Genomic DNA, 66610 nt, shown 5'->3' with positions numbered 1-66610 from the left:
GGGAAAAAACCCGGCGGAGGCTGGCGCGGTGCCTTTATAAGCCCGGCGCCACCTCCCTGCTTCCCGCCCCCTGCGCCGCCCCCTCCGGAGCCGAGTAGGCTGCGTTCCGCTTGGAACGCGCCGCAGAACCAGGGTGCTGGTGACGACTGCCGCGTTCGCTCCCTCAGTCCGCTCGCCGGCCCGTCGCCCTCCACCGCCGCACCCCGCAAACCCGCCCCCTCCCGTGCCAGGTGAGCGCCCCTCGCCGTGTGCGAAGGTCAGGGACCCTGGAGAAGGATCCTGGGGGCAGTGGCCGGTCGGGTCGGAGCCCACCCCCATTCCCCCGTCCCAGCATCTCCCCGCGCCCCACTACCTCCCACATACATGCTCCCAGCCCGGACTCCTCAACCGTCTTCAGCTTGAGTTTCCTTGGTTTGCTGCGCAATGCAGCGACTACGCGCGCTGAGTCATGGCGGAGGAGGAAGCAGGACGAGATGAAGGGCCATTCCTTTTCTCCTTTTCTTGCTGGGATCCCAGGTGCAAAGGATTACGGCCCCTTTGCCTCTGCGGTGATCCTAAGAGGCAGCGAGGGGGTGGGGGCCAGCTCGTATACTCTCAGGCTTTCCGAAAGCGTGGTTGGTCCCTGCCCTGGGAGGTGGGACCCCCCTGGCGAGGAGGGGAAACCCCTTGGAGGCGCGTGCTGCTCAGTTAACACTTTCCGTGCCTTTACTTACCTGGTGACCTTGATTGTGAGCCTGGAACAGCTGCAGCCGGGCGGGCAGACAGGAGCATTTTCAGGGGAAGGGGTGGGGCCGCTCGCCTCTCTACAATTCTCTTACCCTGTATGAGCAATGCGATCGGTAAACCTTACCCCGTTCCTCCCCCTTGGGCTGGGCTTCCTCTGCTGCCCTTTCCTGGGCTTCCCGTTACCCTCCTGCCCTTTTTTCTAACACCCTTTTCCTAAGGCCCTCCCCCAACCCTGGGAGGAGAAGCTTGACCTTGGGATGTCCTTGAGGCTTTGGAGCCTGGGCCGGCCCTGGAATCTTGGGTGGATCCCGTACAGCAGTCAGAAGATCTGGGTTCTAGTCTCAGCTCTGGCCCTTGGTTTCTGTGGGACTTGAAGCCCAGAGCTTTCCCTTCTCTGGGTCCTTCTGTTGGGCCCTCTGCCTGATGTGCGACCTCTAAATTCTAAAATACTCCGGTTCGGTTCTGCTTCTAGGCAAGGTGACCCCATGGCAGAGCGCAAGCCAGAAGGGTCCAGCTTCTACATGACCTGTCTGTCCATGTCTCTGGCCTATTGCTTTACCACAGATGCCAGTACGCAACCCCACCCTAAGGTGGGAAACACCCAGCAACAAACAAAGTTAGGGAAGGTACAGGAGGCAGGCCTAGTACAGGGAAGTTGGGTGTAGGGGAGGCTTGGGCACAGGAAGTGCCCCAAGACCTGCCCAGTGTGGACTAGGGGAGGGTAGGGAACCTTTGTCCTGACCTCCAGGCAAGGGGCCCTGCTTGTGGGGAGACCATGGGAAGACCCAGCTAACCATTCCTCCCCTGTCTGCCTCCTTTGGCCAGGAACTGACCGGCACCATGCCCTACCAATACCCAGCGCTGACCCCAGAGCAGAAGAAGGAGCTCTCTGACATCGCTCACCGCATTGTGGCTCCGGGCAAGGGCATCCTGGCTGCAGATGAGTCCACTGGTACGGGCAGGACACAGTGGAGGAGGGCCCAGGGTTGAGGGTGACAGGCTGATCCTCTTATTTTTATACGATGCTCCTAGGGAGCATTGCCAAGCGGCTGCAGTCCATCGGCACCGAGAACACCGAGGAGAACCGGCGCTTCTACCGCCAGCTGCTGCTGACTGCCGACGACCGTGTGAATCCCTGCATTGGGGGTGTCATCCTCTTCCATGAGACACTGTACCAGAAGACAGACGATGGCCGCCCCTTCCCCCAAGTCATCAAATCCAAGGGCGGTGTTGTGGGCATCAAGGTGAGGGGGCTGGGTCTCAGGATATGAGATGGATCTCGGGGAAAGAAATCAGAGTGGCAGGCCGGGGTGGGGGTGGACATTGGGTTGGGAGCCTGGAGACGTGAGTGGAGTCTGCCCCAGGCCACCTCCGAAGCATGTGTGAGAAAAGCCAGAAACATATGGGAACTGCTTGGCTTCTTTTTCTTTTCTTTTTTTAATATTTTAGTTAAGTAATCTCTATACCCGGTGTGGGGCTCGAACTCACAACCCCAAGATCGAGAGTCACATGCTCCCCCCGTCTGAGCCAGCCAGGTACCCCTGCTTGGCACTTTTCATCCTCGTAACTCCAAGAGCAAGGCGTTTCCCTTGTACAGACTAAGACCCAGAAGCTCAAGGCAGTGAAGTGTCTGGCTCGCAGAGTTAGTAAGTGGTAGCAGTCCAGGCTCTGTCCAGTAACCTCCCCGTGTATTTTCCTTCCTAGGCCCAGGTATTGTAACTAACTGAAAACATTTGCAAACCGTGAGGTATCACTTAAGATTAAGTAAAGTGAGGGGCAGAGTGGAGTACTAGAGGTCACTCCTCCTGTCTTATATTGTTGCTGCCCCCCCCCCGCCCCAACAGGTGGACAAGGGCGTGGTACCCCTGGCAGGAACGAACGGCGAGACTACCACCCAAGGTGAGAACCGTTCTGCTCCCTGCCCTACGGACTGACTCACGCAGGCCACCAGCCCTCTGGGTGCCGAGGTTGAGTGGGGAGCCGCCTGCCCCCTCCTCTGCTGTGCTCTGACGATTCTGTTCCCTCTCCAGGGCTGGATGGGCTGTCTGAGCGCTGTGCCCAGTACAAGAAGGACGGAGCCGACTTTGCCAAGTGGCGCTGTGTGCTGAAGATTGGGGAACACACCCCCTCAGCCCTTGCCATCATGGAAAACGCCAACGTGCTGGCCCGTTATGCCAGCATCTGCCAGCAGGTGGGCCTCCAGTTCCCCAGCAGGCCACCTCCCACCTCATTTGGTTCCAGAGTGTCAGCTAGCCTGCCACCCATCTGCCAGGATACGTACCTCCCCCAGCGCAGTTGTTCTGGATCTTCCCCAAGCATCAGGCTCGGGCCTGTGGAGGACACTCGGGGGTTCTGTGAGCAGAGAAGCAGAATAGGGATTGTGTGGGTGTCTTGGAGGAGATGCCTGTTCCCTACAGTCTGCTGAGGGCCGTGAGGCCATGAGTCTCTGTCATCATGGAGATAAGATCTTGGCTGATAGCTGTGGAGAGCTATGGGTGGGCTTCAGCTTAGAAGGCCTCAAGGCCACCCTGTCCCTCACCCCACAGAATGGCATCGTGCCCATCGTGGAGCCCGAGATCCTCCCTGATGGGGACCATGACTTGAAGCGCTGTCAGTATGTAACCGAGAAGGTAAGTTCCCTGCCTGCCTGGGCAGTATGGTGGATAGGTGACTGGGCCAAGGGCTGTAGGACTGACCCCTGTTCCCCCCGCCTCGATCGCAACCGACTTTGGCCCTGCTCTGCTCTAGGTGCTGGCTGCTGTCTACAAGGCTCTGAGTGACCACCACATCTACCTGGAAGGCACTTTGCTGAAGCCCAATATGGTAACTCCAGGCCACGCCTGCACCCATAAATACTCTCATGAGGAGATTGCCATGGCAACCGTCACAGCTCTGCGCCGCACGGTGCCCCCCGCTGTCACTGGTGAGACCCACATCCTCATCTTGACCTCTGGGAGGTAGATGAACTGTGCCCACAATCTTTACGCCCATTTGGTCTGACTTCCAGCTCAGCTTCTAGGGGCTCCTACCAAGCCCTGAGTCTCTGACTATATCTGCTTCCCCCCCTTCACCCCTTGTTCTACAGGGATCACCTTCCTGTCTGGAGGCCAGAGTGAGGAGGAGGCATCCATCAACCTCAACGCCATCAACAAATGCCCCCTGCTGAAGCCGTGGGCCCTGACCTTCTCCTATGGCCGAGCCCTGCAGGCTTCTGCCCTGAAGGCCTGGGGTGGAAAGAAGGAGAACCTGAAGGCTGCCCAGGAGGAGTATGTCAAGCGAGCCCTGGTAAGGATGGGGGCAAGAGGCGGGCGGGGTGCCGGGGCAGACGGGATTCTGATAAGACCTCACTCTGGCTCCTCTCCCCTCTTAGGCCAACAGCCTCGCTTGCCAAGGAAAGTACACCCCAAGTGGTCAGGCTGGGGCTGCAGCCAGCGAGTCTCTCTTCATCTCTAACCATGCCTACTAAGCGGAGGTGTCCTAAGGCTGCCCCCTCAACACTCCAGGCCCCGTCCCCTCCCACACTCACTCTGGAGGAGGAGACTTCACCCAGGGCTCCAGGCTGCTCTTTGCCATCACTTTTGCCTCCCATGTGACATTGGTGTGTGGTGTCGTCTGTATATGCTAACTCCACTGCTCTTTCCAGCCCACTGCCAATAAACATCTATTTAAGGGGGAGTGTGCCGTTCGTGTCTGGTGTTCAGGACCGGGGAGGGCCAGGGGAGGTGGCAGAGCCTAGAAGAAAGATCCCTTGTTTCCTGTTCTTCCTTCCTGGGCAGGAGAAAAGTGAATGGGTTGGGAGAGGACCTTCCTGCTTTGTTTTATGCTTGCCCAGGGCTTCAAGAAGAGAGCTCGTGAAATTTTCTCCCTACCATCAAGCTCCCCATCCGCTTTTACCAGCAGCACCTGATAAGGCTCACAGTTGGGGGGAGTATGTGTTAGGCTCAGTCTCACTTTTAGACCCAGAACTCACAGGTGCACAAGGCCCCCGTGACAAAAACAGCCACTGACCTAAGCCAACATTTCCTGAGTGGTATGAGCCAGGTGACACGACACGACACGACACCACGCAAGTGATCTGTATGAGTGGGTGTTGTTATTCCCATCTCCCGCTTAAGTCCGTGCTGCCTGAGGTTGCACTTTCTTGATGAAGACAAGATTATTAATGCCTGTGTCCTTAATCTGTACTGTTGAGCTTGTCTGTTTTCCCATCTCAACAGGAGATGGGATTAGAACTGGTTTCTTAATTAATCTTCCTTGGACCATGGAACCGCCTGAAGAACCTGGAATTTATTCCAACAATCCCCTCAACAACACTGATTGTTCAGCCCCCTCAACAACACAGGGCGCAGGCTCCAGGTTAAGAACTGGGCCAACGTAGCTGCTGCGTTCCATGAAGCCAGAACGAAGGCCCCGTACTTAATGCCTCTGCCGCACCTTGAACCCTTTCCCAGTCACCCAGGTTGGGCTGTAGCAGTAACTGCATCAGGTTTCTTGAGCTGTTAAAGGCCCTGGTTATAACCAGGGATCTTAGTGAGTCCTGCCACTTCCTGAATTTCCCTCTGGGCCCTTTGCTGTCTGAGCTCCCTTCTGGAGGGAAAAAAATAACCTTGACTTTTGTGATCTCTCTGGACCTACTGAATTCCTGTAGTGATGTGCATAGAACTGACTTAACCTAGGACTTTTTAGGAGTTTAAGAACTTGGTCATTTCCTTCAGTGCACATTTGCATCTATTGCCTACATACAAAACCAACCCCACTCCCAGTGCCTCTCTAAACTTTGGCCTCACTTCTGTGCCTAGCCTCACTCAATTCTCTGAAACAAAGTCTTAAAGCAAATAAAAATTGAAGGTCAACAGAAGATAGCAAAAAGGAGTTTTCAAAAGGGAGCAGCATGTGCAAAGTCTCAGACACCAAGTATGCTCACAGACCAGTCACTTCCCCAAATACCAGTGGTGGGGGGTGGGCTTTTTATACTAACAGTGAATTCCAGAACGTGTGATAGGTGGAGATACTAGAACCGATTCCTTAAAAAAAAAAAAAAAAAAAAAAAAAAAGGAATAAAACTTGCAGGCAACAGGAAGCAACTGAGGGGTGTCGGGGGGTACTGTTCTGGAATCGGGGAGGTCATTTTGACCGAGGCCCAGACTCGGTGTGGGCAAGGTGGACTCCTTTCTGCCTCTAACTTCGGAGGTCCTCTACGGCAGAGATTTCTCTGGGGCCATGGAAAGAGATTTGGACAGGATTCTTCCAGCCACTGAACAAATGTTTAGGTATGCCTACTGTGCCAGGCCTCGTTCTAAGCACCAGGGCTGCAAGGGTGACCCTCAGGGATGGGTAGGCCGACTCAAACAGGTAAATAAAAGCGTGTCACAAAATTACACGGCGGCCCCGCGGCTCAGCTTGCTTCCCTAACGGAGATGGGAGTGGGGCGGACTGAGGCGTCCATCAGCTCGCAAGAGGCGGGTCCGCCGGGCCCCCGGTGACCTCCGCCCGCACGCTGCCCACATCCGCTTCCTTCGGCTCATCCCCGCTCCTCTGCTCCGAGAGGTGGGGGCAAGGGCGCGGCGCGCGAGGGGGAAGGTGTGTATGACGCCACATCCGGCGCGCGGCGGAACTGATCTCCCTTTGCTTCCGCGGCGGGGCCGGAAGTAGAAGCGGCGGTGGTGGCGGCCCAAAGCGGAGGGAAGGAGGAAGGCAGGCAGGGAGTCCGGGAGCCGGAGCCGGAGTCGCGGCGGCGGTAATAGGCTGAGACCCCTCTAGGCCACCGTCCCGAGCGCGGGATCGCGGGGTTCGGCGGGAGTTAGCGGGGAACGGCCAGGGCCGTGGGACGCTGGGGGTCCCGGGGCCGATGTGAGGGGAGGCGGGGGGGGGGGGGGGGGGGGGGGGGGGGGGGCGGGCAAGCTCCAGAATTTAGTTGCCTCCCCACCCACACCCTCCCACCCCCGCTCCCCCTACGGACGCTCTGATCCACGGACTCGTCTTCTCGTTCCTCAGGAGACCCCTGTGCGGTGCGGAGGGGGCGGCGGCCCCGGCTCTGACCCGCGCCGGGGGCGGGTGGTGGGCCATGGCGGAGATCAGCGACCTGGACCGGCAGATCGAGCAACTGCGGCGCTGCGAGCTCATCAAAGAGAGCGAAGTCAAGGCCCTGTGCGCTAAGGCCAGGTGAGCCTGGTGGTCCCTCTGCCCAAGGGGGTTCCGGTCTGGAGCAAAGCCAGTGAGAACTTGGGGCCTGGATCATCCTGGCATCTTTCCCAGAGAGGAGCAGAATAGGGCCACTTCCCTCGAGCAACCAGCCTGTTGGGAGAAGACAGACCTGGATAAAGACACCGAAAGTATGAAGTGACGCGTTTTCAGTGGCGTTAGAGAGTCATAAGATACTTAGGAAGCTCATGGAAACAACTTTACCTGCGGGAGGAACAGAGGTTTCTTGGAGGAGCTGAACTTTGGGGATAAGCCCAACCCTTGAGTTCTGTGGGAAGTAGGATGATGTAGTGGTTAGGAGCTCAGGCTTTGGAATGTGATGGTTCTAGGTTGGGAGGTGAGCTCTGCCACTTACTGGCTGTGTTGGTGATCTTGAGGTCCCTGACAGTTTCTTCATTTGTAGACTGGGGATAATGGTACTTACTAAGATGGCTGTGACGAGTCAATAAGTTGGTGCGTGGGGTGGGCTTAGCATAGTTCCTGGGTACAACGTAAGTGCTCACTGATCCTTAGGTGTTACTGTTGTTACCGTGTAGGAAGAGGGCATTGCTGATAGGGACTGAAGTCATCAGGGAAGGCTTCTAAGAGAAGGTGGCCTGGAAGGATGAAAATCATTTGGCTGGCTGATGGGAGCAGGGCCAGGGAGGAAGGACATTCGTACTAGGATGAGGGCAGGAGTGGAGGCCCCGAGATGTGTGGGCACCAGCAAGGAGACCACTTAAACCTGCCTCCCCTAAGGTACTGTTTGAAGCTTGCACCGTGCCGGAGAATTGTAGGGAAAGAGCCAGGAGAACCACCGTATATGTTTGTTGAACAGCAGGCCCACGGTTCCACAACAGGCCTTGTACTGGCAAGGAACTTCCGTCTTCCTCACAGCAGTTTTGTGAGGTCAGGACTATTTGCTCCATTTAACGTGACTCCTGGAGGCCTGATGACTTGACTGAGGTCACCCAGAGAGAACGTGGCGGAGCTAGGTTCTGAACTTGTGGCTCTCAGACTCTTGCTTGGTTTTACTTCACACAGACAGACTCATAGCAGCGAGATGAGGCCTGTTTGGTGAACAGGCAAGGCCCTTTTTTGTCTGTGACTGTGTTTGCCGTTTGAAGAAAATTTCCCTGACTGGACGAGCCCCAAGATGTTTTTAGTCATCCCTGTTCTCTCTGTCTTGAGTGGCATTTTTAGGAACTTAAACCAACTGTTGCCTGGCACTGTTCTTTTTCCTGTTAGACTCATCTTGCCCAGAGGGCCTGAATTGATTCGGTGGTGAGGATAGCTAATGCTCGAATAGCACGGTGGAGTTTTCAGAATAACAGAGAGGTAATTTATTCCGTCTCCATTGCTCTTGGCAGCAGCCCTGTGGCTTCGTCAGGTCAAGCGTGAGTGTTTCGCAGAAGAGGAAACTGAGTCTCTGAAAAGATAATGTCTTGCCTGAAGTTTCACAGCTCGTTGGAGGGGAGGTTCATTTTGGATCCAGATCTTTCACTGTACTCCATGCTCATTGACAGCCAAGCAGAGACACTTAAACTGTGTACAAAGCACTGGGGAGCTATAGAGGACTGAGGAGTGGGAGAGTCCCATCCAGCTGAAACTGAGAAGGGGCTGGGAGGTACTGGGCTGAGGCCCAAGTTGGCCAGTATTATCTTGGGCCCATTCTGAAGGGGGAACAACTCTTGCACCTGGCCATGGCCTCCTGGAGACCCACCAGGGGCCCAGCCAAGGCTGAAAGTGTCAGGAACCTCCCCTTGCTCACAGGGTACATAGTCTCAAACTCTTGGAACTAGAGAGGCCTGAAGTGTGTGGACTGAACTCAGTCCTACTAAAAATACCAGTACAGGAAAAGAGAAGAGGGTTTGAATCCGGTGTGCTTTTCAATACGAGTCCCAGCTTCATCACCTATAAACAATGTAATCCTGGTCAAGTCTCTCCATCTCTCCAAGTCTTTGAAGTCCTTACGGAGCTCAGATGGGATTCTGCATCTGTAGGGACAGGGGCTGGCACTTTGGCAGGCTTTTTCTAAAGGTAGCATTCGATGTGGAAGTAAAGGTGGGCGGGTGTGACCCCTGAGAGGGCGGATGATGTGCTGTGAGTGACAGAGCTGGGCTTGGAGGCTGGGCCCGGAATCTGTGGATGAGGCCGGCACAGATTCATAGGAGATTGGGCTCCTGAGTTCAGTTCATTCACTCTCCAGCTTCGTGACCGTGATCCTGCCCCCCTTTTTTCTCTAAGCCTTGGTTTTTCTGTCGAGGAGGAAAAGAACCTCCCTGAGTCCATTGGGGAGGTCATCATAAGCAGTTGATGTGGAACAGTGTCTCACGCCAGATGCGTTCCTAGCGGGAGGGCCTGGTTGTTGGATGGCCGCTCAATCACTGCCGGTGCCTTCCCCCGAACGTCCCCCCATTCCCAGAAAGCCAAGCAAGCGCACTTCCCTCGAGCCACCTTTTTCATAGAGAGCATCTTCAGGGCCATAGGTGAAAGCATCCGTTCTCGGAGCTCAGGGAGCTGCTTGTCTCCTAGGAGGAGGCTGGCAGAAAAAGGCCAGTGCCTGGGCGCCCCCCACACCAGAGTAACTAGGTGGCAGCGCCAGGCTGCCTGAATTAAATCCCACCTGTATGACCGTGGCCAGTTTATTCGCCTGAGCAGCGGGTGTCATCACAGTGCCCGCCTTGGGGGGTGGCCGTTGGGTTTGTGTCATCGACACCAAGCTCTTACTACAGTCCTGGGGTGTGGCGTGAACTGGAGTGGTCACCGCTGCCGTCATCACCAAGGGCGAAATCTGGAAACGTGGCACCGCTTACTTCGCTGTGTGTGTGTAGCTGACAGAGTGGTTTCACGTCACGCGCTCTTGAGTAGTAGTAGACTCCACTGCAGGGAGGAACGAAAGAACAAAGTTGTCACTCCCTCTAAATAAGGCAAAAGCGCATCGCTTTGATGGTGTGTTTGATCACTGGGTGCCTTCGGACCGTGTGGGGAAAGCCTCCGTGCCGGGCGGAGAGGAGGCTCAGCCGGGGGCACGGTCTCGGAGTGCTCCAGGCCAAGGGAGCAGCGTGAGCAGAGAGCTCTGTGTGGCGAGCGGGTCTGTTCTCTGGAACGAGCACTGGATGTGGGAAAGAGGGCAACAGGGAGGGTCAGGGCTTGAAAGGCCACTGTCTCCTTGGAAAGGCTTTGAATGCCGCAGCAAGAGTTTGGGCTCTGGCCTCTTGGCCTTGGGGAGGCCTGCGGTCAGCCCATCCTGGGGATGTTATTGCACACCTCACTCCTTCCCCCTAGAGGTTCAAGGCCCACCTCAGATCCTCCCTTCCAAAAGATGGGGAACTGGGCTGGGCTGAGCTGGGCTGGCCTGGCCGTGGTGACCCTGGTCTTCTCCCGTCCCCAGAGAGATCTTGGTAGAGGAGAGCAACGTACAGAGGGTGGACTCGCCAGTCACAGTGAGTACCGCGTGTCCTTCCAGAGCCTAGGCACATGGCCGTTCCCCTTCATCTTGTGGGCTACAGAGGTCTGCCCCTCATCCCTGAGAGCCCGGAAAGTCCCGTGTATCCCTCTCCCATCTTCAAGGGAGCCTTGCTATATGAAATGGATGTTACGGGAAGGGTCTTTTGAGCTGATGGGGGGATACTCTTGGTCAGGGCAGAAGGACTCTGAATCTGGTGAGTGATTCTACCCCACACATTTCTGTGTATTCCGTGTCATTAGTAGCTTTATTCCGGGTTCCTTGAGGGAAACATGGAGAGGAGGGGGCCAGGTCCTCCAGAAGCTACAGGCCTGGCTTGAGAGACCCTAGTTTTAGCTCTTGCCCACAGAACAGCTGGCACTCAGTGCGGGATGGGGGGTGATGCCAGAGCAGACAAAGTCCGGGTAGGACAGTAGATTGGTGGCCCTGAGAAGTTGAGGTTTAGCCGGGAGCGATAAGGAGCCACTAACGCGCCGGGTGTTCCGAAGGCCAGCCCCTGGAGGCGGAGGCTCTCCGGCTGTGCGAGTTCCCACCCAGCTCTCCTCACTTCCTAGGTATGCGGCGACATCCACGGGCAATTCTATGACCTCAAGGAGCTGTTCAGAGTGAGTGTGGGGAGACTCTGGGACAGGTGACCTGGGGGGTGACTGGAAGACGCCTTTAATTTTAAGAGTGGAAGCTTTGACTTGGGTGAGCGAGAGGCCTCCTGTTTGGTGGGCCCTCCGTGAAAGAAGGGCCTCAACTTGACTGGCACATGGGCTGCCGCAGCGGGGGACAGGCGAGGATCGAGCAAACCCTTCTCCCCCCACTCCTCCCTCCCCAGGTGGGTGGCGACGTCCCTGAGACCAACTACCTCTTCATGGGGGACTTTGTGGATCGTGGTTTCTACAGCGTCGAAACGTTCCTCCTGCTGCTGGCACTTAAGGTGGGAACCCGGGCTTCCGGTGCCCACACCCGGGCCGCCTCCGGCCTGACCTGTCTGTGTCCTTCCTGCCCTCGTCTCCTTCTCCATCCACCCCCAGCTCTGAGCCGTCCTGCTGGTGTTCAGCTTGCCCGGGGATGGGCAGAGCAGCTTTCCTTGGCTCGGGAGCATCTGATGGGGTTCCTGGAGGAGAAGGCGGAGCTGCGGCATTGGAGGGGAGGGAATGGAGGCTCCCCGTGCTCGGAAAGTGGCAGGGTGTTGAGTTCACCTGGGTGCGGTATCCGTTGGTAGGCCAGATGACAGAGCACCTGAGGGTCTCGGTAAGGACTTAGTGGTGAAAGGGGAACCGATAGGTTGTAGTTGATGGGGAGGGGTCAGCCTCAAATCCCCTGGAGGAGGGACCGGGGCCTGCGAGGTTGGCAAGAGATGGCATGACTCTGGGCTGGGGTAGTGATGAGGCGACAGGGTGGGCAAGTAGGAGGAGATCTGGGAAGGGCCGGTGGGGCTGTGAGGGAGGGACAGAGCCCAGCCCCCAGCCCTGGATCGGTGGCCCCCTCCAGGTTCGCTATCCTGACCGAATCACCCTGATCCGGGGCAACCACGAAAGCCGCCAGATCACCCAGGTCTACGGCTTCTACGACGAGTGTCTGCGCAAATATGGCTCGGTGACCGTGTGGCGCTACTGCACTGAGATCTTTGACTACCTCAGCCTGTCGGCCATCATCGATGGCAAGGTGGGCCGGCTACCGGGTCCCGCGGGGATCGGACTCGCGGGGGAAGAGGCGCTGGGCTCAGCTGGCCTTGACTCCTTTCTTGTCCCCCTGTAGATCTTCTGCGTGCATGGGGGCCTCTCCCCCTCTATCCAGACCCTGGACCAGATCCGGACGATTGACCGAAAGCAAGAAGTGCCCCATGACGGGCCCATGTGTGACCTGCTCTGGTCTGACCCTGAAGGTGAGGGCAGGCAGGCAGGGCAGGGTGGCTCTACCCTTAGTGTGGCAGGAGACTGAGGGGGTCTTGTAGCTAAAGCAAGCGCCTTGAAGAGACAGGCCAGGCGGGCTTAGGGAAGAGCAGAGCGGAGCTGGTCTTCACTGGCGTCTGCACTTGGCCGGCTTGCCCCCTGGCACCCTCAAAGAGGAGGAGGAGTGTGGGCAGCTGGTGCTCGTGAGCTCGGAGAGGGGATGGGTGTGTATTTCATCGCTCAGAGGCCTGTTTGGGACAAAATCATTGGCCCCCTGAACCTGAAGGGGCTTCTGCAGAATTCACACTCCGAGAACGACGGCCCCACGAACGTCCCTCATTTTGTGGGGCTCCCCAGCTGGTACAGAGCAGAGCCAAGACTGAACGCCGAGTCTCCCAAGTACCAGTCCAGAGCTCCTGCTGTAACACGCACAGCCTCCGCCCCCTCACTGCCGTGCCCGCCTGCCTGGCCACTGCTCCCAGGGCGGCCAGGACAGCCCTTGTTGTCACCTGCTGGACCAATGTGGTCATTATAAGTGTCTTCTCTCGCTTTTGTGTGCACCTGTTTGGCCTGTAAGTCACATGGTCACTCTGGTTATGGGGTAGCTCCAACCGTCAGAAAATTCTTTCTCCTTTGGAGCTGATTTTCTCCAGCATTTGCTGTCCTGTCTCCAGGATCCCCCAGAACACAGGCCGTGTGCTCTGGCCCCATGGGGCTTGATTGAGAGAGGGGGACAGGATGGTCTCTTTCGAAGGGCGGTGGGCACCAGAGAAACCTCGAGGACACCCTCTCCCCCCATCCCTACCTTCCTTTGCCTCAGACACAACAGGCTGGGGCGTGAGCCCCCGTGGGGCTGGCTACCTGTTTGGCAGTGACGTGGTGGCCCAGTTTAATGCAGCCAACGACATTGACATGATCTGTCGCGCCCACCAACTGGTGATGGAAGGTTATAAGTGGCACTTCAATGAGACTGTGCTCACTGTGTGGTCGGCTCCCAACTACTGCTACCGGTGAGCTGCCTGGGCCGGGAGGGGGGGGGGGGGGTGGGGCCCCGGGGCCCCGGCTGAGCCACTCCTCTCACACCACTGCCCTCCGCTTCTAGCTGTGGGAATGTGGCAGCCATCTTGGAGCTAGATGAGCATCTCCAGAAAGATTTCATCATCTTCGAGGCTGCGCCCCAAGAGACCCGGGGCATCCCCTCCAAGAAACCCGTGGCCGATTACTTCCTGTGATCCCTCCAGCCCCTCTGGCCCTCGGACCACTGTGACTCTGCCCTCTTCTCCAGACGGAGGCCGGGTGTTGGGGGGTTGTCTCGGCTCTGCTCTCCCCCCAGAGAGGGCACTTCGAGGGTGAGGACTTCTCTGGAGACGCTTGGAGCTTCCGCTCCACGCTTCTCTCCTTTCTCCCCACTTGAACCATGATGTTTCCAATAATTTTTTGTTTTTCTTTTTTCCTTTTTTTTTTGTTTGTTTTTAGATAAAAAAATTTTGAGAGAAAGAAAAATTCTAATAAAAGGAGAAAAATGGTCTTTGGGTTTGTGTCAGACTCGATTGGTATTGAGCAGCGATGCCGGCCTTGGGGCCTGGGGCAGACCTGAGGACCTTGACTGCCCCAGAGCCTCCTGGTCTGCATCCAGTGACAGTGACTTCCGGGAAGGCTTCCGCCATGCCAGGCAGAGGGGTGGGTTCTCAGAAGCAGCCTTATTTAATTCTCAAAACAGTGAGGGTCAGGACATTCACGTGTCCCCACTTCCCTGAAGAGGAAACAGCACCAAAGCCGGTTGATTTACATGCACGAGGTCATGCAGCCGGAAACTGGCAAGTGTAAATTGGGGCTCGGGTCTCCCCACAAAACCTTTGCTCACCCAGCCCTGCCCAGGGCTAAACACCATTAGCCAATGTTTCCAGAGCACTGAGGTCTTTTGAGTTTTATTAACAAAAATACTCCGGTCCTGAGAACAAACTGGTGTGGGTTGTCCTGGGGCGAGGGGGTAGAACTTGCAGAGCCCAAGGCTGAGGCCCAGGAGGAGGGGGTGCTGGGCAGTGGCCCCATTTGGCCAGGCAGAGCCTCCCTCCATTCACACCGAGGTGAGAGCCTGGAAGGGGAAGCTGGCCCCAGCTGGACTCCCAGCAGCTTAGCCAGAGCTTTGAAGCCAGGGTGGGTGGGAGTGAAATCAAAGTGTGAAGTGGGGTGGGGGAGGCCCCCCCGGGCCGCCATTTGGTGTGGGGGATGGGGCCAGTGGAAGTGATGGGGCTGCAGGCCTGGGGGAAGGGCAGCGGAGGTCTGGGACCGAGGACAGGGAGGGAGGCAGAGGGGCCCAGCAAGAGCTCAGTACATAGGTTTGGAGCCCACGTCCAGGTAAGCCCCAGGGCCGGGGTAGGGAAGGGGGAAGGGCCCCCCCTGGAGGAAGTGCGAGGCGAAGGGGGCTGGGGGTGCAGCTGCTGGGTATCCTGAGCCCCCGGGCCCAGGCTGCAGCTCCAGGAATGCGGCCGAGTAGGGGGCCGGGCGCCCAGAGTCCGCAGCCTCAGGGAAGCTGGGGTTCCTGAAGTAAAGAGGAGGTGTCAGGACAGGACGCAGGGCTCCCCGACCTGAAACAGCCCAACTCTGCGCCCTCGTCCCACTCGCCTGGTTGGAAGGTGACTGGGAGCCCCGTGGAAAGCGGCAGGGTGCAGAAGGTAGGCTTCGGCACTGGAGCCGCCACACGGAGGAGCCGGGGCCTGGGCCGCTTCGCGGGGGGCTGGGACCTGCTCGGGATCTGACTCACGGACGTCCCCCCCCAGTGTGGAATCACAGGGGCCCCCTGGTGCATCTGGGGAAGACAGAAGAGAGGTCGGGCTAAGGAGGAACAGCATCTGAGGACTGGCCCCCATCACCATTGAGACTACGCTCACCTCCACTCCCATAGGCCTCTGTGGCCACTGGCTCTGGGCCCCTCAGTTTCCTCTTCACACGGGCATCTCGCTCCCTAGAGGACAGTGACAATGATGATGATGATGATGATGATAGTGATGATGATGATGGTGGTAATAATGGCACTTACCAGGTGCCAGGCCTTTCACCCTCCCAGGGACCTTGTTAGGGAAGTGCCATTATTATACCCATTTTACAGATGAAGGAACTCAAGGCCAGAGAATTAAGGGACTAGAAAGGGCAAAGTATCTTCCACTTAAACCTTTCCAGTGGTTTCCTATTGCCTCCATTGCATTTGGGAAACTCCTTCCCAAGCTAGAAGGCCAGGACGTGGGCTGAGGCCACCTCCCCATCACCGGCTGCCTGGCAGCCATCCTCTGGAATCCTCTCGTCTGCCCCTGCTCACCTGTTCACCTCATCCCTGGCTCAGTTCACGCTCTTGTCTCACTTCCTCAAGGAAGTCCTCTGACTTCCCACGGCACTACACCACCACCCTCATAGCATCTGTCAACTGTTCTGCTGTATGTTTGTTAGGGTGACCCTTTGATTAACGGCTGTCTCTTCTGCCTGACTGTACACCCCTTGAGGGCAAAGAACAGCTCGACTGAGAGAGCTCCACTCAGAACAGAAGCCAAAGTCCTAAATAAACCTTCACTGTCCAACAAAGCCTGGCTCCTCTTCGCCTCTCACTTGCCTCTTCGCCTCTTCCACTCCAGCCACACCGCAGGTGTGCTCCTACCTCAGGGCCCTTGCCCATGCTGTTCCCACTTCTTGGCACGCTGTTCCTCAGATATCCACTTCCTTCAGGACTTTTTCCTCCCATACTCCCTTCAGGACCTGGAACAGGCTTCTCATCTAATAAATACCCCACTCCAGTCTTTCCTGTCTTCCTTTCTTTCTTTCCTCTTCAGAACTTATCCCTAACACATTATATTTTACTTATTTCTCGTGTTTACTTGTCTACTCTGCCCACTAGAGTGTCAGTCCCATAAGGGCAGGGGCTTCATTTCTTTTCTTCATGATGGATCTCCAGTGCCTGGAACTGTGCCCGGCACACAGCAGGTGCTAAGACAAGTATCTGTGGGATCATCGAGCGAATAAGTGTTTTTCCTTACTGTTGTGTTCCTGGCTTCCAGCACAGTGCCAGACACACGGTGGGCCGTCCATAGACGTTTGCTGAAGGAACGAGTGAATGAATGAGCAATGCCCACCTCTTACAGTTTCTGCCATTCTCCCGGAAGCCCTTGGCAAAGGGATTGGCTGCGATCTTCAGTTGTGTGATCTGGGGACACACATTCGGGGTCAGAGCTCCCACGGCCTGGGTGGGGCCCACCACCCCCTCCAGCAGGGTCACTTACCCGCGGGTTCTGATAGGCTGTCACAGAGATGAATGTGGTCTCGGGGAAGCGGAAGGAGGCGACGCCCCCCCAGTGTTGGCTGCAAAGCTGGGCTGCCCGCACCAGGTGTATGCGGGGCTGGTACTTGTGCATGGAGTGCAAGATCAGCTGAGAGGGAAGAAACGAGATGACTCCCCGCCCGGGGTCCCACCCCCAACCCCCAGCCTGTCCCAGCCAGGGCCTCACATGGCCATGGGGGTCCAGCGTGCTGTTGGTGAGCTTGACACGATGGAAAGACACGGGCTGCCGCATCCAGTGGGCACCAGTGGCAGGAGAGTCAGGGTGAATGTAGACGCGGTCAGGCAGGCGGGGCTCGGCCTTGCCACTGGGCTCCCAGCGCCGGCCCTGCCAGCGGTAGCGAGCCCCATCCACTGGAACCACATCCAGGAGAAACAGGTAGCGGGCCTCGGGGTCCAGCCCAGTGACTGATATTCGGCAAGCAGGGAACATGCGCCTGGACAGGGGAGGGGATGGGAGAGGCCTGGCGCGACCCGACGGCCAGGGGTGGGCGCAGCCACCACCGGCGCTCACCCGGTTTCGTCAGAGAAACGTTGAGAGAGGTGGAATTAGAATCCAGAGGGCAGGGTCTTTGAGCCGGAAGTGACGGGACAGACAGGTGATCTGACCAGGGTCACACAGATTAGGAGCAGAGCCAGACTCTGGACTCCTAAGCCCTCAAACTCCATCTGCAGAAGCAGTGGTGACACGCTTCTGTCCCTAAAGTCTTGCCAAGAGCCTACTGCTCCCCACTCTGGTCTCCTCACCTAGTCTCCAGCACCACAGTCTACACTGCTGGACACACCTGCTTCAGGAAAACAGTGTCCTGCCTTCAGCGGGACCGAGGACTTACCACGCTCAGGCCTGAGCTCCTGGCTCACAGGCCACACGCCATGCCTCCAGGGCGACCCCAGACCTAGTCACATACTGACCCTGATCCTGGCCAGATTACTCTGAATGCTGGTCACTGGCTGGCCCTTGACTCCAATCGTAGCCTGAACCCTGGCTCCAGTCACAGACTGACCCCTGATCTGGGCCACATATGAATTTACTGTAACCCAGCCGGACTTTCTGACCCAGGCCCAGACTGACCTAAGACCCTTGCCGTAGGTTGGTCCTTAAACCAGCTACAGATTCCACAGACTGACCCTTGACCTTTGCCACAGAATGACCCCTGATCCTGCCGTAGAGTAACCTGTGACCCAGGCCACAATCACACCCTGAACTTAGCACTCTAGACCCTCTAGGAACCCCCAAACCTAGCCCCTTCACCAAGAACTCTGCCTTTCCCAAAAGACCCCCACCAGGAGCACACTGGGCCCTTTGACCCTGGCCCAGCCCCTCACCTCCCAGCTTTGGTGATGATCATCTCTGTTCCCACGGAATTGAACTCTTTCCACAGCTCCCGGTTCTCCAGGCTCAGGCTGACTCCAGGGAGCGAATGAAGGGCGTCTGGGGCTGGGGGGGCCGGCTCAGTGCCCAGGGCTGGGGGCAGCGGGGGCAGGGGTGGGGGAGCGGCCAAGGTGCAGGGAGCAGCCTCAATCCCGGAGAGGAAGCAATCCAATTTGGGAGTGTCCAGATCTGGAGATGGGGGAGGAATGAGAGCCAGCAGAGGGCCACAGCCCCCCACGGCCTCTACACCGGAGCTGGCCCCCATGCTCACCAGGGTAGCGGTAGCCCTCTGCCAGAGCAGGCGGGAAGCTGGAATCTGCTCCCGGCTGGGGGGGCCCAAGGCGGTAGCCTGTCCCCAGGGAGGGGTACAACTCTCGTGGATGGTACATGGAGTAGTCCTGTCTGGCCTCAGGTCACGCTGCCTAGAGTCCCCGGGTGCTGAGAGATGCCCCCTTTATAGCTCACAGCTCAGCCCCTTCCAGACCCAGGATCACAGCCCCTCCCCTATTTGGGGCCCTGGAGTTGGGCTGGGTGGAGACCCCTGGGGCCTGGAAGGGGTCCAAGAGGGGGCCGGATACCTGGGTACCCTCCCCTTCTCTCCCCCCACCCCAGGCTTCATTAGCCCCGACCCCCTGCCCCCTCATTACATAATTAACTCCTCGGCCTGATTGATCCCCGGGGCTCGACAGGGACGCAGTTTGGCGCTTCCGGCCAGCTGGTCCCCGTTCCCACGGGGGGAGCCCCGGCTAGGGATAAGCTACTGAGGGGCGGGGCCTGGACCCTGGGATGGAGTCCATAGAGTCCCGGGGCAGACCTTGGCGCCCCACACTTTTCTAGCAGGTGACCCCCACCCCCACCCCCCCGCCATCCCCCTTCTCTTGGAGGCCAGAGCTTGGAGGGGATGAAGCATGACCTGAGGGAAAGAGCAGGGCTGGAGGGACGCGGCCTGAGCTTATTGTCACGCGGGGCACTGGGGACCTCGAGGACTCCGAGGCCTGAACCCTGTAGTCCTTCCTGCTTCCCATTCTGAAAAACCTCCACCCTCCGCCGAGCCTCCGAGGTGCCGAAGCACCCACCGCTCGACAGCCTCTGACGGCTGGCGCCTGGGTTTCCCAGAAGGTCCCGCGCTGGGGAACCCTCGGAACTACGCTTCCCAGCAGGCGCAGCGCCGAGACTCGGTGCGGAGGAGACGGACGGACGCGGCTGGGGCCGCTGGAAGTTGTAGCGGCGGCGAGAGGGGCGGTGAAGCCGGCTGCGCGGTTGCCTCCCAGGAGAGCTCGCCCCTAGGCGGCGGCAAAACGCTAAAGCTGAGAAGGCGCAGATCAGCCGAGGTCAAGGCCTAGGGAGCCAGAGTGGGCTCGGGAATCTGCACGGACAGTGAGATCGGTCCCGGGTCTCAGATGGCTGAGTCTCCGGAGGGCAGACTCCCAGCTTTGACCGCAGTGCCTACTCCATGCCTTGTGGGGGCCCAGAAAAGAACAGGTCGACGGAGGAAGGAATCTGCATTTGAGTCCCCCTTTCCCGGATTCCACGTGAGCCTGGGGCTGTCTCCACTCCATTGTTTTATTATGTACAAACGCTACAGAACAAGGGGAGCAGACACGCGTGGGGTAAAAGGGGCCCGGTGGGAGAAGTTCACAGGGCAGACGGTGCACTGGGGCCAGGAGAGCAGCACACAGGCCATATCTATAGGGCAGGCGGGGCAGGAAGGGGTTAAAAACGAGATCCAAGCCAGCCAGATCGCAGGGAAGTGCGGGGGTGTCGTCCTCCTTCTGAGCTCCCCCCAAGGTCACAGTGCATGCAATAAAATATATGTACAGGAGCTGGATCCGTCCTCTGCAGGAGCCCTGAGGGTCCAGAGCTCCCTTCCCGTGGAGGGAAGCCAGTGGCGCCCCCTGGCGGTCAGGCCGGGCTCGAGCCACATGCGGCAGGAGCAGGGGTCAGTCCCAGCCGTTGTCTTTGATCATGTGGTTGAGTTCAATGATGTACTTCCCCTCTTTGTACTTCTGGCTGCTCTCGAAGGCCTGTTCCTGAAAAGAGGGGAGAGGACGGCATCTCTGGAGCAAGGGCTTTACCAAAAGGGATCGGGTTGGGGAATAGATATGACTGGCCCCATTTTACATATAAGGAAACTGTCATGCAGAGAAGCCAAACCACCTGCCCACAAGACACACAGCTGGTAAATGACAGAGCCAGGTTTCTCACTAATGGGACAGACAGAGCTCTCTGAATCACCGGTACTTTTTAAGTACTAATGTTGGCTCCAACAGAGAGGATATGGAAGTTTCTAAAAGATCCGGGGATTACAAACTGGTAGCCTGAAGGGCAGTTTTGGCCTACGCAGGTGTTTTATTTGGCCATCAGAGAGTTTAGTAAAAATAACTTTAAAATACTAGGATATAGGCAGGCCATGCTTACTCCAGTTTGCTACAGACCCTCCTCCCCCACTACGCCAGATCTATGGTGCCTCTTTTGCAGACCCACAGTATGCGCTTGGCCCTGCAAACCCTTGAGTTTTTGACATCTGGATTAGGCCATCTCTTTATTTTACAGACGTCCAGAGAGGCCAAGCCACCTGTCCGGGGACACAAAGCACAAATCTGTGGCAAGGCCGGGGTGAACTCACATGAGGGCGGGATGCCTGCCTCTGCTGGGGGCATCCACCTCTCAGAGGCACCAAAACTCCAAGTGAAGCCTGAGGAACCAACCATGTCCCCTACAGTTTCCCAAGAGCATCTTTTTTGCTGCATCCAATCTGATCCCCATGACAATTTTGGGTGCCAGGTGGTGGCTTCATCCTCCACAGCCAGATAAGGAAATGAGACTCAGGTAGTGAAATCAGACCCCGGATAGCAGCTGTGGCCATGAGGGCAGTGAAAAGGAAGCTCATGGACCCAAGTTCCATGTCACTGTGGGGTCTGGGGCAACTTCTCTGAACCTCTGAATGACAATGGAAGCCGGTGGCCGAGGATCTGGAGTTAAAAACAGACAGACAACAAAACACGCAACCAGGATTCTGGTACCTGTTCTGTTCCTTACCCGTGGTGTGACCTTGGGAAAGTTACCTACCATCTCTGGGCCTTCCTTTCTTCTGTAAAGTGGAGATAATTACAGACTCTACCCACAGGATTGTTGTAACAATGAAATGAGATAATATATGCCAAGCACATAACAGTGCGTGGCACGAAAGCATTCAATAAATGGTCATTCTGCTGATCGCCTCATCTCTAAAATGGGACGCATGTGCACGTGAGGGATGGGTGGAGAGAAAAATTCTAAAAGCCCTTGCAAGATGTGACAGAAGAGGACATGGTCAGGGGATGAAAAGACAGTCTGACTTGAGTGAGCTGGGCCTGTACGCTCCGGAAGGTTACCAGATGACTGCTTGTGAGGAGGAGGTGAAGTGAGGTTGGGTCAAAGGCTTGCCTGGGGTCAGGGGTCACGGACTCACATATTTCCAGCCCAAAGTCGTCTTGCAGTTCTCGCAGTGGATGTCAGCCACAGCATGGAGGCCTGTCAGCAGTACCCGTTCCTCGGCTGGCCCGCAGCCCACGTTCACCCTGCAGGGACATGGGGGCAGTCCCAGGGAGGGTCCCGCCATCACAAAGCCCCCCGCTAGCTTGTATCCAACTGTGTCTGTTCTTAGCATCCAAGAGAAGGGCGATCACATCAGCTTCCAACCTGAATCAGGGGACTCTGGGAGTCTCAGCACGATGCCAGGGGTCACAGGTCACAACAGAGGTCAGGGAAAGAAAGAAGGGGGACCAAATACTCACACAGAGTTGAAGAGGTAGGCACGCCCCTGACTGCCCTGGAAGGACTAAAGGGTGGAGGGAGAAAGGAAGGGAGTCAGGGCCATTGGTGGGAGAGCTGCCAGGTAGCCCCTCTCGCCTCCAACTGGGACCTGGTTACCTTGGAGATGAGGTCGTCGTGGTTGGCCAGGTGAGCGCGGCAGTGGGCACAGCTATACCTCCGGTGACAATCATCCAAGTAGGCCTGAAACGTCTTGGGCTTTGAAATACGCACCATGGCGGGGGCCGGGGGCAGTGGCCCCACCCGGGGAGCGGCCCACGGGGAGCAGAGGGAGCCCAGTGCCTGCCGGGGAGGGAGTGGGCTGTCAGGACCAGGGCCACACATACGCAGGCACACCCAGGGCCATGGGGACTCTCTCCGTCACACTTGGCTGCTGTCTCCTCTCCCCAGAGGCAGCAGCTTCTCCAGGGGCCGGAACCGGCTCAGTTTTGACTCACTGAGGAGGCCTCAAGTTGCATCACGGGGAAACTGAGGCTTGGAGAAGCCTGAGGTGAGTCACTCATCTAATTCCGGCCTCACCCCTGCGGACCTGGCAGTTGAAGCTGGAGGAAGGGGCTCTGGCGTGGATGAGCTGTCAGTTCTCATTTAGGGGGAGTATGGAGGGGTTAGGAGCTGGAGGGTCCTTAGGACCTCACCTGAACTGCCAAGGGCGGGGCGGGGCGGGGTGGGGGGTTAGCAGCTCCACTTGAGGTACAAGGGAGTTCACCTGGGGAGAGGGTCCCTCACCTGGAAGAGGCAGAGGCCCTCACTGAAGGTGCAGGGTCACCTAGGAGGGGAGGGGCTCTTACGTGGGGCGGGGGGGTGGGGGGCGCAGAGGCCCTGTCTATGCCGAGGGGCTCTTACCTGCATCGCGGAGCCTTACCTGAGACCCCGGGGCTCACCTGGGGCGCGGGGGTGGGGGGCGGGCGCCGAGGGAAGGGGGCAGTCCTCGCTGGCGGGGCGGGGGCTCGGGGCGACGCGCAGCCCTGACGATGCGGGCCTCACCTCGCCTGGGCGCGCGGGGGCCCGGTCCGCCGAGGTGGCCTGGCCTGGGAGTGGGGGGCGCTCCTGGTGGGCGCCGTCCCCCCCCGGCCCGGGTTCGCAGCCGCCGCGACTTGTTTACACCGAGACCAGCTGCTGCCGCCGCTGCGGCGGGAGGGGGAGGGGGCCGGCCTCTGGTCCCGGCGGCCGCCGTGGCCAATCGGCGCGGCGCATGCAAATGAGGGGGCGCGTCACACCGCGGCCAGCGCAGGCCTCGGCTGCCCTTCCCCCTGCTCCGGGCTCCGGCCGGCCCGGAAATGCGGCTGCGGCCCGCAAGCCAGCCAGACAACCCCGCGGCCCGGGTCTCGTCGCCCTTCTGGCCTCCCGCGGTCCTTGAAGGGGCGAGGATCTGCGGTGCCAGACCTGGCTCGGGGTTAGGTGTCTGGACGCACGTCCCCGGGGAGATAATAGCCATAATTATCTGCATTTAACCACCCCGTGCCCCACTCTCTTAATCCCCGCAGCAATCCTATGAGGCAGCTTTTGTTCCCCATTTTACAGGGAACAGAGGTCAAAGAGGTCTAGCTACGCTCCCGAGGTTATCCAGCCGGGAAGAGGCAAAGTTGGAATTCTCACTTTGGTCCGATTCCACCGTCTTTGCCATAGCACCGGGGACAGGCTCTTGGAACGGAAGAGCTAACGGTGCCCGTCCGTCTGTGTTAGATCTCTGGGAGCCAGAGCCTGGGAACAAGCCGGTTCCTACTGCTGAGCATCACCTCTTCCAGGCAGCCTCCTCTGATGCCCCTGCCTCTGCAGGCTGAGTTAGGTGTCTGCTGTGGGCTTCTCACGTGACTCTGAACGGGAAAATGTGTGCATCTGCCCTAGGAGACTTGTCTTGTTCCCTGCAGTGGCCCCAGTACCAAGCCTGGCCTAGAGTAGTCAACAAAGGTTTGTGAAACATGTGATTCATTCAATGCATAAGGTTCTAGGGTTGGAGAGGGTTGAGGAGTTTGGGGAACTTCTGGAGTAGATCTGGAAGTGAAGGTTGGAAAGGCTGAAGCAGCAGATGAGCAAACCCTAAACTCAGCCTCCGAGGCCATGTCCACCATCTGCGGCGCCATGAGGAGGCACAGGGGCAGATGAAGTCCCTTGTCCTGTACCTGTGTCTTAAGGCTCTTCATAGCCTCAAGAGAATGGAACCTGTGGCCCTGAAGGGGCAGGAGCCTTGCTCCTTCCTGCAAGGGACATTCCTGAGGAGAGTGGAGGCCAGGTTGGCACAGGGTGTGGCATTACTCGGCCTGGAATGTGGTGGAACCAGTGGGTCAAGGTGGTCAGGGCCCCAGACTCTGACCCTAGGCTGGCCTCTTCTGCCCTAAGTTGCCCTCTGCAGTCTGCTAGGACCTCCTCCCACCCATGCCCCCCAAACACCACCACATGACTGAAAAGAAAATATTTATTGAAGAAGAGAAATAGAGGAGAGGGTGAGGGCCTCCGGGCTGTTAGGAGGCCTGGGCAGCCCCTCCATGGTTGTCCAGGTAGCGCCTCAGGGCTGTGGGGTAATCTGTCATGACGCCACTGGCCCCCAGGCCATAGGCCACTTCAAAATCCGACTCTTCGTTAAGGCACCAAAAGACCACCTGCGTGGGGAGGGAGGGGCTCATAGTTTCAAACAACTTTACCTGGACTTTCCCCTTGAATCCAGATGGTGGGAGCTCTCCTCCTCTGTGGAGACCTCCCAGCAGTGGGATGCTGGCTGGAGTGGATTGTTAGTCCGGATTTTTTTGCAAACTGGTTATTAAACACAGCCATTATTAAATATTAAATTATATAAACGTGTAATTCAATAAATTACTTTAAAAATGAAGGTAATAAATACTCAAAACTCATCACTTCCTAATGATTTTACTACATTTTACTGTTACCTACGCTCTGGCGGTTGTTCGCATCTGCTGAATGTGTAAGGTGGAAATACTACCCAACTCTGTGCTCAGTGACTTCATGTTGGTGGCCTGAAATCGGACAAGGTGAGAGGATGCACAACCAGGGAAATAAATCGTCTATTGCTCAAATCAGAGCATTTTGTTCCCCCTCCCCTGGAAAGCCGGCTGTGAGATCTCCAGGCCTGCCCGTGTCTGCTGCTGCTCTGTGTCTGTCCTGCCGCCTGAATCCTCTTTCGCGGGCATGGCGGTAGGTAAAGATGGTGTCTGTACCCTGGGCAAGTCACTGGACCTTTGGGTTTCTTAACGTGACAAATGGGAACGATGGGCCAACCTCCAGAGTCGTGGTGAAGGCCCACGGAGTGGAGGCTAATCTGAAAGAGGCGCGTCCTCCCCACGCCTCACTCGCCCCCACCTCCGGGCTGTGGAGTGCTGCCGGCCCGTCAGCCAGCTGGTCCACCCATCCCACTGCTGCCGCCGCAGCCCAGGACCAGTCAGCGACGGCATCTGCCTCCTAAGATTCTCTGCTCCTACCCTGGCGCCCATGATCGCTTCTCCACATCGGTGGCCGGAGTGACCCTTAATCCCAGACTCCACTGGATCAGGTCTCTGCCCTGCTTCAGGCCCTCCAAAGCTTCCCGTCCTCCAGGCTGAAGTCCAGGTTCCTTACTGAGGTTCACAGGCTGCCTGCCTCAGCCTCGGCCGCCTCCTCCGGCTCCCCTCGCCCCACACAGCGGCCTGGTGGAACCTCTCTCAGCTCCTCCTCCTGCCGTGGCCTCTTGCTCCCCGCAGCTTTCCCACAGGCGGAGCCTGCCTGAGATGCTCTCCTTTCCCCCTCCGTGCGAGCCAGCTCCTCATTTCTTCCAGAGGGCCTCCTGTGACCCCACAGACCACAGTGCTGTTTCCTTTCTGTCCACTTGGTGCCTGTGAGTGCCCGTTTCCTTCCTCTGCCTCTGATTTGACTCCCTGCTCCATCCCTGGTACCACAGTGCCTGGAATGTAGTCCATTCTCAACAAAGGTTTGCTAATTAAATGATCAAAGTGGATGCTCAGGGGAGGGGCCGGGCCGGTTTTTTTTCCCAGCCCCACTCACCCCCTCCTCAGGAATCAGGACAGTAGGTTCAATGCAGCATCATCGCGATAATGGCTACACTTGTCAAGCCATTACTAAGTACCAGTTAAATGTACCATCACCCCCATTTCACAAATCAAGAGACTGAGACTCCGAAGGTGACCTGCCCAGGGGACCCAGTTAGTTGGTAGCAGAGCTGTTCACTGGACGCTGTGCTAGGCCCACACTGTGAATCACCCACTTGCTGAGGGCGTGGAGGTCAAGCCTCACCTGCACTCCTCGCTGCTCCAGGTGGTGGATCAGACTTTTCCTCATGATTAACCTAGTGGGGAGAGGGTGGCAAAGGCCACGATGAGAGGGGCCTAAGAAGGGCAGTGGCAGGTCTCCACGGGGACACGCCACCCAGCATCCTCACCCCCTCACCATTTGGAAATCACAGCTGCCAGCTGGTTCAGCCCAGAGCAGGAAAACGGGAAGTAGGTCCTGCAGAGAGGTGGAATCATGATCAGCCCCCTGCGTCTCACTCTGTCACAGGAGTGGGGTGGTAGTGACCCCTGACCGGTGTTACCCTGGCGCCTCTAGAAGCCCATATGAAAAAGTCACCTGTTGTTTAGTGAGATTCTTCTATGTGCACATCTGTGCCTCCATACTTTGAGAGTGTGCCCTCCCTCGCTGTTGTACAGAGGAGGAAACTCAGTTTTGGAGAGCTAAAGTGACTTGCCCAAGGTGTCGCAGCAAATCTGTGGTGGGGTCAGGGCCAAGACCAGAACCCAGCTTGATTCTCAAGCTAGATGCACAATCTAAAGGTCCCCTGGTTGGGCCCGACCAGCTTCTTGTGACCAGACAACACTCCAGTGAGTTGGCTACTTGCCCATGATTGGCCCGCTTCAGGGATGACTTTAGAGGCCCTTTACAATGTCCCAGCACAGGTTTTGGGGTCAGACCCAGACAAACCCAGGCCCTGCGCTTCTAGCTGTGTGGACTTGAGCAAATTACAGAACCTCTCTGAGCCTCAGATTCTCCATGGGTACTGAGGGGGCGGTGTCATGATTCTAGTACCTTCTGGGTTGCCACAGATAAAGCTCTAACCAACCAAAGGATGTGAAAACACTTTGCAAACACTGTATGAGAAGTTCTGTACACAAAGTTCGGTAGTCTAATGATGTCTTTGTAGCAAGAGATTGTGGGGGCTGGCTGAGAGCTTCCCTCAGGATAACACAGGGGAGAAGGAAGCCTAGGAGCTGCCACAGAGTTCTCAGAAAGGGAAGGGAGGGGCCAGGCTTCAGAGCTGGTGAAGTATCCAAATTTCTGATACTTTACCCAGCTGTTACTTTGTTAATCCCACTCTCCCAGCAGGAAAAAACTTGCTTTTCCTTTTGAGAATCAGAGAATACTATAATTGATTGATAATCTGTCTCCCAGCCAGACTATAAGCTCACCGAGGGCCTTACTCCACTCACACTGGGTTTATTTACTAGTGTCACTGTGCCCAGAACAGAGGAGACATTCAATAAATACTTGTTGGATGAAATGGATGAATACATGAATACTCTGTCCTCAAACCCATCCACATCAACACACATTTGCATAGAATTTCAAAGGGTTCGAGGAGGAAGCCTCCTGGCTCCTCAGTATTCATGAATGCTCCTGAAGATCCTTCTCTTGAGGGGACCCTGGGGGTATCCTTGAGGGTGGCCAGGGAGCTGGGGACCCCATGTAGTGGGGCTTGAAGTGGGGGGGGGGGAGTTTATTTGAGGACAAAAGCATCTGGGGGCCTGGGGGAGGATGTAGAAGGCAGGCAGGGACCCTGCAGGTACCTATTGATGATGGTGGGCAGGAAGCAGAAGAAAAACCTCTCCGGGATGGATACAAAGGGCAGCAACCCCAGGTAATAGAGCAGTAACAACCAGATAGCTCCGCCGATGGTGAAGGAGAACGGCATCTCGGGGTTCTGGGAGGCAAGGGGAAGGGAGAAGAGGGTCAGTCTGCTCCCAGCAAAGCAGAAAGGGGACTTGGGCTGCAGGGAAACAGCGCTGGACATTCAGGAAGGTCCACCACCTGCGGGATCGGAGCTGTATGTCGGCCCATCGTTCAGGCCTGACCGCACCCTCTGGGTCTCCAGCAGCAATGCCTGTGCTCCCCCTGTCCCCACCCCTCTCCTCTCAGCATCCTACCCTTTGAGACTCTGCTCAGGGCTGGTTCCTCCACAACACCCCACACCTGTCCAGCCTAGGCCCCTGGAGCCTCCAGCGCCTGGGAGAAGGGGCCGCTGGAGCAGGGAGGGAGCAGGGACTCACAGCAGCCCTGCACTTCTTCATGACCGAGCTCTTCTCTGTGGCCCAGATGGTGATTTCATTTCGGTCAAAGTGCCTCACCAGGCCTGCTATCTGGGAGGAGGAGAAGGAAGAGGTGAAGGGGAGTCAGGCCTCTCTCCAGCCCCAGGCCCCTTCCCACCCCGCCCCGCAGCAGCACCACCTTGTTAATGAGCTCTTCATTTTCCTCTTTGATCTCCACGCTCATGGGCATCCGAGGGAACCTCTGGAACACGTCCTCCAGACTCACCATGTGCCGGTCCGACCCACGTGCAAAGCGACCTGGGTGGGTTGTGGCAAGGGGGATCAGACGGGGATGGGCGGGGTGGGAGCCCAGGGGGAGGGGGACGAGTCCCAGAGGAGAAGGGAGGGCAGGAGGCTGAGGCCAGGACCCCACTCGGTGAGGTCACACTCTCACCTGGTGAGAAGTAGACCTCCAGCTCCTCCTTGTAGAGGGGCAGCTCCTGGGGAGAAGAGGGAGCACGTCACCAGGGGGCACGCGTGGAGGCACCGTGGCTCTCTGGGTACAGTGGGGGGGGAGGGGGGCTGGGGCAAGGCCCACCTCAAAGTCCAGGCTGCCCACGTCCCTATTCACGCCTGACTGGCGGGACAGGTTCTTGTCGTGAGATACCACCACCACGCCATCTCGTGTCAACTGGCAGTCAAGCTCCAGGAAGTCTGATCGCTGGGCCAGGGAGCTGTGGGAATGAAGGTCAGTGCGGAGAGGCCCGGGGGAAGGAACAGGGCAAACCACAGGACAGTGGGGAGGTTTAGGGGAGCGTGGGCCAGAGTTCACGGCAGGATGGGCAGGCTGTGCACTGCACACCTCCAGAGGGCCCCGGTCACTCAGACTAGGAAGTGAGTGGCGCCTCCTGGTGTCTCGCAGCTCACAGCTGGCAGGTGCACTCACTTCTCCATGGCCTCCATGGTGTTCTCCAGGAGTTCTCCAGACCCTGTGTGGGGCAGCTGGGTGGGTCCCAGGAGCCTAGCCTCCCTCCTCTCCCCTCACCCCTGCCTCTTCCCCCTTCCACGTCCTGCCCTGCCATCCTGCTCTCCTACCTCAGGCTCTGCCCTCTTCCTGACAGCCCGCCGCTTGGACCTCCCCCACTGCCGTCCACCCTTGCTGGCACCTTGCTGTCCTTACTCCACCCTCAGCAGTCACCATCACCATCCTCCCGCCCAACCGCCGCCCAGCGTACCTGCTCGGTGGGCCCCCAGGCGTGGCAGGAAGACTGGAGCCCAGGGTGTGTGCAGCAGGCGAGGCCGGCGCAGGAAGAAGATGGACAGCATGGCATAGCCGCCCAGGGCAGGCAGGGCGTAGGAGAGCAGAGAGCTCATGGTCACGCTGCCTCTCTGGGCTCCCGCTGCCACACACTCGGCTGCTCCTGATGGACTGTGCTGCCTCTGCTGATTGCCTGGCCAGCGTAGGCTGGCTCCACCGCCGTAGCCACCACACCCCTGGGACCTGCTGAGCCGGCTCTTGGCCTGGGGCCAGGCTGCAGGGCTCAGCCGGGGAGGGGGCACAGGCAGGAGAGGTGCCCGGCAGCTCTGGCTCTCACGCCTCTAGACCCTCCACGGACCCCAGCACCCCTCTCTCCTCGGCCATGCTGGGGAAACAACCCCCACCCCCACCCCAAGCGCTGGGTCTGCTACAAGCTTCCCCCCTCCCATGGGTGCTGGTGGCCGGGGTATACAGCACACCATCCCTTGCCATTTCCAGAGAATCCAGGGGTGTGTAGGCTGTCCCTGAGTCACCCCCGAATCACCCCAGCCAGTGAGATGGGAAGCCATTTGGGAGGGGAGAGGACAGTGACTAAGGGGAAAATTGACCCCACTCTGTCCAGGAGTCTGGCGCTCCTTACACTCCCATCTTCAACCCTGGCCACCCGGGGAGCCAAGGAGCACCAGGACTGGGGAAAGCCACCCCGCTGGGAAGGGGCTGGGCAGGTGAGTCAGTCCTCAAAGTAATGGTTAGGGTAGGGCATCGGCGGATACAGACAGAGCCAGGGCCATCATATACACGATTCTATCTTTATATATTAGATACAGGCACAGGGGTGGGCAGGGGCACCAGGCTCTCCTCGTGCCCCCAGCCCCACTTCTGTTCGCCCACACACACAGGCAGCAGGGGGTGTTAGATGTGGCAGCTTTGGGGGAGGGGGTTTCGGCCTGGGCCCTGCTTCTCAGGGATACTAGCCCTTGAGCCTCAGGAATATTCCTTCGGGGAAAATGGGGGGGGGGGGTTGGTGGGTCAGGGCTTGCCCTGAGTCCCTTACTCAGCGTCCCCCATCCCCTCACTGCCCTTCAGGAGGTCCTGGGACAGCCAGAGCCCTTCCATTCCAGAACTACCAGAGACTGGGATAGCCGGGGTAGACAAAGGCAAGCTGCAGAGGGTAGTTTGCGTGGGGGGCCACCTAAGCCCCTCAGGTCCTGGGAGGGACAGGGGGGTGGGGCGGAGGGAACCTTGGCCTGCCTGAAGCAGGAGGCCAGAGCAAAATCAGGGAAGGTGGCCAGGCCCGCCCTCCGCCCTGACCCGGTCTGCCGGGGGGGGTCTGGGCGGGGCACAGTGTCCATTTTCTAACAGTCCAGCAGGGGAGGGGCAGGCAGGAGGCAGGGCCTAAACAGAAAGGCAGGCAGGAAAGGAGCCATTAGCACCCACCAGATGACCTGCCAGAGCCCTGACCTCAAGTCCCCTCATTTGTTCCTCACGGCTGACTGGGATGTGTCTTGTTTTCCTTGACTGCGAATGAGGATAACATCAGTGCCTATCTCAAGGGACAGCTGGAGGGCTGAATGAGTTAATACACATAAGCCTCTCGGACCAATGATTAGTGCCCTATGTTTGCTCTCGTCATCAGGACTCTCCCCAGGAAACTGAGGCACCGACAGGTGAGGTATCTTGCACAACATCGCACAGCTCTTTCTAAGGGGCAGGGCTGGAATTTGAGCCCAGGTGTGTGTGCCTTCCTTCCATCAAGCTGCGGCTGGCGGGAAAGGTGGAAAGGAGACTCGAGGAAGGAGACTTTCGTGGGTGGGTGTGCAAACCGCTGACCCGGGCACCAGGTGTGAGGAAGCCTGGCATCTGGGTCAGGCCGGGTGCTGGCTCCTCCCAAAGCAATTACTGCCCCACCTGCCTCTCTGCCCATACCGGGAGAGCCGAACTCTGGCTGTCCCTCAGATGGGAGAGAGGGGCCTGAGGTCCCTGAGGGGGCTGGAGGGTGCAGGGTGTTGCCCAGGGGGGAGACTTTGGGACTAGGGGAAAGGAAGATGGATGTAAAGAACACGTGGCCCCCAGGTCTGTGGCTGGGCAGGCTCTAGCCTTTCTGTGGCCACCATGCACACGCCTCATTGGCGTGAACAAGCTTGTGACTGTATGGAGGCGTGCCGGGCGCACTGGCGTAGGCTGAATCTGTGCGTGGGCTGTGGGGAGCACTCACCAGGCCTCAAACTGCAGAGGTGTCTGTCCAGTTTAGGGGGCCTCCAGTGCCCCAGGCTGGAAGCGGGCTGTCTCCTGGAAGATGAGCTCCTTCAGCCGCTCCTTGGGTAGATCATCCAGCTCCATGTCGAAGGTGAAAGGCTCCTCGGCCACTGGCTGGGGTAGTAAAGAAGTCAGGCTCAGGCCAGGCACTGAGGGTCGCTTACCCATCCATCTACCCACCAGCCCTGTTGCTGGTGGCTGGCCCACCTCATCCGTTGGGTCGTAGTACTGCTCCAGGTAGGGGTGAGCCAGTGCTTCCTCCACTGTGATCCGTTTGTTGGGGTTAAAGGTCAACATCCGGTCTAGCAGATCCAGGGCTAGGTAAGGGCAAGAGTCAGGGGTCAAAAGGGAGGCTGGAAGAGTTCCCAGAAGCATTGCTTTGCTTCTCATGCCCAGGTTTCTGTCTACTCAGCCAGGGGCTTGGCTCATGTTCCCTCCTCTGCACTGTGTGTTTATCCCATACCGACCCCCATGTCTCTCTCACCTTTGGCATCTGACTTGGGAAAAAGCTTGGCCCAGGCCACCTTGGTCTTGGAGGGCAGAGACTGTAGGTAGTTTCGGGCCTTCATGTTGATGATACAATTCAAGTCCTCCTGGGATGGGGAGCCCAGGATCCCTGTGGGTAAGGCAGGTGCCTTTTTGAGAGTTCTCCTCTCCCTTCTGGGAACAGAAACTAGAGAAACTGGAGTCCCCCCCATCGAGCTCTAGGCCCTGACAGTTAATCTCTCAGCCAATACTATGGTGATGAAGGGCAAGGGATCTGGATTTGGGCAGTCGTTATGTTCAAATTCTGATGTTAGCACTTCCTAAGTGTGAGGTGTAGCCTTGCTTTTCCCATCTATCGAATGGGGATAGTACCTGTATCTCATCGAAATACTGTGAGATGCTGTAGGGGCTCCACATGTGGTGGTAGCTGGACTACAAAGAAATCTCACCTCCCACTAATCTCCCCCCACCCCCACTCAGCTGGCCAGGCCCCCCTCACCCAGAATGTGGTTGAGCTGGTCCAGGTAGTGCTTGCCAGGGAAGATGGGCCTGTTGGAGAGCATCTCAGCCAGAATGCAGCCCACAGACCAGATGTCGATGGACTTGGTGTAGCCCTGGGGAGGAGGAGAAAGTAGTGGGCTCCTAGGCCAGCTTCAGCAGGGCCCTGCTGTTTGGGCCAAGCCACGACTCCAGTCTAGACTTAATACCAGCCACGGAGGCAGAGGGCACAGGCCTGGAGGAGTTAATGCTCAGCCTCTTTCCAGAGCCTAAGCACCAGAGTCATGTGACTAGGCCTGGGGGCAGACTTCCTGCATCTAGGGGTCATGCCTGGCTCAGAGGTGGCTCTAGAGCTCTCTGGAACCTGGTCCCTTTCCCTCAGGCACGGTGGCCCCTTTACCTTGGAATTAAGCATGATTTCTGGAGCCCGGTACCAGCGTGTGGCCACATATTCTGTCAGGAAGCCAGTGTGGTCATGCTCAGGATCGGCAATCCGGGCCAGGCCAAAATCACAGATCTGGAAGCCAACCCAGGCTGCTTAGCTCGGTGCCTAAGGCCTCCAAGGCCCAAGCGGTCACCTCACCACGCCTCTGCCCACAATGTTCCCTTTGCTTGCGATGTTCTACTCGAGCGGGCCGGAATGGCCGCCTGGAAGCCCCAGACCCATGGGAAGAAGGGACAGGTACCTAATCCTCTGACCTTAAGGTCGCAGGTGGTGTTGATGAGCAGGTTAGAGGGCTTTAAATCCCGGTGGAGCACGTTGGCTGAGTGGATATACTTGAGGCCCCGCAGGATCTGGTAGAGGAAGTAGCAAATGTGGTCGTTGCTCAGCTGCTGGCTTTTGAGCAACTTGTACAGGTCTGTCTCCATCAGGTCCTGCACAATGTAGCTGAAGATAGCACCGGAGACCCCCCACGTGGGGGCAGCAGGAGACACTTGGTTAAGAAGAACAGGCTCTGGTGACTAGGCTCTACGTCCCCTTCCAGCTAGGACTCGAAAGATCTGCCAGCCCTTATCACGAGCTGGACAAGGCCCAGACTCAGCAGTTGGGCTCGGGCCCCCTGCTGCATCTCAGCTGGGAGCGCTGAGCAGAAGTACTTCAATTCTGTAGCCTCAGTTTCCCTCCTGGGAAAACGGGGATAATAAACTGCAGGAGGCAGGAGAGCTTCACAGTCAAGAGCAACGCTCTGGAGTTGTCCTGCCGGTGTCTGAAACCCCCACGCCACTGCTCATTGGCCTTATGACCTCAACCTGGCTGCACCTCTAATTCCTTATCTGTAAAGTAGGGGAAAGAACGGTTCTTCGGAGAGTAGTTATGAAGATTCAGCGAGATGACCCTCAGGACTGTCTTTTAGAATCAGCCTCAAAAGGGCCTTCTGAAAACATGTGGATCAATCCTGCTGTTTTAAGAGACAAAGAGGCCCAGCAAGACGCAGTGCCTTATTTAAGGTCACACAGCAAGCTGGGGGTGACTGTGGAGGTTTCCTGCCCACAGCTTGTGGTGGGGGCTGCAGACAGTGCAGCACAAATTCCCACATTTGGGTGGGGAACTGGGACTAACCGGGGGTGGGTTGGGTGGGGAGAGGTGATGGGTGCTATAAGCTGCTAACAACAGCCTGGCAGGAAGTGGACAGCGAGCTAGGAGAGCAATGTGGGGGTGGGGGGAAGGGCAACAAAGGCAAGGCTGTCCCTCCCTGGGCAAAGTGCAAGTCCACAGGTGACTGGGGTGAGGCTCTGAGCAGGAAGTCCCAGAGAAAGAAGGACAGTTCTCATCTGGGGGAGGGTAGGAGGCAGCAAGGGTAGCACTTGATGTTAGGCTTTCTGAGGCTCAGTTTCCTCATCTTTGAAATGGAGCTGATGACCCATCTCACACAGCAGTTGGAAGGTAGAATAAGAGATGTCAAAGTACTGGGTATGCACTGCACTTGACTCATAGTAGGCCCTCAAAAAAGGGGCAGTTCTCTTCCTTCCTGCCTTCCTTCCCGTCTGAGGACCCAGAGAGAAAAGAATCATCGTCTGTTAAACAAGAACTGACTGTGGGCAGAGGCCGGATCACGTCACAGAACTGCAGATGTCAAAAGACAAAGCTCCCATAGAGCCCAGCCCTCCCCACCCTCCCCTCCAAATGAGGCAGAGCATGGAGAACAGACTTGCCCAAGGCCACACAGCCTGTCTGCGGCAGGCCAGGATCCACCTTGGGCCTCCCAGTCGTCTTACACTCTGTGGCCTCTTTTCTGCTGGAAAGTTTCATTTACTGGGTTTGTTTCGGAGTGTGGCAGGGAAGAAGGAAACAGAAAGAAAGCCAACGTTCTCCCGGCCCAGCTCTGAGGCCATGCCTGGCCAGCCATCTGGCCAAGGTGAAGGATACACATCCCTCATGGCTTCCAGGGTGGGCGCCCGCAGAATGTCCCGGATGCCAATGACGTTCTCATGGCGGAAGCGCAGCAGGATCTGGATCTCCCGCAGCGTGCGCTGGCAGTAGGTCTGATGCTCGAAGGGGCTGATTTTCTTGATGGCCACGCGAGTCTTGCGCACGTGGTCATAAGCTGAGCTGAGGGGGCCAGAGAGATGTGGTCGGTGTGGCCTTACATCGGGGGAGTCCAGGCCTGGGGGCCCCACCCAGGCCTGAGCAGGGAGGGGAGGGAGCAAGAGAGGATTCTGGCCAAGTCATAAACAATGCTGGTTCCTTCCTGCTGTGAAGGCCTGGGATCTCCAGGGAGAAAGCTGGGGACCAGCCAGGCAGCCCTTCAGTGACTTCACAAACAGAGGAAGAGACTGGCCGCTCACTGACTTCCCCTTGCCTCAATCCTGTCCATTCTAGTTGCCCTGACCTCTCATCCTCCCCTATCCAGGATGGGCTCCCTCAACCCAAGACAGGTCCAGGGGGTGGGACATGAGTGGAGGATGTACAGTGAGGCACACACAGCGAGAAGGAGGGAGTCACAGGAGAGACCAGAAAGAAGGGCTGAGACAGACACGGGTGTTAGGGCGAGGCACCTGGGCAGGAGAGCTCTTCCCAGATGAACAAAGGCCCAGAGCACACAGTGGGGATGAGGGAGCTCACAGATCCCTCCTAAAAGTTGCAAGCGGGCACTCCTGGACCCCTCATGGCTCACTGGGCCCCTGGCCCCAGGCCCAAAGGCCTGCCCCACCCTGTCCAGCCCTGAGCTCCGCTCTTCTCTCCCAAACTCTTTGGCAGGCCTTACTGGGAGAATCCAAGGCATCCTCTCCCCAAAGTAGGGTCCTTCGCTCGCTCTTCGCTGACGATATCACCTCCCCAAGAATACTTAGTTTCTCCGCCTCTCCCCGAGTCCGTAGGGTCCCCGAGGGCCCCACAGCTCCCCCACGTACACTCAGATGCCCCTCCCCTCACAACGGAATGGGCGCTTCTGCGGCCTCCAAGCCCCCTCCCATTAGAACGTACGCAGCGCCGCTCCCCCAGAAAGCAGCCCAAGGCCCCCTCCGTGGGACTCCCCCCCAGCCTCCCGAAGCCCCCGCCTCCTCAGGACCCTGGGAGTCTCCCCGGCCCGGAAGGCCCTCGGCATCCCTCCCGGTCCCCCATCCTCAGGAGCCCCCTCCCCCGGAACGCCCCCTCACCTGACCATGCCGTACGCGCCCTCGCCGATGTACTGCAGCTGCGTGTAGCGCGGGCCCACGTCGAACGGCTGCCCCTTCACTACCTCCACCTCCCCCGAGACCCCCGGGCCGACCCCATCAGCTCCCCCGGGCTCCCCGCCCCCGCCCCCCTGAGCCGCCGCCGCCGCCATCTCCACTCCTCCCCTCCCGCCGGCCCGCCCGCCTCCCCCCGGCGGCCCCGCCCGAGGCCCCGCCCCTTCCCGCCCGCCCTGCCACCCGCGGAGCCGCGCGCACCAGGCCCCGCCCCCGCGCGCCCCCGCGCCCGCCACGTGACCTGCGCCCGAGCGCGCCCGGCTCACCCCCTGCTCCGCGTTGGTCCAGCGACCCCAGCCGCTCCGGCTGCTCCAGGCAGTCTAGGGGCTCCCGGGGGCCGTCTGGGCACGGTCCGAGGCCTCCCGTCGAACGCGGAGCAGCCGGCAGGTCCGCCCGGTGGCCTTCCCCAGAGCCACCCTGCGAGTGTACGCGGGCCCGGGGACCGGGACAGAGTCGCCTGGCCCTGCCAGCTCTGCTGCAGCCTGGGGCTCGAGATGGAACCTTAAGGGAACCCTCCCCAGAGCTCTGGAGGGTGGCCTCCCCGAGCCAGGCTTCTTCACGGATGTGGCCTGCCTTTCACAGACGAGGTCATTGAATGACGCCTGAGCCGGGTCTGGTCACTGGGAGTCAGTCAGACGACTGACAGCTGGAGAACCCAGGGGCCCAGGCTCCCAGCCTGACGGCGTACTGACCGAGGCCTGCGGGAGTGGGCTAGGAACTTGGCCTCTCCCAGCAACCGGCCAGTGCCGGAAGTGAGGACAGATAACCTCAGCCCACCTTTACGTGGAACTGCCGCAGAAAGTCACAAAAGCTGCATGCGGTGTTGATTAGGTTTGGTTAAAACACACTATCAGGCTTTTCCCCAAAACAGCAAAAGAGATAAGCTTTGTTGTCGTTGGACTTGACAAAACCGGGATCCTGTCAAGATCATCAGCTTTTGATTTGGTACCAGACTTTGTAGTTTGCACCATACTTTGACCACTTGAGTTTCTTCCACAGGACAACCCCACACTATAGGTGTCCACCGAGTTTCTTAGCTGGATGAGCAGGGACCACTTCTGCCTTGCTCTTTACTGCCCCTCCCTTGCGGGGCACTCAGATATTCAAAGCTTTTTGACCGGATGAATCAAATTTTACAGATGGGGAATCTGAGTTGGGGAGTTGAGACTCAAAATGGTATCTTCTGACACAGAAGCAGAGGCTCTTTTTTATTCCTTCCTATCTCCCGGAATCATAGACTTAAAACCAAAGAAAGGACCACCATGTCCACCCCCCTCACTTCACAGAAAAGATGTGAGCTGAAACTTCACCAAACACATCTCTCAGGCCTCAGAAAGTAATCACGTTGGGTTTTTTTTTAATCCCTTAGAAGCTGGGAGTAGATCCTTACATGCATTACAGATCAAGAAACCAAATGGAACAGTAATTATGCTTCTGAAATGGCTCATAATTAGATCTACAGCCAGGCACTGTAGTGCAGATTAATGAGACTCAGTTGCTGGTTCCCAATAGCCCAGGAGTCGGTGAAGGTTTAAGAGATGCTAATTAGATCAATGTTTGGGGGAGGTTTTTGTTTTTTGTTTTTTGTTTTTTAGTTATACATTTGATAAGCTATTGCATAGCACTGTGTGCAAAGCTCTGAGCTAGGCACTGTGGTTGATGAAAGGTTACTATATAGCTGTGAATTCGTGGTTAAGAGCAAGAGCTCTCTGGATTTCCTGGGCTAGAATCCCGTCCTGACTCGCTGTGTGATCCTGGGCAGATTACTCCCTGGCCTCTCTACCCAAAGAGTTCCTAATCTATTGAAGAGAAAAGGTGCACATACATAAATCAATGAAATACAAGATAGATGGATATATAATATATGGTGTGGGAGCTCAACGGTGGGAGAGATCACTCTTTTCTAGAGAAGTAAGAAGGGAGTTAAGAGGGAGGTACATTTACATTCCTGAAAAAGAAGTATGGTTTCAGAAGGTCAGGATAGAGGGAAGGCGTTAAGAAGGAGCTGCATGTGCCCCGACATATAGGCAGGAGCTGATTTGTCCAGTGCGGCCGCAGTATAAAGGACTGAAGGGAGTTCAGGCTGGAGAGGTAGGTTGGGGCCAGACTGAGGAAGGCTTTGGATTCAGGCAGGGAGTTTGGATGTTACTCAGTAAGCAGTAAAAGCCTTTGAGGGACTTTTGCCAGATCATTTTGCAACTGTGGGAGAATATAATGACTCAGAGAAAACACCATGGAGTTCAGCGTGGAGCCAGGTTTCCTGAGTGGGACTGGCTTTCCCGGCAGAGGAAAGGCTGGTGCATCGGGAGGGGTGTCTGCCCCATCAAGCAGTATCTGAGAGTGTCTTTTAAAGGAGGGTGACTGAAATCCCCCTCTAGTGGCCGAGGTTGGTACTTGCTTGGGATGTCTTGGTCTATTTCATAGATTGGTATCTGACTAATAAAGACTGAACAGCTATTCTGCTCCAGGCACTTTAATGTACTTTATCTTCCGTCCTCCTCACAGAAGCCATATGAAGCAGATACTCTGAACATTTAACAGGAACACAAACCCAGAAGCTTACTGAACTACTGATCTGGAAGGAGCTTTAGGAATAATTTTCTCCATCATTACCTCACAGCTCACTGCACTGTTAGAGGTTTTCTAACGACTGCCACATATATGGCTTAGTTCTAGCCTCTGAATCTACCCAGACCAGGTCTTTTTTTTTAAAGTTTATTTATTTATTTTGAGAGAGTGAGAGAGTGCAAGCTGGGGAGAGGGACAGAGAGAGAGAGGGAGACTGAGGATCTGAAGAGGACTCTGCATTGACAGCAGAGAGCCCGATGTGGGGCTCAGACTCATGAACCATAAGATCATGACCTGAGCTAAAACCAAGAGTTAGAAACTTAACCGAATGAGCCACCCGGCGCCCCTACCCAGATTAAATGTTAAACCAGTCCTTATTTGTGTTGTTAAGGTCCCAAAAGAGGCCAGTGGGTAATTTGCGAGGGAGTAACATTTGAAGAGCTTTATTGAACATTAATTAACGAGGGAGTAACATCTGAAGAGCACCAGTGAATGTTCCCATTTCTACCAACTCAACCAGTCAGCGCAATCCAAGAAGGCAGCCAATGTTCAGGAATAGGAGTGAAAACACATTTAATAATTTATGAAGATTTAAGAACTAGGGTTTTTTTTTAACCCCCAAAACCTCTGATAGAGTTTTCTTGTTTGTTTCGACACTTCTTCATATCTCCGAGATGAACTGTACTCAAACATCCCTCCTCTGGCATAAGCATTCTGCAGATGATTATCCCTTCTCTGAAATCTTTGTGGTCAGCACTGCCTGCCCCACTGGGCTCCTTCCTCGACAGTGTCACCCTTGGTCACATCATACTCCTGTGAACTTTCTCCTTTATGGAAACGTCTGTCCTTGGCATCGTCTTTGCCCTTAATCCCAGTTGCAAAGTTTCAGCGTTTGCTGGACGGCTTCACCTGGAGGCTTGCTGGTACTGAAAATTCAGCACATCCTGTGAAATGTGCCCTTTCTACTTCAAACCTGCTTGTCTTCCAGATTGTGCTTGTGGCAGTGAGTAGGGCCACAATGCTCTCAGCGTTGAACCCAGATATTGTCTCCTTTTTCCACTCCTCTCCGTATCCAGCCAAGTCCTTGCCAATGTATTACCATCGGTGTTCCCAAGGCCATCGCCTCTACTGTTGATCAAACCCAAATTTCATATTTTAATTTTTTTACTTTTTAACTTTTTAGATGTTTTCAGAACTTACCAAAAAGCTGCAAAAATAGTTCGAAGAATTTCAGCATACCCTTCATCAACGCTCTGCAAATGTTAAGAGTGTCAATAAACACAATACGATTATTTTTTAAACACAATCCAATTATTAAAATCAAGACATTAACATCAGTAGAGTTAACCTATAGATTTATTTTTTTTTCAGATTTTGCCAATTGTCTCACTAACCTCCGTTTTCTGGTTCAGGATCCAATTTAGGATCACATGTTGCATTTAGTTGTTATGACTCCTTCATTTCCTTTAATCTAACAGTTCCTTAGCCTTTTGTTTTGTTTTATGTTTATCTATTTATTGTGGGGGAGAGAAAGTGTGAGCAGAGGAGGAGCAGAGAGAGAGAGAATCCTAAGCAGGTTCCAAACTGTCAGTACAGAGCCTGATGCAGGGCTTGAACTCATGAACCTCGAGATCATGACCTGAGCTGAAATCAAGAGTGGGAAGCTTAACTGACTGAGCCACCAGGGCGCTCCCAGTTCCTTAGTCTTTACTACTGTATTGTCCTATTACTATTGTATTGACTTAGTCTCCTCTCTTCAGCCCTTATAAGGTTTGTATCAAGCAGGAATCTTCCATGCTTTTTTTTTTTTTTTTAAGTTTACTTATTTATTTTTGAAAGAGTGAGGGGCACCTGGGTGGCTCAGTCGGTTAAGCGTCCGACTTCGGCTCAGGTCATGATCTCACTGTTGGTGGGTTCGAGCCCTGCGTTGGGCTCTGGGCTGACAGCTCAGAGCCCAGAGCCGGCTTCGGATTCTGTGTCACCCTCTCTCCCTGCCCCTCCCCCACTCTCACTTTGTCTCACTCTGTCTCTCAAAAATAAATAAATGTAATAAAAAAATAAACAAACGTAATAAAAAAATTGAAAAGAAAAGAAAGAGTGGGCATGGTGGGGGAGAGGAAGAAAGAATCCCAAGCAGACTCTGCACTGTCAGCACAGAACCCAACTCGGAGCTCGAACCCATGAACCATAAGATCATGACCTGAGCCAAAATCAAGACTTAGAGGCTTAACTGACCGAGCCACCCAGGCACCCCATGCAGGAATCTTTCAGTAACAAGAGGTCAAAGACCCAGCTCAAACCAACTTAAACAAGAGAGGGAATTTATTAGCTTACTGAAAAGTTTAAAGGTAGATATTAAGGTGCATTTGGCTCAGGGACTCAATATCATTCAGATTTGGGTCCCAGCCCTAAGCTCTGCTTTCTTCTGAATTGATTCCTGTCTCAGGTGGTTCCTCTCATGGCATCAAGAATGCCAGCAGTTCTAGATTTATGTCTGATTTTTTCCCCCAGTAACTCCAGCAGAGGGAAAAGGTGACCTCTCTCTGTCTCCTTGTACCAAAAACTTCAGATTTGACTCCCATTGGTTATTGGTTCTGCTTGGAGCCTGTACAAATCCCTGAACCAAGGGGTGCCTGGGTGGCTCAGTCAGTTAAGCCTCCGACTTCAGCTCAGGTCATCATCTTATGGTTTGTGGGTTTGAGCCCCATGTCGGGCTCTGTGCTGACAACTTGGAGCCTGGAGCCTACTTCTGATTCTGTGTCTCCTTCTCTCTGCCCCTCCCCTGCTCATGCTCTGTCTCTCAAAAATAAATAAATGTTAAAAAAAAAAAATCCCTGAACCAATCAGTGTGGAACTGAGGGTTTAGCTATCTCTACTTGTGTCACCTGAACTAGCTGGGGAAGGGATGGGTTTCCCACAGCAAATTGGGGTCCTAGGGGTGCCTGGGTGGCTCAGTCGGTTAAGCGTCCAACTTTGGCTCAGGTCATGATCTCGCGGTCCGTGGGTTCGAGCCCCGTGTCGGGCTCTGTGCTGACAGCTCAGCGCCTGGAGCCTGCTTCGGATTCTGTGTCTCCTTCTCTCTCTGCCCCTCTCCTGCTCATGCTCCCTCTCTCTCTCCCTCAATAATAAACGTTTAAAAAAATTAAAAAAAAAAAGAAAATTGGGGCCCTAGCCCCAGACAGTGTTGACCAGGCAGAACAGCAGTGTTCATTACAATGTTCCTCATTAGAAATTCTTAATTCCTCCCATTAACTACCAAATAACGTCCAAATTCCTTTACCAACATCCCAGGCTCTACTTACTTTGATCCAAATCTATTTTTCTGGGCTCACTTCCTAGATGAACCTTTTGCTCTGGCCAAACTGGACTTCTCACTGGCATACATCCCTGCTTCTGTACCTCTGCTCATGCTGCTATTTTGGATTCTCCTTAGGTGGCATGGGTTTTTCGGTAAAAGGAATCCTTTCCAGTTCCAGAATTAGCTCAAATACCACCCTTTTATGAGATGCTGCACCTACCACACCTGTACGTGCTGTATCTATCCTTCTTATGTCTTGGGGCAAACGTCAACTTTGCATTCTATTTCCTTATGTACTCACCCTGCCCTCCCTACTAAGTTGTAAAATTTCCAGAAGGCCACAATGCTAGTGTCCTTATTTTTATTTTTAAATTTTTACATTAAACAAATTTTTTTAATGTTTATTTATTTTTGAGAGAGAGAGATAGTGGTGGTGGAGGAGGGACAGAGAGAGAGAGGGAGACACAGAAGCCAAAGCAGCCTCCGGGCTCTGAGCTGTCAGCACAGAGCCCCACGCAGGGCTCGAACCCACCAGCCATGAGACCATGACCCGAGCCGAAGTCTGACACCTAACCGACTGAGCCACCCAGGCACCCCTGGTGTCTTTATTTTTAAACTCTCTCTAGTATCAAGTAGTGTTTTGTACTCAATTGATATTTGTTGGATGAGGGACCTGAATATTTATGGTGAATATTAAACCTTTCATCAGCTGGGATAGCGCTTTTCTGGATGAGTGCAGGGTTGACTCTGTTCCTGTTAAAATGCAGCATCCAAAATAGAATACCATTTTCTATATGTAGCCTGACCAGTGGGAGTGCGGTAGGAGTATTGCTTCCCTTGCATTGGACCAATATTTTATCTACCTCCACACAGTGACTCTCCCTGAACCCCCAGTCTGAAATATATGCTGTTTATAAGCCTCCCTCACGGTGTTCTTTTCTTGCGTGGAACTTATCACAATTTGTTCTTGCCGATCCCTTTGCGAGGTGACGGAGGGCAATGATTGTAAGTGTGGGGGCTGCAAGGTTCCTTTTCTTCCTGCTTCTGCGAATTTACTTCCCAGAACTGTGGAGAAATGAGGTTAGCTCCAGAAGCTTGAATTCTATTATTTCAACACACTTTTATTGAGTTCCTTTGTGCCAGGGGGCAATGGCTACATTGGAGGGGGAACCTGCGTGCCTCCCGAGGGGCTCGCACGAATCTTGTGAGGTAGATGTCGACCTTTTGCTCAAGACCACACATGTGATAAGTGTCAGGCCTGGGACTCAAACCCGTGTCCCTCTGACTCCAGGATGGAGGCTTCAAATGGTGGCCCAAGGCCATATTCAGCTTGCAAATGCATATTGTGTGGCCCATGTCATTTTGCTTTCCTTTAATCTGAACCAAAGCAAGGAGCGCCTGGGTGGCTCAGTCAGTTAGGCATCCGACTCTGGGTTTCAGCTCAGGTCGTGATCTTACGGTTCGTGAGTTCGAGCCCCACGGTGGGCTCTCTGCCTCTCCTCAACTCATGCTGTCTCTGTCTCTCTTAAATAAATGAGACAAAACAAACCCAAAAAGTCCTGAAAAGCAAAACAAAAATACACATTCTGGAATCACACTGCCTGAGTTTGAACCCGCTCACCACATAGTGGTTTAACTTCTTCCTCAGTTTTGTCACCTGGAAAAGAGGATACAGTACTTACTTCATAGGGATGCTGAGACTGAAACACTTTTACGTATGAACTTTTTGAAACTTTAGTTTTATCAAATGCAAATTTGGGATGATAAAATTGATGCTGTCTACTTCACAAAGTTGGGAGGTACAGTAATAATATTTTGGACATATTTGAATATGCAGATCTCCAAACCGCAAAGGATATACCCATGTTACACGTCTCTGTGCCCCCTCATGGGATTCTCTCTCTCCATCTCTCTTAGGGTTGCTTTTTGCATGATCTTTTTCCATTCAGTTACTTTCAACTTATTTGTATCTTTCTTTTTTATTTGTTTTTTGTTTGTTTGTTTTAGAGAGAGAGAGGGCACAAGTTAGTGAGGGACAGAGAGAGGGAGAGAAAGAGAGAATCCCACGAGGGGCAGAGAGAGAGAGAGAGAGAGAAGCAGGGCTCACCTGAAGCGGGGCTTGAGCTCACCCAATGTGGGACTGGAACTCTCGAGAGATCATGACCTGAGTCAGAGTCCCCCAGGTGCCCTCAACCTATTTGTATCTTTGAATCTAAATTTCCTTTATTGTTTTATTTTGCATTGAGTACATATTGTCATACATCATTTTTTTCTATAATTTTTTTTACTGATTTTTTATTTATTTTCCTAATGGTTGCTTTAGGGCTTACCATATGCATATTAACTAATCAGAATCTACTTTGAATTTATGCTAACTTAATTCCATGGGGATATAGAATGTTACTCCTATGTCACTCTATCCCCCCTTCCCATTTTTATGCTGTTAGTGTTAACACATATCACTACATGTTTCAAACCTGACAATACATTGTTATACATTTTTATCATTTTATGCCATTTAAAAAGCTGAGAAAAGAAAGAACAAGTATATATTTAGCATTTCCTTTCTTTTTTTTTTTTTTTTTTTTAAGTAGGCTCCAACACCCAGCAGGAAGCTCAATACAGGGCTTGAACTCACGACCCTGAGATCAAGACCTGAGCTGTGGTCAAAAGAAAGGTGCTTAACCAACTGAGCCACCCAGGCACCATTTATTTATAATTCCTTATATTTATTCCACCATTTCTGGTTCTCTTAGTTTGTCTCTGTGGGTTCGGGTTACCATCTGGCATAATTTACTTACACCAATACAACTTTCATCCCACCCACCTTCTTTGAGATGTTGTTGTCAAATATATTTTTACGTGTTTTTATATATACATTTGTATATGTTATAGACCCAACAACACAATTATACGCATATTGTTTTATACTATTGCTTTTAAAATCATTTAAGAGAAGAAAACAAAAATATGCATTCATACTGACATAATGACATAATCACCTTAATTGGTACTTTTGTTTTTTTGTGTGTGGATTTGAATTTCTGTCTGGGTTTACTTGCATTCAGCCTGATATATTTCTTAGTATTTCTTGTAAGGCAGGTCTGCTAACAAATTTTCTCAGTTTCGTTTATCTGATAATATCATAATTTTTATAAAAGTTTTAAAAGTTTTTTATTTATTTTGAGAGAGAGAGAGAGAGAGAGAGAGAGAGCAAGTAGGGGAGAGGCAGAGAGATAGAATCCAGGGCAGGCTCCACACTGTCAGTGCAGAGCCAAATGCAGGGCTTGAACTCATGAACCATGAGACCATGACCTGAGCCAAAGTCAGATGCTTAACCTATAGAGCCACCCATTTTACCTTCATTTGTGAAAGATAGTTTTGCTGGATATAAGATTTATTGGTTGATTTTTTTTTCTTTCAGTACAGTTGATCCTTATTATTCACAGATTCTCTATTTGCACATTTGCTTACTTACTAAATTTTATTGTGCGTGCTCCCAGCTGAGGTTGAACAGAGTGATGCTCTGCCCTCTTATTTCAGCTCTTATAATAAACAAGTGTCCTTGTCGTGGTCTAGTTAGTGCCATGATTTTGTATTTCTGTGCATTTTATTGGTGTATTCACTGTTTAAATAGTTCCCCAAAATAGTGCTGAAGTGCTGTCCAATGTTCCTATATGCAAGAAGGCCATAATGTGCCTTAGGAGAAAAATACATGTGCTAGAGGAGGTTCATTCAGGCATGAATTATAGTGCGGTTGGCCATGAGTTTAACGTTAGTGAATGAATAATATATATTAAATAAGGTGTCTTTAAGCAGAAACACACATAAAACAAGGTTATACAAACTTTGAAAAACATGAGTTTGAACTACACAAGTCCATTTGCACATGGAATTTTTTTTCAATAAATAGGTTGGAAAATTTTTTGAAGATTGAAATTTACAATTTAAGAAAACTTGTAGATGTCCAGCTTTAGCTGAGGTCACAATCTTGCATTCATGGGTTTGAGCCCCGTGTTGGGCTCTGTGCTGACAGCTCAGAGCCTGGATCCTGCTTCAGATTCTGTGTCTCCTTCTGTATCTTCAGATTCTGTGTCTCTGCCCCTCCCCTGCTAGTGCTCTGTCTCTCTTGGTCTCTCAAAAAAACAAAATAAATGTTAAAAAAATTAAAAAATAAAAACACATAGATAAACCATGTAGCCTAGAAATGCCAAAAAAATTAAGAAAAAGTTAGGTATTGTAAGAATATAATATAATACATGTAACATATAAAATATGTGTTATTTATATTATTGGTAAAGCATCTGGTCAACAGTAGGCTTCCCAGTAGTTAAGTTTTGGGGGAGTCAAAAGTTATACATAGATTTTTTACTATATGGGAGATTGGCATCCCAACATCTGTGCTGTTCAAGGGTCAACCTTATATTGATCAGTTGACAAAAATATTGTGACCAGAGGCTGGCATGAACTTAACCTTGTATTTCCTCCTAGGAACAGTGATTTTGTATTTGCTAACTCAGTGTTTGCAGTGACTTTATAGAATATAACTACCATGAACAATGGGACTCAACTGTACTTTGAATATGTCATCCCACTGCCTCTGGCCTCCATCATTTTGGATAAGAAGTCAGTTGTTAATCTTATTGTAGATGCTTTGCATGTGATGATTTTTTTTTTTCTCTTAATGTTTCCAAGACTTTCTCTTTGTCTTTCAGTACTCTTACTGTAATGTTTCTGGGTGTGGATCTCTTTGTACTTATCCTACTCGGAGTTCATTGAGCTTCATATTTTAGCAAATTTGGAAAGTGTTTAACCAAGTTTTCTTCAACTTTTTTTCTATCCTTTTCTCCTGTCCTCTGGTACTCTTATTACATCTATGCTGGTATTCTTTTTTCTTTCTGATGTTTATTTATGTATCTTGAGACAGAGAGAGAGAGAGAGAGAGAGAGAGAGCACACATGCAGGGGAGGGGCTGAGAGAGAGAGAGGGAGAGAGAGAATCCCAAGCAGGCTCTGAGCTGCCAGCATGGAGGCCAACACAGGGCTCAATCTCACAAACTGGAGATCACTACTTGAACCGAAATCAAGAGTTGGATGCTCAACCAACTGAGCCACCCAGGCGCCCCTATATTGGTATTCTTGAAGATGTCTCACTTTTCTCTGAGACTCCATTCATTTTTCTTCATTTTATTTTCTCTCTGTTCTCTGGATTCCATAATCTCTATCTATTTATCTTCAAGTCTTCTGATTCTTCTGCCAATCCAGACCTACTGTTGAGTAATGAATTTTTCCTTTTGATTAGTGTACTTTTCAAATCCAGAATTTTTATTGTTAAAAAATAATACTTTCTACCTCTTTATTGATATTCTCTATTTGATGAGACATTGTCGCCATGCCTTCCTTTGTTTCTTTAAGCATGGCTTTCTTTAGTTCTTTGAACATTGTTAGAAGGGCTACACTGAAGTCTGTTAAATCTGACATTTGGTTCCTCTCTCACGCAGTGTCTGTAACCTGATCTTTTGCTTGTGTATGGGTCACGCTTTTCTCTTTCTTTGCATGTCTCATAATTTTTGTTGAAAACTGGACATTTTAGGTAGTATATCGTAGCAACTCTGGATACTGATTCCCTTCTCCCTGCCTGGGTATTTTTGTTGTTGTTTGCTTGTTTGTTTATTCTCTGACTTGACTCCACTATTTTGGTTAGGTGTATTCCCCCCCAGTGGGAAACATTTGGTTTTGCTTCTCAGAGGGCATAGCCTTGGGCAAGTGCACAGTCACTTTGGGATGATAGTAATTGTAGCAGGCTCTCTTTGATGGTGTCTTTCCCTGACTTCTCTGTTAAGCTGTCCTCTTCATGTGGTATCACACACTAACAGTTAGGCTCCACTAATTACTGACTGATGGCTCTATTGTTTGTGACAGTGCCCTGGGGCATATATTACATAGCATTCTGACCCAATTAAATTGGGGAGGGGTAAATTTGAGGCTGGTCTTTGAAGTTTGTCCTGACCTCAGGAGGGCTTTTCTTAGCAGTCTTTTTCCCAGGTTCTCTCTGGAGATTAAATAGCCTATGGTTTAGCCTAGTGGGGAGCTATTGGCTTGGTTTTGTTTTTGAGAGTGCCCTTAGGCTTGAACTTTCACATACCTTGTCTCAAATAAAGTCAGTTCCTTTGTAGAAAGTCTCATGTGTCTTTTCTTATGGACTGCCTGGCCCCTGGGCAACGTCTCTGAGGTACTACTCTGGGCACCTGGTAGAGCAGTAGCCTCTGGTCCTCTTGGCTTGCTTCTCCCAGCATGAGATCCCTGCTCTGCGAGAAAGCAGGCATGAGGGCAGTCAGAACCTGATATTTTTTAGACTGTCACACCTGGGACAGAACCTCCATCCTATGAATAGAGGCTGGATAAAGGAAGGAAGCCCCTTACCTCTCTGCCACACTCACTGGAAGTTGAACTTAGTTAGCTTGGAGTAGGAGGGGATGAGAAATGCTGAAAGCTTTCTCCTCCTTGTGAGATATGATAAGACTTGATTGGGAGCTTACGGGAGAGGGAACTGTATCTTTTTTTTTTTAAGATTTAATTTTTTTAATGTTTGTTTATTTTTGACAGAGAGAGAGAGACAGAGCATGAGTGGGGGAGGGGCAGAAAGAAAGGGAGACACAGAATCCGAAGCAGGCTCCAGGCTCTGAGCTGTCAGCACAGAGCCCAACGCGGGGCTAGAACTCACAGACCGCAAGATCATGACCGAGCCGAAGTCGGAAGCTCAACCGACTGAGCCACCCAGGCGCCTCTTTTTGGAGATTTGAAAGTAATCTCTACACCCAATGTGTACGACCCTGAGATCAAGAGTCACATACTCCACTAACTGAAACTGCCAGGCACTCTGGGAATCTCTTTTTGACTACACGGACTCAAAATGAAGTTTCCTTCGAGCTGAGTTGGGGAGAGAGGGTGAGAAGCAGGGAGGGAATTGGTTGTGGCTCCTATGCCACAGACTCTCCCTATTCTTACTAAGTTGTAGGAGGTTTCCTTAAATAAATGGGTCTTCATTGGCTATATGTCATTAGGACAATTTCCAGAGATTTTAATTTAATTTAATTTTAATTTTAACCAGCTTTGTTTGTTTTGGGGGTATTGGGTATGCAGAGCTCCTCACATCATCTCAAAACTTTGATCTCCCCCAGGTTTTATTTCTTTTTCTATGTTAATTTTTTTTGAGAGAGAGAGACAGTGTGAGCAAGGGAGGGGCAGAGAGAGAGAGAGAGAGAAAGAGAGAGAGTCACAGATCCAAAGCAGGTTCCAGACTCTGAGCTGTCAGCACAGAGCCCGATGAGGGATTCAAACCCACAAACCTTGAGATCATGACCTGAGCCAAAGATGGACGCTTAACCAACTGAGCCACCCAGGCACCCCTCCCCCAGGTTTTCTTTTTAAACTTTTTGGTTAGTCTATTGTTTGTCCTAACAGTTGTCCAGTAACTTAGGCACCTGCAAAGTAAAACACTTGTCTGTAAATGCTTTCAGCAAATTACCCCTAGGGAGAAGTTTTTTCATTCTGAGCAAGCTCCAACTCCAAATATAGCTGGCCTCGTTAAGTGTAATCTTCCAAGGAACCACAAGACAGTGCCAACAATGACATTTCTTTGGGAGTAAGACCCAGAAAGAGGTCTGGCTCTGTACTGTTTTCTTCATTGACTGCCAGGTTGCATTGGGGATGTGGCCTGTTTTTCAAGGTTGTTACAGAGCTGGAGAGTGGGGGATAGGACTAGGGCAAGTTAAAACGTCACGAAGTTCACTGTCCTTACTAAGATTCAGCCATTTTTCTTTAATGAGCATTCCTCAAGTGGCTGTAGGCCTTTGGTTACTTTCCAGAGTTCTGAAGAAATTGATTCTGGCAATTTTTGTGGGCTTTTTCATTGCTTTTATGTAGGTAAGAGTGAGTTTGCATAGGTCCTTTCTTTGCTATTTTTGATGACACCACCAAGATGAACATTTAATTAATGTTAATGTTCAAACTACTATAGATTCACTAAATTCTTGTGCTTGTGCTCAGGTTTCTTTATCTGATCTGCAACGATGTCCTGAAAGATTGTGTTTATTCCTTGAAATCAAGGCAGAAAATCAAAGGATACAAAAATGCTAATTCGAAGGAGCACAGGCATCCCAATGTTTATAGCAACACTATCAACAATAACCAAATTATGGAAAGAGCCCAAATGTCCATCGACTGATGAATGGATAAAGAAGATGTGGTATATAGATAAACACACACACACACACACACACACACACACACACACTAGAATACTACTCAGTGATGAAAAAGAATGAAACCTTGCCATTTGCAACATGGATAGAACTGGAAGGTATTATGCTGAATGAAATAAGTCAGCCAGAGAATAACAAATACCATGATTTCACTCATACGTGGAAGTTAAGAAACACAACAGATGAACGCAGGGGAAGGGAAGAAAAAATAAGATAAAAACAGAGAGGGAGGCAAACCATAAGAGACCCTTTTTTTCCCTTTTTAAATTTTTTTAATTTACATGCAAATTAGTTAGCTATAATGCAACAATGATTTCAGGAGTAGATTCCTTAATGCCCCTTACTCATTTAGCCCATCCCCCCTCCCACAACCCCTCCAGGAACCCTCTCTTTGTTCTCCATATTTAAGAGTCTCTTCTGTTTTGTCCCTCTCCCTGTTTTTATATTATTTTTGCTTTCCTTCCCTTATGTTCATCTGTTCTGTGTCTTAAAGTCCTCATATGAGTGAAGTCATATGACATTTGTCTTTCTCTGACTAATTTCGCTTAGCATAATATACTCTAGTTCCATCCATGTAGTTGCAAATGGCAAGATTTCATTCTTTTTGATTGCCAAGTAATACTCCATTGTATATATATACCACATCTTCTTTATCCATTCATCCATCAATGGACATTTGGGCTCTTTCCATACTTTGGCTGTTGATAGTGCTGCTATAAACATGGGGGTGCATGTGTCCCTTCAAAACAGCATCCCTGTATCCCTTGGATAAATACATATTAGTGCAATTGCTGGGTGGTAGGGTAGTTCTATTTTTAATTTTTTGAGGAACCTCCATACTGTTTTCCAGAGTGGCTGCACCAGTTTGCATTCCCACCAACAATGCAAAAGAGATCCTCGTTCTCTGCATCCACACCAACATCTGTTATTGCCTGAGTTGTTAATGTTAGCCATTCTGACAGGTGTGAAGTGGTATCTCATTGTGGTTTTGATTTGTATTTCCCTGATGATGAGCGATGTTGAGCATTTTTTCATGTGTCAGTTGGCCATCTGGAAGTCCTCTTTGGAGAAGTGCCTATTCTTGTCTTTTGCCCATTTCTTCACTGGATTATTTGGTTTTTGGGTGTTGAGTTTGATAAGTTCTTTATAGATTTCGGATACTAACCCTTTAACTGATATGTCATTTGCAAATATCTTCTCCCATTCTGTCGGTTGCCTTTTAGTTTTGCTGATTGTTTCCTTGGCTGTGCAGAAGCTTTTTATTTTGATGAGGTCCCAGTAATTCATTTTTGCTTTTGTTTCCTTTGCCTCCAGAGACGTGGTGAGTAAGAAGTTGCTGCGGCCAAGATCAAAGAGGTTTTTGCCTGCTTTCTCCTCGAGGATTTTGATGGCTTCCTGTCTTACATTGAGGTCTTTCATCCATTTTGAGTTTATTTTTGTGCCTGGTGTAAGAAAGTGGTCCAGGTTCATTCTTCTGCATGTCGCTGTCCAGTTTTCCCGGCACCACTTGCTGAAGAGACTGTCTTTATTCCATTGGCTATTCTTTCCTTGGTCAAAGATTAGTTGGCCATATGTTTGTGGGTCCATTTCTGGGTCCAATTCTGTTCCATTGATCTGAGTATCTGTTTTTATGCCAGTACCATACTGTCTTGATGATTACAGCTTTGTAGTATAGCTTAAAGTCCAGGATTGTGATGCCTCTTGCTTTGGTTTTCTTTTTCAAGATTGCTTTGGCTATTCAGGGTCTTTTCTGGTTCCGTACAAATTTTAGGATTATTTGTTCTAGCTCTGTGAAGAATGCTGGTGTTATTTTGATAGGGATTGCATTGAATATGTAGATTGCCTTGGGTAGTATTGACATTTTAACAATATTTGTTCTTCCTATCCAGGAGCATGGAATTTTTTTCCATTTTTTGGTGTCTTCTTCAATTTCTTTCACAAGCTTTCTATAGTTTTCAGTGTATAGATTTTTCACCTCTTTGGTTAGATTTATTCCTAGGTATTTTATGGGTTTTGGTGCAATTGTAAATGGGATCGATTCCTTGATTTCTCTTTCTGTTGCTTCATTGTTGGTGTATAGGAATGCAACCGATTTCTGTGCATTGGCTTTATATCCTGCAACTTTGCTAAATGTAAGGATCAGGTCTAGCAGTTTTTTGCTAGAATCTTTTGTGTTTTCCATACAGAGTATCATGTCAAATGCGAAGAGTGAAAGTTTGACCTCCTCCTGGCTGATTTGGATGCCTTTTCTTTGTGTCGTCTGCTTTCTGAGGCTAAGACTTCCAATACTATGTTGAATAACAGTGGCGAGAGTAGACATCCCTGTCTTGTTCCTGACCTTAGGGGGAAAGCTCTCAGTTTTTCCCCACTGAGGATGATATTAGCAATGGGTCTTTCATGTATGGCTTTTATGATTTTGAGGTATGATCCTTCTATCACTACTTTCTTGAGGGTTTTTATCAAGAAAGGATGCTGTATTTTGTCAAATGCTTTCTCTGCATCTATTGAGAGGATCATATGGCTCTTGTCCTTTCTTTTATTGATGTGATGAATCACATTGATTGTTTTGCGGATATTGAACCAGCCTTGCATCCCAGGTATAAATCCCACTTGGTTGTGGTGAATAATTTTTTTTTAATGTATTGTTGGATATGGTTGGCTAATATCCTGTTGAGGATTTTTGCACCCATGTTCATCAGGGAAATTGGTCTTTAGTTCTCCTTTGTAGTGGGGTCTCTGTCTGGTTTTAGAATCAAGGCAATGTTGGTTTCATGGAAAGAGTTTGGAAGTTTTCCTTCCATTTCTGTTTGTTGGAACAGTTTCAAGAGAATAGGTGTTAACTCTTCTTTAAATGTTTGGTGGAATTCCCCTGGAAATCCATCTGGCCCTGGACTCTTGTTTTTTGGAGATATTTTTGATTACTAATTCAATTTCTTTACTGGTTATGGAAAACCACAAGAGACTCTTAAGTATGAAAAACAAAGTGAGGGTTGCTGGAGGGGAGGTAGGTGGGGGGAGGGGTTGCACGGGTGATGGGCATTAAGGAGGGCACTTGTTGGGATGGGCACTGGGTATCATATATAAGAGACGAATCACTGGGTTTTACTCCTGAAGACAAGACTGCGTTGTATATTAACTAACTTGAATTTAAATAAAAGTTAATTAAAAAAAAAAAAAAGGCAAGTGAAGTCCTAAAGGTTCCCCTGTCTCACAATGTTGTAACCTTATTGTAACACTGTGAAAAAGGGAAGTGAGTACTCCTCACTGCCCCTGCCACTTGGTGTTCACAAATTATCGGAAAGAATGTAGCATCCAGAACCTTGTCAGGGTGATTAATACCAACATAATCAGTGAACCATCTTCTCAATTACTTTTGAAAATGTCTTGAAAGTCAGAATATTTGCCTGTCCCCAGTCCTCTTCCTATTTGCCAAAAGGCCTCAGAGTTTGTCTGCCATGTTTCCAAAACCGTATCTTTCTTTCCGCATCGTGGGGGATGTACCGCATCCAAATCTGAGTCTTGGAACATTTCAATTGAGTTAATGTTCTCTTATCATTCTTCACTTCTTTGGGGCTTCATTTTCCTCCTCACTACCACTTTGGACAATGTTAATATTGAGCATCACTCTCCTTATAAAGACAGCCAAATGAAAGTTGAAAAGTTCTGCTTTCTCTTGGTCATCTGTTAATATTACACCATCTACCCTAAGCCATGGGCCCATGTCTTCCTTCTTCTTGCTCCAAATATAGCTATAAAAACCCTTTTTTGTTGTCTATAGCATGTTTCACAACCTCAGCTGATTCTGCGTTATGGCCATCCGGACACTAGTCTTACAGGTTTATACCAGCCTTCTGTGTTTATTCACACGGTTCATTCCTCGACCCCCCCCCCCCCGTGTTATACTGTATCTCACACAGTTTTGGCTACATAGATAGTCCCAGTTGGCATCACTGTAACTATGTAAATGCTATCCACAGCTGAACCATGTAGAAGAAGGTGATTCTTCTGTCCTTTCTCATAGAGTCTCCTATGCAGCCACCCTTGTCCCTTTAAATGCTCCCTCACTGCTTCCTCATCAAGATCTAAAAGGGATGAAGGGGTGACTATTTTTCTTTGGGGGAGATGAATATTCTTAAAATGATCATTAAAACCACACATATTAATTTAGTATTGGAATATAAAGAAAAAGATTTAGTACATGTAGTAATTGTTCATTAATGTAGCAATCAATACCTCATTCATGCACTTATGCATAAACTAGCCATGCAACTTTTTCCCTTGGCTTTTGTTGTCTTTATCTATTACGGCATAACAAATCATCACAGGATTTAGTGGCATAAAAATGACTTCTTTTTTTAAATACTCACTGATTCTGTGGGTCAGGAATTTGGAAAAGGCATTTATCAGGAAAAGTTTGACTCTGTTCCGCAATGTCCAGCCTCAGCTCCTTGACCTGAACAGCAGGGGGCGACTCTAACAGCCAGGGTTTGGAGAGCGACGGCTGGAGGACCCCCTTCCAAGATGGCTTCTTGACTTGTCTGCCACCTGGACGGGGACTGTCAACTGTAGTGCCAATGGCTGTCCTTACTAGCCTGGTTATGGCAGGGGAGCTGGACTTCTTCCCCGGGAGTTCCGGACTCCAGGAACGAGCATCCAGTGAGCAAGGTGAAAACTGCATGGCCTTTAAAGTCTCCTTGGAAGTCTCATAGCATTTCTTCCACCACACTCTGTTTATTGCAGCAGTCACGGTCTGCCCAGACGAAGGGGAAGGACCTTGGCCACACCTATGTCAGGAGTGTCAAAGGATTTATGGCTCAGAAGAACTGCTCAGCCAACCCACAGAATTGTAAGCCAAATAAAACAGTATTGCTTTAAGCCATTAAAAAAAAAAATTATAACCCAGTTTTAAACATGCCTCAACTTTACAAATAATTATTTATAAAGGTCAGGTATATGTCCCTGGCTGGATGGTGGCCAAACCAGTGACCAGAAATATTTATTTTATTTTATTTTATTATTTTTTAAAGAATTTTTTTATATTTATTTATTTTGAGAGAGAGAAAAAGAGAGACAGAGCACACAAGCGGGGGAGGGGCAGAGAGAGGGAGGGACAAAATCCCAAGCAGGGTCTACACCATCAGAGCAGAGCCTGAAATGAGTCTTGAACTCACAAACTGTGAGATCATGACCTGGCCCGACATCCAGAGTTGGACTCTTAACCGACTGCACCACCCAGGTGCCCCAGAAATATTTACTTTAAACATTTCTTCTTTTGATCAATGAAGCCATCTTTGCATAAAAAAATAAATATATGCTTCTTATAAAAACGCAGACATGTGGAAAGTGAGAAAATTCTCTATCTCAATTTGGTTTCTTTCTTTCTTTTTTTTCCAAAGTTACATATGCACCTGTTTAGGAATGCTGTGTGGCTTATTATAAAAACCAGGGTCTTCTATCCCTCATTTCCTGTTCCCCAGAAGCACCACATTCAACCCTTTCAGCGGATTCCTTTGTATTCTCTATATATCTAAGTAGTGTGCTCATTTGCTGCTTCTTGATTTTTTTGGTTTTGGGCATTATCAGTGATCATTTTGAAAGCTGAGACTTTAACTCTTTCATCTTTTCTAAACTTCCTGTCTTCAGCATCCCCCCCACCCCCCATGTTACTGTATCGCACACGGTTTTGGCTACATAGATATTCCCAGTTTGCAACACTGTACCTATGTAAATGCTATCCACAGCTGAACCATGTAGTTACTTTTCTTTTCCTGCACTTCTTGTCTGCCCCCCCCAACTTTCCCTGCCACTAAGTTAATAATTACGTCCTGTTCTTATCATTTGTTTGCATTGTACCAACAACACTAATTCAATCTTAAATTCTGCTTTGAGGTGTAAATATCTCATGCCGTTCAAGCACATTAGATTTTCTATTGGTTTTATTTTCTAAAAAACACCTCTACGCAGCCTTCTGACCTGCTTCCAGCTGGGGTGGTTATTCTCCAGGCTTGCTGCATAGCCGGGTCCTTAGATTAGAGAACTCTAATCACCACCTGCTGGGACTTCATTCATGGTTTTCTTGGGTTGGATCCCTGCTTTTCTGGATTCCATATCTTCCCCTTTCTTGCCTCATCCCTTGTTTTGGTGACTACATTCTCTAATACTTTAATAAGTAAGAGTGTATTTTGGAGACTTGGTTGTCTAAAAATGTCTTTATTTTACTTTCATACTTAATAGCTTGGGTAGAGAATTCAAGATTGGAAACCATTTGTCCTTAGCATTAAAAACAATTTTTTTTTTAGTGCTTATTTATTTTTGAGAAAGAGAGAGAGAGAGCATGCGCGTGAGTTGGGGAGGAGCAGACAGAGAGAGGGAGACTCAGAATCCGAAGCAGGCTCCAGGCTCTGAGCAGTCAGCACAGAGACTGACAGGCTTGAACCCACAAACCTCGAGATCATGACCTGAGCCAAAATTGGATGCTTAACTGACTGAGCCACCCAGGCACCCCTGTCCAGCTATGTCTTCTGTTGTCAGTTTTGAGAAATCCAGTTTCATTCTGGTTCATGACTTTTAAAAAATGGTTTTGTCTCTCTGGAAGCATGTGGGGGTCTTCTCCAGCCCCAGTGTTCAAAATTTCCTGCTCTCAGGGCACCCGGCTGGCTCAATCGGTAAGCATGCAACTCTTAATCTCGGGGACTTGAGTTTGAGACCCACAATGGGTGTAAAGATTACTCAACAAACAAACGAATGAACAACAAACAAACAAACAAATTTCTTGGTCTGGATCTGTTTCCCTTCACTGTGTTGGGTCCCACCAGTCTGGAAACTCATTTCCTACATATTTTTTCTTTTTTTCTTTTTTTATAGTAGAAAAGTGTACTAAGAAAGCCTATCACTTAGGGGCACCTGGGTGGCTTAGTCGGTTAAGCGTCCGATTTCAGCTCAGGTCATGACCTCAAGGTCTGTGGGTTCCAGCCTTGCATTGGGCTCTGTGCTGACTGCACAGAGCCTGGAGCCTGCTTTGGATTCTGTGTCTCCCTCTCTCTCTACCTCTCCCCCGCTCGTGTTCTGTCTCTCTCTCGCTCTCTTAAAAATAAATAAACATTAAAAGAAAGAAAGAAAGAAAGAAAGAAAGCAAGCCTATCACCTAGATCAAGACATGAAAGATTGCCAGCATCCCCAGAAGCCCAGTCTCAAACCCAGATGGGTCCCTCCCCTGGGGGTCTAGTGACCATCATGACTGTTTTGATGACCATCTTCTTGCTTCTCTTGGTAGGTTTTCCTCCCATGGATACATCTCTAAGCAATCAGTTTAGTTCCAGCTGCTTGGGACTTTATAAGAATGAACTACATGTAACATAAAATTGACCACCTCAGCCATCTCCAAGTGTAGAGTTCAGTGGTGTTACGTACATTCACATTGTTGGGCAGCCCATCTCCAGAACTCCTTTCATCTTCCCCAACCAAAACTGTGCCCATTAAACAACTCTCCCTTCCCTTGTCCCCCCCAGCCCCTAGCAGCCACCATTCAACTCCCTGTCTCTGAATTTGCTCATATAAGTGAGTCACATAGTGTTTGCCTTTTTGTGACTGGCTTATTTCCCTTAGCATAAGGTCCTCGAGGCTCATCCATGTTGTAGGATGTGTCGGAATTTCCTTCCTTCATAAGGCAGAATAATTCATTATGTGTGTGTGTGTGTGTGTGTATCATATTTTGTTTACCCACTCAAGCAGTTGGCCTCTGTTCTTTATGTATTGGATGCTTTTCTCAAATGTCTGGTGAATCCTGGGGGTCTGTTCATTCTTAATCATGGGACAGTTACAAGGCCAGTTGAAAGCTCTACACACGTGGGCAGGCTTCTCCCGTGGCCTTCATCGCAGGGACTCAGCTGGCCAGATTCTCTCCAGAAAGCTCTTCCAACTTCCTCCTGCCTGAAGGTGTGTCCTTTGTGGCTTCTGCAAAGAAAATCTGTTGACTTATTTTTTCCACTGCCAGCTCCAGATTCTGCTTTCTGGGTTCTAGTAAACCAATTACCACACGTCCATCTATTAACTGGCTTTGAAAATTGTGTTCCTACAGCCTTCCCTCCCAATCCCATGGTAGCTGTAGATTTCTGGCATTGAAAACATCTTCTTACTGCCATATTTATTATCTGGCCAGAGCAGAGGTAAATACCTGTGTTGAACACACCATTTTTCTTTTTTTTTTTAATTTTTTTTCAACGTTTATTTATTTATTTTTTAAACGTATGCACTATTTTTTTTTTAAACGTTTTATTTATTTTTGAGACAGGGAGAGACAGAGCATGAACAGGGGAGGGGCAGAGAGAGAGGGAGACACAGAATCTGAAACAGGCTGCAGGCTCTGAGCTGTCAGCACAGAGCCCGACGCGGGGTTCGAACTCACGGGCCGTGAGATCGTGACCCGAGCTGAAGTCGGACGCCTAACCGACCGAGCCACCCAGGCGCCCCGAACACACCATTTTTAATCTGAAGTGTTCCAGTTTTTAACAGGAAATCTTTTCTTGAAGTGTAAGATAGACATCCGGTTTGTTTGCGGGAAGTTGTCTGATTCTTAAATTATTTAGGAGTTCAGAAGAGAAATAGCTTCATGGAAAAACCGGGATTTCGGGGATACGGGTGGGGTTTGAATAGGTAGGAGGAAGTGATGAGAAAACCAAATGCAGAAGACAGTGTATCTGCCTGAAGTGAAGGGGTCAAGAATTAGAGCTGTGTGTTGAAGAATCGACAGAGCAAATTATAAAGAAATCCCGAAGGCTTGGATAACAAGATTGGATTTTCTGCCAGAAGAGAGTATTCTGTCATGTTACAAAGCTTCAGGGTGTTGCAGGAAAACATTCACACATTTGAATGTTGATGAGAGCATTTACAAAAATAGGCAAAATGTGACCATTTGTACTGTTTCCCGATAAGCTCCCCGGTTGGTGTTACTGATGTCATATGATTGCACCCGGTATAGTGTGGGTGAAAAAGTAGGGGTTCAGGATGTCAGGATCGTACCTGATGTTGGAGCATTGGAAGTGGATTTGAAGGAAAAGGAAAATGTTACCAAGGGCTCCGCGGTGCTGGAGACGCAAACATGAAACTCCTTTGCCAAGACGTGCGGTCACCTTTAGGTTCCATGATGGATTCGAGGTGGAACTTATCTGGCGCTCGTTTATTGAAAAGAGGAGATGGGACCAAGTGTAGAAAACGAAAGGATTTGTCATCCTCAACAATCTGTGGAGGCTGATGGTGAACATTTTGAACATTTGCCTGCAAATGTGCATGCTGTGATATTATAACACAATTTTAATTTCAAGTCAAAGCACAAGGTTTTCTTCCCTTGCTCAGCGGACAGATCTTTACAGGAAAAAACCAAGCTGTACCCGAGAAAAACCATTTGCCAACTCTGCTTGAACCAACAGATGGAATTAGTGGTTGTGTGGGTCCTTTTAGCATTACTCAGCGTCAGCATTGTCCCTTAATCTTTCGTGTGTTTCCTGGGTTCGGGCTTGGTTTCGAGGTGTTTTGCAAGCGTTGTGAACCCTGCCATCCCTCATCAGTGTCAAAAGTACGAAGTAGAAAGTGTGTCGGTGGCAACAACTAATTGTAAGTCGTAAGAAAATGGTGAGGGGTCATGCGTACGTGAGATGAATTTCTCCCCAATAGAAGTCCATCCTGAAAAACAAAGATCCCATTATGCAACTCGCAGAAATGTGTCATTGACGTTAATCGTCAAGAAAAGAGGAAAGGTGATGGCCGAATGCCACCAAGGCCTATTAGCTTGATATTAGTTCGGGAAGCTTACAGGCTCCCAAGGTCCTTCTGACACGGACAGCATCCAAATCCAAATCCAGGTGGCAAGAGTGGATGTGTGTAGCTGCGAGGAGGTCACTCTGACACTGAGATATAGGGGGAGGAGGTTTTCTTCTGCCACGGATGTCAACAGCAGTGTTCTAGAAAATATCTGCAAGGAGGGGGCAGCTGGGTGGCTCAGGTGGTTAAACGTCTGACTCTTGATTTCTACTGAGGTCATGATCTCACTGTTCATGGGATCGAGTCCTGTGTTGGGCTTCTTGCTGACAGTGTGCAGAGCCTGCTTGGGATTCTCTCTCTGCCCCTCCCCCACGAGTGCACGCTTTCTCTTTCTCAAAATAAATAAACATTAAAAAAAAAAACATCTGGAAGGAGGATAAGAGGAGCTTGTTTTAGAGTTTGAGGACTAACACATAGTTCTGTTTCATGAAAATGTATCTAGGCAACACAAGCCCAACCCCCGCTTACCTCCTTATGAATAAAGGGACATGTGAATAGCACTTCAGGATCTAACCTATTTCTAGTTTAATGAGCTTCTTTTTTTAAAAAAAAATTGTTTTTAATGTTTATTTTTGAGAGAGAGACAGAGAGTGAGCAGGGGAGGAACAGAGAGAGAGGGAGACACAGAATCCAAAGCAGGCTTCAGGCACAGAGCTGTCAGCACAGAGCCAGATGTGGGGCTTGAACTCATGAACTGTGAGATCATGACCTGAGCGCAAGTCAGATGCTTAACTGACTGAACCCCCCAGATGCCCCTCTAGACTAATGAGCTTCTTAGTTACCAAAACTTTTTTTTCCAAATGGGACATGTAAATAATATTTATTGAGACTCCATTGTGTACAGGGCACCTGGGGAAGCAAAGGTAAGACTTGATCCTGTCCCAAAGGAAGTTACACCCTAAGTGGGGAATACATGCATGTAAATGGTTCATTGTAATACTTTATAAGTGTAGTTATACACTATATTATTATTATTATTAATTATACTGTATTATCATGATGGAAATATCCAGAGGGTGCCATGGAACACAGACAGGAGAGTCTTCCTGGAACGGGTGATGCTTGAGTGTAGACCCACAGAATGAGAAAGGCATACCAGGGAGAAGGGAGGTAAGAGGTAGCAGAGGGCTTTCAGGTGGATATATAACCTCTGGCTGAGTGACTCAGGGGTTAGGTCATGGAGGGCCATCGGTGCTCCATTAAGGAGTTTAGACTCTATTTGGTTTTAGGCAGTAAAGGTCATTAAGGTTTGAAATGGGGTCCGCCTTCAGATTTATTGTTTAGGTATCGTATTCGTTTTCTATTGCTGCCCTAACCAGTTACTACAAACTCAGAGACTTAACACGAATTTATTGCCACACAAATTCTGTCGTTCAGCAGTCAAGGTTGGCTCCACTGGTTTCTCTGCTCTGGGATTCACCAGGCTGATATCAAGGTACTGGCCGGCCGGACTCGGGAGGCTCTGTAGTCGACAGCATCTCGTTCGTTGTGGTTGTAGTAGGGCCGTGGCTCCCGTTTCCTGGCTGCTGTCTGCTGTGGGCCACCCTCTGCTCCCAGAGACCTCACTCCTGCGCTCGCACACAGCCCTCCAGCCCAGAGCCTACAGCACCATGTGGAACCTCTGACTTCCCCTTGTGCCTCATGTCTCTGGCTGCCAGCTGGGAAAGTTCTCTGCTTTTACAGGTTCATATGATTAGATTGGGCTCTCCTGAATAATCCAAGATAATCTCCTTATTTTAAGGTCTGCAGACTCGGTTACATCTGCCAAGTCCTTTTACCTATGTAAGATAACATATTCACAGGTTCCAGTGGTTAGGTGTGGACCTCCCTGAAGGGGCATTATCCACGTGGACATCCCTGAAGGGGCATTATTCTGTAGCTTCTATAGGGCAGAGTTTCTCTCACACCCATGTTGTGCCCCAGCACCTGGTTTTCCTCCTATCTCCCTGGCTGCTTTAAAAAACAAAAACAGGGGTGCCTGGGTGGCTCAGTCAGTTCAGCGTCTCACTTGGGCTCAGGTCATGATTTCGAGGGTCAGGAGTTCAAGCCCCGCGTCGGGCTCTATGCTGACAGCTCAGAGCCTGGAGCTTGTTTCAGATTCTGTGTCTCCCTCTCTCTCTGCCCCTCCCCCACTCACGCTCTGTCTGTCTGTCTCTCTCTCAAAAATAAATAAAAACATTTAAAAAAAATAAAAAGCAAAAACAAAAAATCAGCTTCATTGAGGTATAATTTATGTCCACCCATTTTATGTGTTCAATTTAATGACTTTTAGCAAATTCATGGGAGTCATGTGACCATTATGACAATTTGCTTTTAGAACATTTTCATCTCCTCAAAAAGATTTCCCATACCTTTTCCAGTCCACCAGCTTTCTCTTTTTATTCTCTTGCTTAGGCGCATCTTCCCTTGAATGCTTATGTTGGCCAGGACTTTTTTGGCTGTCTGGGAAATACCTGCACTTAGGATATTCTTTACCAGGTGGGCAGGAATACACATTAAGCTGCTGACATCGCACTTGAAGCTAACATTGTATGTCAAGTATAAAAACAAAAATTTTTCCAAAATCTATAAAGAACTTAGCAAACTCAACATCCAAAACACAAATAATCCAGTAAAGAAATGGGCAAAAGACATGAACAGACAGTTTTCTAAAGAAGACATCCAGATGGCGAACAGACACATGAAAAAATGTTCAACATCACTCATCATCAGAGAAATACAAATCCAAACCACAATGAGATACCACCTCACACCTGTCAGAATGGCTAGCGTTAACAACTCAGGCAACAACAGATGTTGGTGAGGATGCGGAGAAAAAGGAACCCTTTTGCATTGCTGGTAGGAATGTAAACTGGTGTAGCCACTCTGGAAAACAGTATGGAGGTTCCTCAAAAAATTAAAAATAGAACTACCCTACCACCCAGCAATTGAACTACTAGGCATTTATCCAAGGGATACAGGTGTGCTGTTTCGAAGGGACACATGCACCCCAATGTTTATAGCAGCACGATCGACAATAGCCAAAGTATGGAAAGAGCCCAAATGTCCATTGATGGATGAATGGATAAAGAAGATGTGGTATGTATATACAATGGAGTATCACTCGGCAATCAAAAAGAATAAAATCTTGCCATTTGCAACTACGTGGATGAAACTAGAGTGTATTATGCTAAGCAAAATTAGTCAGAGAAAGACAAATATCATATGACTTCACTCATATGTGGAATTTAAGATACAAAACAGATGAACACAAGGGAAGGGAAGCAAAAGTAATATAAAAACGGGAAGGGGGACAAAACATAAGAGACTCTTAAGAACAAACTGAGGGTTGCTGGAGGGGCTGTGGGTGGGGAGATGGGCTAAATGGGTAAGGGGCATTAAGGAAGACACTTGTTGGGATGAGCACTGGGTGTTATCCATAGGGGATGAATCACTGGAATCTACTCCTGAAGTCATTATTGCACTATATGCTAACTACCTTGGATGTAAATTTAAAAAATAAAAATAAATAATTTTTTTATCTTTTTTAGAAAAAAAAATTGTTGACATTTGTTACCTCGGGGTAATGAGAATGCAGGGTTGGCAATGAAAGGATTAACTTTTTCTTTTTTTTTTTTTTAAGTTTATTTATTTATTTTGAGAGAGAGAGCAAGTGGGGGAGGAACAGAGAGGGAGAGAGAGAATCCCAAGCAAGCTCTGTGCTGTCAGCACAGTGCCTGATGTGGGGCCCGAACTCACAAACCGTGAGATCATGACCTGAGTGGAAATCAAGATTCGGACACTTAACTGACTGAGCTGCCCAGCCACCCCTAACTTTTTCTGTATTTATTTTTCAGGATTTAATATACAATGAGCATGTATTGCTTTTGAGATGAAAAGCTCTGGGGCCCCTGGGTGGCTCAGTTGGTTGAGCAACCGACTTCAGCTCAGGTCATGATCTTGCGGTTTGTGGGTTCGAGCCCCACGTTGGGCTCTGTGTTGACAGCTCGGAGCCTGGAGCCTGCTTCAGATTCTGTGCCTCCCCCCTTCTCTGCCCCTCCCCTGCTCATGCTCTGTGTCTCTCTCTCAATGGTAAGTAAACATTAACAAAAATTTAAGTGGTAACAAAATAAATTGACAGCAAGAGAGCTCTTATCTCTTTTATTGAATGACAGGAAAACACAGCATTTAGTTCCTTAAAATGGGGAACAGAGTAAGGCCACATGTAGTCTTAAAAAAAAACAGTTTTATTGAAATACAATACATAGTATATAAAGTTTACCTTTTTAAAGTTCAGGCGCCTAGGTGACTCAGTCAGTTAAGCATCTGACTCTTGATTTCGGCTAAGGTCATGACCTTACAGTTGGTGGATCAAGCCCCGTGCGAGGCCCTGTGCTGAGAGCTCGGCGCCTGCTTCAGATTCTCTCTCTCCCTCTCTCTCTGCCCCTCTGCTGCTCATGTGCTCTCTCTCTCTTTCTCTCTCTCTCTTAAAATAAATAAACTTTAAAAAGTTCAGTGGTTTTGTTCTTCACTACATTCACAAAGTTGTGTATCAATCACCTCTACCTAATTCCAGATTTTTTTTTTTTAATTTATTTTTTGGGACAGAGAGAGACAGAGCATGAACGGGGGAGGGGCAGAGAGAGAGGGAGACACAGAATCGGAAACAGGCTCCAGGCTCCGAGCCATCAGCCCAGAGCCTGATGCGGGGCTCGAACTCATGGACCGCGAGATCGTGACCTGGCTGAAGTCGGACGCTCAACCAACTGCGCCACCCAGGCACCCCATAATTCCAGATTTTTATCACTCCAAGAGAAACCCCACACTCATTAGCAGTCATTGCCCGACTCCTTCTTACACCCCGCATCTCTGGAAACCATGAATCTAATTTTTGTCTCTAAAGATTTGCCTATTCCAGACAAGACACAAGTGAAGTTTTTTTAAACCTGATTAGTAATTTCTGGAGTCTGTTTTTACAGATGGCTTTTCTTATCAGCAAAATGAAAGGGATTTAAAACATAGTACCTGACCCCCAAAAAGTTATTTTAGGTTCAACTGATCTTATTTCAGTTTCTATTTAATTAAAGCCAATTTGTTATTAGACACCTAGGGGACGTCACTACTACCAATCTTATAGAAATAAAAAGAATTATGCAGGAATACTATGAACACCTGTATGCCAATACATTAGATATCTTAGACGGAATGGATAAAGTCCTCGAAAGACAAAAACTGGCAAATTTCAAAAAGAAATAGAAAATCTGAATAGATCTATAACAAGTAAAGAAATTGAATTGGTAACCAAAAAACTTCCCACATACAAATAGAAACTCAGGTCCAAATGGATTCACTGGTGAATTTGAACAGACATTTAAAGAGGAATGACTACCATTTCTTCATAAACTCTCCCCAAAAATAGAAGATGAGGGAACACTTGCCAACTTTTTCTATGAGGCCCTGTTACCGAAATTAGACAAAGACGTCAAACAAAAAAACACACCAAAAACTATACATCAATATTGCTTATGAATTTAGAGGTGAAAATCCCAACAAATACTAGCAAACGGAATCCAGCAAGTATAAAAAGGATAATAGACCATGACCACGTGAGGTGTATCTCAGCGATGCAAGGTTGGTTTAACATCTGAAAATAAATTGATGTCATAGACCACATTATTAGAATGAAGGAAAAAACCTACATAATCGTCTTAATATATGCAGAAAAAGCCTTTGCCAAAATCCAATACCTTCTCATGATAAAAACAGGCAACAAACTAAAGATAAAAGGGAACTTCCTCTACCTGATAAACATCTACAAAAATCCTACAACCAACATCATACTCAATGGTGAACGTTCAGGAACAAGACGGGGATGTCTACTCTTGCCACTTCTGTTTGATATTGTACTGGATATTCTAGCCAGGGAAATTAGGCAAGAAAATGAATTAAAGGCATACAGAAAGGAAGTAATAAAACTACCTCTATCTGCAGATGACATTATCTTGTATGTAGAAAATGCTAAGGTATCCACTAAAAATTAGAACTATACCACTAATCATCAGGGAAATGCAAATCAAAACCACAGTGAGGCATCACTGCACACCTGTTAGGATGGTCATTATAAAAAAAAATAAAATAAAACTGGAAATAACAAGTGTTGGTGAGGGTGTGGAAAGATTAGAACCCTTGTGCGCTCTTGGGGGGAATGTAAAATGGTGCAGCCACTATGAAAACAGTATGAAAGTTCCTCGAAAAAAATAGAATGACTATATGATCTAGCAATCTGACTTCTGGGTATTTATCCAAAAAGAATTTAAATCAGGAACTTGAAGAGATATTTGCACACCCAACTCCACTGCAGCATTATTCACAATAGCCAAGATCTGGAAACAACGTGAGTGTCCACTGATGGATGAAACGGGGGGTGGGGGGGGGGGGGCAGGAAATGTGGTATATACACACAGTGGAATATTATTCAGCCATGAAAAAGAAAATTCTGTCATATGC

The 66610-nt window shown here is 50.9% G+C and overlaps 6 protein-coding genes across 13 annotated transcripts in view; 2 read left to right on the top strand and 4 right to left on the bottom strand.

Moving 5' to 3' along the window:
• Positions 1–4401, top strand: part of ALDOA (aldolase, fructose-bisphosphate A) — a 5434-nt gene extending 1033 nt beyond the window's left edge. The window contains exons 1-9 of one of the 4 annotated variants that reach the window (XM_049638559.1): positions 45–230; positions 1552–1678; positions 1759–1970; positions 2571–2625; positions 2757–2917; positions 3273–3356; positions 3475–3649; positions 3812–4011; positions 4097–4401. In XM_049638559.1, coding sequence (XP_049494516.1) covers positions 1567–1678; positions 1759–1970; positions 2571–2625; positions 2757–2917; positions 3273–3356; positions 3475–3649; positions 3812–4011; positions 4097–4192 — 1095 coding nt within the window. In that variant the 5' untranslated portion in view covers positions 45–230; positions 1552–1566 and the 3' untranslated portion in view covers positions 4193–4401. Of the gene's footprint in view, positions 1–44; positions 231–1196; positions 1353–1551; positions 1679–1758; positions 1971–2570; positions 2626–2756; positions 2918–3272; positions 3357–3474; positions 3650–3811; positions 4012–4096 lie in introns of those variants that run through there. The other 3 variants (XM_049638557.1, XM_049638558.1, XM_049638560.1) reach the window with 3 other exon arrangements.
• A 1953-nt stretch (positions 4402–6354) lies between these two features.
• PPP4C (protein phosphatase 4 catalytic subunit) lies at positions 6355–13791 on the top strand. The gene is made up of 9 exons (XM_049638561.1): positions 6355–6463; positions 6721–6888; positions 10301–10352; positions 10930–10980; positions 11199–11300; positions 11858–12031; positions 12125–12251; positions 13079–13268; positions 13361–13791. The coding sequence occupies exons 2-9, from the start codon at positions 6791–6793 to the stop codon at positions 13488–13490; spliced, it is 924 nt and encodes a 307-aa protein (XP_049494518.1). The 5' UTR covers positions 6355–6463; positions 6721–6790; the 3' UTR covers positions 13491–13791.
• Positions 13792–14207: 416 nt separating this feature from the next.
• TBX6 (T-box transcription factor 6) lies at positions 14208–18528 on the bottom strand. The gene is made up of 8 exons (XM_049638565.1): positions 18226–18528; positions 17909–18143; positions 16752–17019; positions 16527–16673; positions 16380–16450; positions 15150–15223; positions 14884–15067; positions 14208–14800 (listed from the first exon to the last, which is right to left on the bottom strand). Exons 1-8 carry the CDS (start codon positions 18341–18343, stop codon positions 14587–14589), a joined length of 1311 nt encoding a protein of 436 aa, XP_049494522.1. The 5' UTR covers positions 18344–18528; the 3' UTR covers positions 14208–14586.
• A 970-nt stretch (positions 18529–19498) lies between these two features.
• Positions 19499–22897, bottom strand: YPEL3 (yippee like 3). Of its 3 annotated transcripts, none has more exons than XM_049638555.1 (5): positions 22752–22897; positions 21867–22049; positions 21731–21774; positions 21406–21514; positions 19499–19984 (listed from the first exon to the last, which is right to left on the bottom strand). In XM_049638555.1, exons 2-5 carry the CDS (start codon positions 21981–21983, stop codon positions 19895–19897), a joined length of 360 nt encoding a protein of 119 aa, XP_049494512.1. In that variant the 5' UTR covers positions 21984–22049; positions 22752–22897; the 3' UTR covers positions 19499–19894. The 3 variants fall into 3 exon arrangements, with proteins under 3 accessions (XP_049494512.1, XP_049494513.1, XP_049494511.1); XM_049638556.1 differs by lacking the exon at positions 22752–22897 and adding an exon at positions 22630–22721; XM_049638554.1 differs by lacking the exon at positions 22752–22897 and having other exon boundaries at positions 21867–22559.
• Positions 22898–24166: 1269 nt separating this feature from the next.
• Positions 24167–29476, bottom strand: GDPD3 (glycerophosphodiester phosphodiesterase domain containing 3). 2 transcript variants are annotated; one of them, XM_049638552.1, is made up of 10 exons: positions 29248–29476; positions 28959–29001; positions 28611–28746; positions 28467–28512; positions 28212–28330; positions 28034–28123; positions 27554–27687; positions 26160–26219; positions 26007–26058; positions 24167–24364 (listed from the first exon to the last, which is right to left on the bottom strand). In XM_049638552.1, exons 1-10 carry the CDS (start codon positions 29384–29386, stop codon positions 24227–24229), a joined length of 957 nt encoding a protein of 318 aa, XP_049494509.1. In that variant the 5' UTR covers positions 29387–29476; the 3' UTR covers positions 24167–24226. The 2 variants fall into 2 exon arrangements, with proteins under 2 accessions (XP_049494509.1, XP_049494510.1); XM_049638553.1 differs by having other exon boundaries at positions 24273–24736.
• Positions 29477–30065: 589 nt separating this feature from the next.
• Positions 30066–36277, bottom strand: MAPK3 (mitogen-activated protein kinase 3). 2 transcript variants are annotated; one of them, XM_049638551.1, is made up of 9 exons: positions 36108–36277; positions 34879–35061; positions 33210–33399; positions 32911–33027; positions 32512–32626; positions 32011–32142; positions 31734–31843; positions 31486–31640; positions 30066–30665 (listed from the first exon to the last, which is right to left on the bottom strand). In XM_049638551.1, exons 1-8 carry the CDS (start codon positions 36275–36277, stop codon positions 31518–31520), a joined length of 1140 nt encoding a protein of 379 aa, XP_049494508.1. In that variant the 3' UTR covers positions 30066–30665; positions 31486–31517. The 2 variants fall into 2 exon arrangements, with proteins under 2 accessions (XP_049494508.1, XP_049494507.1); XM_049638550.1 differs by having other exon boundaries at positions 31486–31843.
• Positions 36278–66610: the final 30333 nt, after the last annotated feature.

The sequence above is a fragment of the Panthera uncia genome, chromosome E3, assembly GCF_023721935.1.
Source record: "Panthera uncia isolate 11264 chromosome E3, Puncia_PCG_1.0, whole genome shotgun sequence".
NCBI lineage: Eukaryota > Metazoa > Chordata > Mammalia > Carnivora > Felidae > Panthera > Panthera uncia.
Note: the sequence above shows the minus strand (reverse complement) of the source record. Positions and strands in the feature narration are given on the sequence as shown.

Coding starts and splice junctions, on each gene's coding strand:
- PPP4C (XM_049638561.1), top strand. CDS start 6,791: ATGGCGGAGATCAGCGACCTGGACCGGCAGATCGAGCAACTGCGGCGC. Junction 11,301..11,857: donor TCCTGCTGCTGGCACTTAAG/GTGGGAACCCGG, acceptor GGCCCCCTCCAG/GTTCGCTATCCTGACCGAAT. Junction 12,252..13,078: donor GCTCTGGTCTGACCCTGAAG/GTGAGGGCAGGC, acceptor CCTTTGCCTCAG/ACACAACAGGCTGGGGCGTG.
- TBX6 (XM_049638565.1), bottom strand. CDS start 18,343: ATGTACCATCCACGAGAGTTGTACCCCTCCCTGGGGACAGGCTACCGC. Junction 16,451..16,526: donor CAGCCTATCAGAACCCGCGG/GTAAGTGACCCT, acceptor GTGTGTCCCCAG/ATCACACAACTGAAGATCGC. Junction 14,801..14,883: donor CCCAGTCACCTTCCAACCAG/GCGAGTGGGACG, acceptor TCTTTACTTCAG/GAACCCCAGCTTCCCTGAGG.
- YPEL3 (XM_049638554.1), bottom strand. CDS start 22,091: ATGTGTGGCCCTGGTCCTGACAGCCCACTCCCTCCCCGGCAGGCACTG. Junction 21,775..21,866: donor ACGACGACCTCATCTCCAAG/GTAACCAGGTCC, acceptor TCCACCCTTTAG/TCCTTCCAGGGCAGTCAGGG. Junction 21,515..21,730: donor GCCTACCTCTTCAACTCTGT/GTGAGTATTTGG, acceptor ATGTCCCTGCAG/GGTGAACGTGGGCTGCGGGC.
- GDPD3 (XM_049638552.1), bottom strand. CDS start 29,386: ATGAGCTCTCTGCTCTCCTACGCCCTGCCTGCCCTGGGCGGCTATGCC. Junction 28,513..28,610: donor TGGGCAGCCTGGACTTTGAG/GTGGGCCTTGCC, acceptor TCTTCTCCCCAG/GAGCTGCCCCTCTACAAGGA. Junction 26,220..27,553: donor CTGCCCACCATCATCAATAG/GTACCTGCAGGG, acceptor ACCTCTCTGCAG/GACCTACTTCCCGTTTTCCT.
- MAPK3 (XM_049638550.1), bottom strand. CDS start 36,277: ATGGCGGCGGCGGCGGCTCAGGGGGGCGGGGGCGGGGAGCCCGGGGGA. Junction 35,062..36,107: donor GGCGCGTACGGCATGGTCAG/GTGAGGGGGCGT, acceptor TGGCCCCCTCAG/CTCAGCTTATGACCACGTGC. Junction 31,844..32,010: donor TCCCAAGTCAGATGCCAAAG/GTGAGAGAGACA, acceptor GCCCTTACCTAG/CCCTGGATCTGCTAGACCGG.